General features: G+C 46.7%; 8 non-coding genes across 8 annotated transcripts; all 8 read right to left on the reverse strand.

The window, feature by feature from the left end:
- Nucleotides 1-36,482: 36,482 nt before the first annotated feature.
- On the reverse strand, nucleotides 36,483-36,623 carry LOC138490593 (small nucleolar RNA SNORA8). The gene has a single exon (XR_011275535.1). It is a non-coding gene; the product is annotated as a small nucleolar RNA SNORA8 (small nucleolar RNA).
- A 3,959-nt stretch (nucleotides 36,624-40,582) lies between these two features.
- Nucleotides 40,583-40,722, reverse strand: LOC138490595 (small nucleolar RNA SNORA8). The gene has a single exon (XR_011275536.1). It is a non-coding gene; the product is annotated as a small nucleolar RNA SNORA8 (small nucleolar RNA).
- An 813-nt stretch (nucleotides 40,723-41,535) lies between these two features.
- On the reverse strand, nucleotides 41,536-41,659 carry LOC138490605 (small nucleolar RNA SNORA18). Its single transcript, XR_011275545.1, has one exon. It is a non-coding gene; the product is annotated as a small nucleolar RNA SNORA18 (small nucleolar RNA).
- A 1,032-nt stretch (nucleotides 41,660-42,691) lies between these two features.
- On the reverse strand, nucleotides 42,692-42,817 carry LOC138490608 (small nucleolar RNA SNORA40). The gene has a single exon (XR_011275548.1). It is a non-coding gene; the product is annotated as a small nucleolar RNA SNORA40 (small nucleolar RNA).
- A 21,092-nt stretch (nucleotides 42,818-63,909) lies between these two features.
- LOC138490598 (small nucleolar RNA SNORA8) lies at nucleotides 63,910-64,048 on the reverse strand. The gene has a single exon (XR_011275539.1). It is a non-coding gene; the product is annotated as a small nucleolar RNA SNORA8 (small nucleolar RNA).
- Nucleotides 64,049-64,273: 225 nt separating this feature from the next.
- On the reverse strand, nucleotides 64,274-64,345 carry LOC138490615 (small nucleolar RNA SNORD5). Its single transcript, XR_011275553.1, has one exon. It is a non-coding gene; the product is annotated as a small nucleolar RNA SNORD5 (small nucleolar RNA).
- A 4,997-nt stretch (nucleotides 64,346-69,342) lies between these two features.
- Nucleotides 69,343-69,482, reverse strand: LOC138490591 (small nucleolar RNA SNORA8). Its single transcript, XR_011275534.1, has one exon. It is a non-coding gene; the product is annotated as a small nucleolar RNA SNORA8 (small nucleolar RNA).
- A 405-nt stretch (nucleotides 69,483-69,887) lies between these two features.
- On the reverse strand, nucleotides 69,888-70,019 carry LOC138490604 (small nucleolar RNA SNORA18). The gene has a single exon (XR_011275544.1). It is a non-coding gene; the product is annotated as a small nucleolar RNA SNORA18 (small nucleolar RNA).
- Between the last annotated feature and the right edge of the window lie 2,070 nt (nucleotides 70,020-72,089).

Below are 72,089 nucleotides of genomic sequence, written 5' to 3' on the forward strand. Positions count from 1 at the left end.
GAACCAGCTCTCCCCGCCAAGTTAGAAGACCCAGAGACCTAAGCAGAGTCAGAGATCTTACTGCTCCAAGGGCCTGGCTCCATCTGTCTCCAATCCACTCTCACTATCCTCCTTGTAGCCATGACAGAACCATCTATCTATAGGGTCTACCACTACTTCTTTGTGAAGCTGACTCTCCACTAGCTCCTATAGTACCTCCTCAATGCCTCGCCACACCATCTTACCTCCTTCTACCCATTGCCTACATCTATCTTTCTCCACCACTCTGTGATTCTCCTGTCACCACTTCCTCCTCCTCCAATATTATTTCCTATTTCCACACCTCAGTTCCTCCTTGCACATCCTTCTCTTTCTCAGTTCGTGTTCCCTCCTTCCAATTTTCTGTATCTTCTGTCACTTTCTCCTCCTTAGATCATATACCTTCCTGACGCTCTTTTGCTCCTCCTTTCATCTTTTTCTCAGATACTATTCCCTCCTTCCACTTCTCAGCTCCTCCTTTTGCATCCTCCTCAGTTCTTGTTCCCTCCTTCCATTCCTCTGCATCTCCTTTCACTTTCCACTTCTCCGTAGATATTACTCCCTCTTGCACTTTTCTGCTCCTCTTTTCACCAACTTTGCCAACTCCTCAGATATTATCTCCACCCAGTCCTCCAGATCCTAAGCTTCACCTTTTCTCTAACCATACTCCTTCACCCCTTCTGCCCTTCTTTGCACCAGCTCTCTCACCACTCTCAACCCCCTCAGCTTCTCTCCCCTCCTCGATTCTCAATCCTTCACCAAATGCAAGCTGCCTCCTTCTCCAAACAGCCACACTCATGATTCCCTAGGGAGATAGATATATAGATAGATAGATATATGGCCCTGCACTTTTCCCACGTGTTGGGCTCCTCATGAGGGTCTGCAGAAGTGTGTGTGCTTTTGACTCCTATATTTGAATATACATTTCAGGTGTTATTCTAGGAGTATGTGTACCCGTGGTATTTGTACCAGACCTAAATTTGGCAGACCGTCAATACAGCAGCATTTGAAAAATACCTCTGGATTTACCACAACTGCAAAACACATAAAGGCCCCCTTAGGTTCGAAAGTCTTAAAAGTTTGTTCAGTCTTTAATGTGATAAGTCATTAGGCTGCCTTCAGTTATACAGAAAATAGAGTCCTCACCAAAATTTCAGGGGAGCTGCAGAGAAGGCAATGTTAGGTCTGGTGAGGACGGAGGACCCCTGCAGAGGGGACCTGGATGCAGGTTTGATGACCAGAGGCCCAGAGAAGAAGGGTTGCAGTGATGGAATCCAGCACCATTGCACTGAATTTTGTGGCAAGAGGGACCTTGGAGTAGGACTACACTTAAAACCGTAAGCCCCTAGAAAAGAGAGCCAGTGACAACTCAAGATCAAAAGCCGTTGTGGATGTGACCCAAGCTGCCAGAAACGGTTTGGTGTGAGTAGTTGGTTTAGGAAGGGGCCTGTGGAAATTCATTTGAGAAAGAGAAGAGAGATCGGAGGTGGCTGAAGGGGAGAGCACGAGAAGAATAAAGATGCAAAAAGAGGATGAAAGAAGGGAAACACCAGGAGGCAGCAATAGGGAGATACAAGGTCAATGACAGTAGGAGGGCATCAAGAGGCAGTGGGAGAAAGAAACAGGGAGGTGGCAAGAGGAACACATCATGGTCTGGTAGTAGGGAGATATCAGGAAGTGGTAAGAGGAAGATATCAGAAGGTGGTATGGAGAAGAAATCGGGAGATGTCAGTAGGAAAACATCATGATGTGGAGGGGATTAGACATCAGATGGTACTAGGAGAAAGACCCTAGAATGGTGCAAAAGAAAGTCATCAGAAGGCAGTTGATAAGGTGATAGACAGAATTGAAAGGAATGAGAAAACAATGCTCATCGTAAGGCAAAAAGTGTTAGTGAGACCGATATCCGAAGGCCTCAAACCCACTGTGGGAGAGGAAACAAGTACTTGGTGAGGCATCAATGAGAAGCAGTTTTGGAGGCTAAGTAGAGCAACTGAGAAGTGTGAAGAAATTAGAACCCAGGGAAAAGGAGGTGATAAGGTTTACTTAAGTCCATCTGTGGAAGTACAGGCGTGAAAACAAACCTGGCCCAGGAATAAGATGAAAGAGAAACTCTGGTAACAGCAGAAATGCAGCAATGTCTAGAGGACCTGCAAGAGGACAGGAGGCAGTTTATCCCACCATCCACCAGACAAGGGGGCCTGATCAAGACATGGACAGAGCAGTAAAATGCAGCAGTAACGCTACTACCACCACACTGTCTGCTTCGCCCAATCCCCAGTTAGGTGGAAAGTGGGGGTGTTACCTCCAGCTTTTTGCTGGAGGTAAGAATGTCCCCTTTCCGGACATTTTAGCGCTATTAGGGCAGCGCTAATAGCAGCAAGAAACCCTCATTGGGTCCAATGGACCCGATGGGGATTTACTTCCCCACCGCAACTCGGGATCTGGCGTAAATTCCACCAGACTGAGTTGCAGTAACGCTAATAGCATTGGGTGGTAACCCAGCGCAATTAGCCAGAATACTGCCCAAGTCCTAATGAGGCCCAATGACCAGAGCAGTTTCAGAGAGCGAACACTAGAGAATGTGAGTGAGTGGGGGGGAAAAACACCCAAATCCTTAAACACTTCATGAGAAATGTTTCACAAGTATAAACAGTTTCTTTCCTTGAACATTATGATTCTGTACTTGTAATCTGTATAAAGAACAACAGCCGATTTTTGTTAAAGTCAAACGAAGCAGGAAAAGAAACACCAACCTGACCATTTTAAGGACAATTTCTGTGTAATTGTAACACTGTTAATAATCTTCAAAGTAACTATTTCAAGGGGTTGTGTGGAAGGCAGAATGGCCAACCTTCAACGACAGCAGGGGAAAGGTATAAGTTGGTTGTCTGTCTAAACTGATTTACGGAATACATCTCCAACGATCAATAAAAGAAGTAATAAAGCACCTTTAGAACCATACACCCAGAATGGTCTGGTTTGTTGGTCAATGTCCACGCTATGACACTGGTCTGAGATGGAAATCCTGAAAGTACTTCCAGCACTGATTCCGTGTCAAGCAGTGAGGTTGATGAAAGAAACTAAGGAGAAAGAAAGACTGAAAAGAGGACCACGCTGAGAAGGCAGAGTGAGGTGAAGGAAAGAAAACCTTAAGATCATTAAGGAGTTAAAATGGTAAGCAACAGAAGAGAGGGATTCAGTCCAAGAGTTGCGATTGAGAAACGGATTCTAGGAGTGGTCAGAGGAGACATCCTGGATACATCATGGTAGGGGGGTCATAATTTCCAGCATAAAGGTAAAGAGAGCTGCAACAAACAAATGATATTCATATTACATGCTGCTAGATATTGTTCTGAGTGATAGTTTACATACAACAAGAACTGAAACAGGGAAATACAATTCACAAGTGGCTACCTGTCAAGCAGAGAATTTCACTAAAAACACTCACCCTTACAAACTAATGCTTGGCTAACAAGGCCCCCATCTACCTCTGCAGCCGGCTGTCGTGCCACTCGACCTCCCGACCACTAAGAACTGCCCAGACCCACTGTCTATCGATCCCAAGGTTTAAATTGCAAAAAGCGGGGGCTCGAGCTTCCCTGTCCTTGCCTCTAAGCTTTGGAACTCCCTCCCAGCTACAATCAGAGTTGAAGACAACACATTCAAGGCCAAAACCAAATCCTGGCTTTTCGACCAACTTTAGACATGCTAAGCACCCAGGTCGTACATGCTCTGACCTGCCGACCTCCTTTCTATTTTTTCTGTACACCCTATGGGTATATCTACTGCTAAGCCTTAGCGGCACTGAAACCACTGTAATATTTGTAGATAGGAACTTTGTCAATATTTCTATTATTGTTAATTTCTGTAATTGTATGTCTGTATATATGCATTCCTGTAACTTTGAACAAGTTGCGCCCTGATGCCTCCGGGCCTGATGATTTTGCGTGTTATAAATAAAACAAGTACAAATACATATTGCATGCTGGCTGATGTGGTTCAGGTTGCCAACTCAAGTCAAACATGTCACTCGTGTTCCATGCTGGTGGAGGTTGTTCAAGTTGCCCACCCAGGTCAAGAGAACTGGAACAAGTGATTAATGTTGCACACTGGTAAACATGGTTCAGGTTGCCATCTCAAGTCTTACAAGTAATTAATGTTTAATGCTGCTAGAAGTGGTGCACGTTGCCAACTTAAGTATAAAGAACTGAGAGAGCGCATTCATGTTGGTAGATCTGGTTCATGTTGCCAGCTCAAGATTGAAGGACTAGACAAATCGATCATGCGGATTGCTGGTTGATGTTGCTCAATTTTCCAGCTCAAGTCTAGAGAAGTGAAACAAGTAATTAATGCTGCATTCTGGTAGAAGTGAATCAAGTAGCCACTCAAATCTAAAGAACTGGGACAAATCATCCATGCTACATGCCAACCAATATGATAATGCGGTCACAGAGTAAAAAAAACTGTGCCTCAAACATGAAATTAAAATGTGGATGATACTTTGTGAGCAGCTTGACTTGATGGTTGCAGGATTGTATCACCTTCCAGATGTGTGGCTAGAACTTTTATGTTCATCGAATATCCCAATAAAATTCCAGACTGCGTGAAGTGTTAGAGAATTTCTCCTGTTACATTGGCCTTACCAATGCCATGGTATCTGTCCATTTTAAACCATTGTATAGGAGTTATGTTTCACTCCAAACTAATTCTGTGCAATGTGTGTCATACACTTCTGTATTTCTGATAAGCATTTTGGTATCTTCTTAGGATGTTGTGTAGGATTTGATTTTTCCCTATTAGTGATTTAAGATACTAGAGCAGTTGTCTTCAGGCGGCCAGGTCCTCCCTGGCAGTTGTAAAGGGAAACCCAGGGCGACATTAAATTATTTTCAAAAGTAGGAAAAATATGGAATTTATAAATGACGCTGTTGGTTTGAGGAGTTGGGGACTTTGAGAAACTTTGTTTTACTCAAGGGAAGCTTAGAATAAAATGTTTGGTAATCGTTGTAAAAGAGAGCATATCCAACTTGCTGAAATTTGGTAAGTACGGCAGATAGATTTTTTGCAGAACAATACCCAACCAACATGTGTTGGTTTTATGGGTGGGAGGGCACTCACTGGTATCTGAACATGATATTGTGAAAATTCCCCTGTATTCCTCTTTGGCTTCCTGTCCTTTAACATAACATTAGGAGTAGTGAAGAAGCTTTGGAGTACTCTTGGAGTGTTTTCTTATAATACCTGCAATTCACTAAGACTATTTAGAAAATGTCTACTACCTACATGTCCACTGCCCTAGAGAATAATAAAATCAGAGATGGACGCTGAAACGAATAAGACGCTACAAACCTGGAGGCTAGTTATGACAGTTCTTTTAAAATCAACAGAGCGACGAGGAGGACCTGGTTCAAAACCCGACAAAAATTCTGAAAAAAGTCAAAGAACTGGACTGGATTCTAACCTTGCCAAAAGCTTCAGAAAACAAGCTAACCCTCCATCTGCCTCCTAACACAAAGAAATTGAACAAACTTCAGGCCTATATTAAACAATTCCCCAGCAGGCAAGCTAGAAATTGCCTTTTAAAAGCAAGACTCAACCTATTACCAACAAATGAAATTCAAGCAATCAGAGGACTTTCAAATACAAATTACTGTAGACTCTGCCAAAACAAAACCGAGAAAGAGACTATTCGGCATCTCCTCTTAAATTGTTCCGAAACGGAAAAAAAATCAGGTAAACTTATATGCAATATTTTTCTTCCGACCCTTCGTTGGAAAATGAAACTTGCTGGTGGTCCAGAATGATGAGTGTTGATAGACCAACTTGGCTCATGGCTATGTCAAAAATTCTTCAATATTCAATGGCGACGTTGGAAAAGCTCCCTTAAACTTGGAAATCCTTCTACAAGATCAAGAACAGCGCCGTAGATATCTCCAGTTCAACCTCCTCGAAGACAGGGAATCATCTTTAAAGCTCTACAAGGATAAAGAGCCAATTGATGGCTGAAATGCAAAGTCAAGCCAAGTTTGACTAAGTAAAGCAAAGTTAAAAATTCTTCTTTTATTTCTTAAAGAAAGTTTTTCGTGTCTACAGAAGAAATTTTGTAGACATCAATTTTTTGATTCACAAAAAATAAAAAAATTAAAAATACCTACATTAGATTTTTCTTCCATGGGCAATAAATGTCAGTTGCTGGCTTTACCTTCTTTATTAGCCTATAAAAAAAAAAAATACCAGGCATACTAGTAAAGTGCTAGCCAGGCAGTAAAGCCCAAAACAAAGTAAGAAAGATATCTGAAAAGGGTGTGCCCCTGTTTTAATCCAATTTTACATTACTTTCTTCAAATACACTATCTGGGTTGTTTCTTCCTTCCTAGGTGGAAATATAATCGGACACCGGTGATTGGCCAGATGAGCTGACCTCTGATTATCTTACAAATATGTTTCTGCTCTAACTATACATTTCCTCCAATTATTCAGGAGTTGTGGATTTAAAATTCTAGGTGCTTCTTGTAAAATATTGTGGGAAAGCTAAAGTGTAACAGTGTTTAACCTTTTCAAATTACAGCGAATCAGAATGTTCAGACTTATGTCCAATCGCACACAAACAGAAAAAGGCTTCTGAAGGCCGAAATGTTTTATTTACAAATCCTTACACCACTTTACAAATCATACACTTTGAAAATGAGAACATCATGGGCCTGATGTCTGCCTGTGGAGGTGTATCAAGGGCAGCAACACCCTCTGATTGAGGCTAGAATGCTTGGCATTGCAGTTAAACAAAATATATATAACCTGTTGTGTGCACTAGGTATTGGCCTCTTTGAGCCTGTTGCATCTCCAGAGTGAGCCTTATTTCAAGGAAGAGGTGTGTTTCTCCCTAAGTTCCACTTGGCTTATGAATGCTATTCTCTGTTTTTTGCTTTTCTGCAAAAACCCTTAACGTTTATCAACACAGAATTAAAAATACATGCCTTGAACACTGGTCGTATAATTAATGGTAGGAAGAAAGTTTCAAAACCCAGGCTCCTCATGAGACATTTAGCATGCACCCAATATCTACCTCAATTTAAAACAAAGGGAAATAGTAGGAGCCTCCAATATTGTCAAAGTATGACTCACAATTGATGATGTATATGAAGGAAATCACCATTTGATCTCTTTTTCAGTGGGGGGAAAAAAAAAAATCACTCTTCATATTATATCAGCTCCGTTCCTCACATTTCATACTGAACACGTTACGAGAACACACAGTCAATACTGTCACGAACGAAGAGTCTTTGTTTCTGACATAGCTTTTCTTTGTAGGTTTCTACATTGAGACAGTCATGCAGCCCATTCTATGATAATTGCAAACTGCCAAATCTACTGTCCTGTTCCACGCTATCACACCAAAAATCCTCAAGTCAAGAGTACATGTATGGACGTATTACTTGATTAAGATGTGTGTTTGTATTTTAGACACTACTGGTGGTATTTCTTCCAAAAATTAAACTATAGGAATTTTTATCTGGGCCAACAAAGCCATGTGTATGAAATGACTACTAATAAACTCATCCAATAGAAAAGGAATGATAGGTTACTATGCTACAGGTATTGAAGATGTTGTCATGCGGTAACATGGTTGATGTCCTTGGAGCAAAAATTGTAGATTATATGATGAAGCCCGAAATACCTGATGGTTATTCCTAGAGAATTTAAATAATAATGTTGCTGATTCAGGACTTAACACTTTATTACTTGATTCAAAATAGTAATTAAGAGCTCCAATTTGAAAAGTTCCTTGTGTGTGGAACTGCTGTGAGATTATTTAGACAGATGTTGGCAGGTGAGCATGTACTATTGGAGCTGATTATATTAAGATGGTGTTCTGTAATTATTTTGCCAATTACAAACGAAATGCTCAATAGCCATAAGCTATTTCTTGAAGTACTTTCAGTTCTCGGAGTGTGCCCACCATAATAAAACAGGAGAAAATCTAACCCCACAGAAAGTTATTCACTTGGTATATCATAAGGTAGGAGCAATTGGTATGATGTATAGTCACACCCTTGATAGTGATGTGGCTGAACGGGTTAGATAGCGGTAGGAGCAAGAGCTAGGAATTGTGATTTATATGTTTGATTGATTTATATGAGCTTTCGTCAAAGTATAGCATGCAATATGGATGATACAATATTATGGAGAAAAACAATAATACATCTATGTAGTTAGAATTATGACTGAGAAGAGAGCGGATGAGTTTTAAGACTAGAACAAGAAACAAGTAGGGGAAGCATCTGATAGCAAGAGGCAGTGAGGTCCAATGTTTGGCCACATGAAGTGAGAAAGAACAAACAAGATTGCGTGCAGGAAGGTTTGGGATCTGCCAGAAGAGAAGGGGTTTGTAAGGTCAAATTGCAAGCTGAACATAAATGGAGACAAGAGAGGTCATATAGAAGGGAGCCGCTCCATGAATACATTTGAAGATAATACAAAGAAAATGAAAGGACAGGATTCAAAACCAAATATGGACTGGAGAGAAGGAATAGAAGTGGTGGGAGAGACAAAAAAAAAAAAAGAGTATAAATGGCTGAGTTAATGGTTGAATGTAGGTGATGGAGCTGAGAGGCACGAAGGCCAATTAACCGAGCAGAGCAGCATACAAGCCATGATAATTTGATAACATGCAAAGACAGAAAATGCTCAGCTTTACAGCTATTATTGCATTAGACACATGATTAAGAAGTATTAGAGATATGAAGTGAGAAATAAAGAGAGGTGTCAGATTACTTGAGTATACGTGCATATAGTCAAGAAGGGCAAAGCAGAGCGAGAAAGTGATAGAGTAGGGAGAGGAGAAGAAGTAGTTCAACTAAGAAACACAGTCTCCGTTTTTGTGGCATGAAGATAGAGAAGGTGAGAGTACAATCATGATTTGATAGTCAGCAGACATGTGGTAAAGCTGGTGTGAAGACATCAGCATAGAAATCGAAGGCAGGCAAAGGAAGTAATGACAGAGATGGGTATAAAGAAAAGAGTAGAGGACAGAGCCCTGTAGTACAACAGGAAGTAATAGAGGAATTACTGGCCCAAGAAGTAGAACATAATCAGTAGGATTGATGAGAAGGAAACCATTCTAAGATAGAACCAAAGAAAACAGTAAATCAAGTGTGAAAGGAGCACAGGTTATAAATAGTATCAAAAGCCAGAGAGGTCTAGAAGGCTACAGATAGAGGAATGCTTAGAATGATAAGAGACAAGGGAGTTTGACAGCGATGATAAAGATCATGACAGAGAGAGATGAGGACCCAGATACTTGGGGCTACACTCCAGTCCAGAAAGCAGTGAAAAACGGACACTGGGTGCCGAAGAAAGCAGGGCGATGTATGCCAGCGGGAAAACGAAAGTGATCCCGCCAGCAAGAAGCTCTGTGAAGACGGCCCCCAGGTGACGTCGGTCACGCCATGGACAGCCTGGAGGTGAGGAGGCCCCTGCTTGCAGCTGCCGAAGCATGTGCCCTCCCCCCCCCCATGCAGAAGCAGGTGGAAGTGGAGAAAGGAGACGACAGACATACTGGGGGTGCAGGGAGCCCAAAGGTGAATATCTGGCCCACAGGGCCCTGGCAGGAGCACCAAGAAACACAGGGGCGACTTCAGTGAGAGACTCGGACCCCCCCTCCCCCACAAGGCACTCCAGACTACCGAGAAGAGCCTTAAGAGGGTATGGGCCTCCCCCCCCAGGTAATTCCTTGAGGCATGTGCCCACCCAGAGGGGGTATTGCCCCATCATCCCCCTACCACCAGCAGCAGAGAGCCGAGAAGAGGAGCAGGGGAGAGGTCACTACGAGCCAGAGAGCCCACAGTAAGTAACTTGGTCCCCACCCTACAGCACATCAGTCAACTGCGAGAGTCCCAGAGAAGGAGTGGGCTCCCAGATAAGAGCCTGAGGCGTGTGCCAGCCTGGAGGAGAATTCCCCCTTCCCTCTTACCCCCAGCAGGAGAGATCCCAGAAAAGGAATGGAGCAGGAGAGGGGACACCATGCAAGGGGGACCCCAGAGTGAGGGACTTGAACCCCCGCCCTACAGCATCACAAATAAATTTCAAGGGAGAGAGGCAAGGTGAGGGCCTCCAGGTCAATACTTGGGGCGTGTGCCAGCCAAGAAGAGGAACCACCCCTCCTGACACCAGAGACCCGGGAGGGGGAGTGAAGTCAGGGACAGAACACTACACACCTCTGGAGTGTGCAGCAAGCACAAAGGGGCAAACGCTGAGGCCAGTGGAAGACCCGAGATGGACATGGCCTAGGAAAGGGGCCTCTTGAGGACTGGGAAGTAGGTGACATAAATACAAACACCCTGAAGGAGAGGAGGGCTGTTTGCCCACCACACAGTTCCTATGCCATTTAAAAACCATTGATCTCGGGGAATGAAACAATTGCAGAGGAAGTGACTTGAGTGTGGGCCCCCGGAGTAGAACCCAGGGCGTGCCCGCCTGGGAATGGGCCCCGAAGAGGGGAGAGAGCGTGGCGACAGACCTTGGGGGAAGAGGGGAAACCAAGCGAAGGATCAGACACTCACAGAAGAAAATAGACCGCCCCGGGGGAGAGCTTCCAGGTACCACAGCTGTGAGGAGGCCCAAGTTCACGGACACCAGCCAGGAAAAGGGGGAAGGCTTGGAGGAGGCATAAGGTGCACAGAGAGCAACCCCAGGGGTGCAGTGTACAGTAGGGCCCTGGATACAAAGGCGAACATCATCTGCACCGTGGAGGACTGCCAGAGATCCCGGTAGGGGTGAATCCAGAAGCCAGAATAGAGGACCCCACCCGCTCATGGACTGGAGGGCGAAACTGGGACGATTTCAATTCCATAGGCCAAAGTCAGAGTGTAACACAGTGGACTCCAACATGTCAGAGGCATATATTCCTTCCCTCCTGGAGATCAGGGGGAAGAGGGCAGATATTGGAGGAAGTGTGGCTAGGAGACATGTCAAGAATTGACAGGATGGACTAGCGACTCCAGGCAGTCGAGAACAACCAGACATCCCTCGAGATAATGGAGACGCAAATAGACATGAGGTTGGCAGAGTTGGAGAGAAGGGAGGGGGGGAAGTGGCCTTGAAAATGGATAATTTTAAAAACCACAAGAAGAGACACCGTGAGATTTTTTTGGCATCCCGGCGAAGGAATCAGAAAGAGACCTTGGGAGGACTGTCCACGAAATGGCTTAACGAGAAGTGGTGACATACGGATGGGGTTTTCCTTTTCCCATATTTCCATAGTTGCTGAGGGTTTTGGAGGCAGCTCTGGGGAGAATCCCTGGTAATTATCCAATCATTACACCCTGACACTAGATACCACTCATTCATCCCCACATGAACTGTGCGCTAGTATTGATATTTTTGCTGGGTCAGGACAGATGGCCGAAATATGCAGCGCAGAATACCTGGGCTTCTCTGTTTCCAATCACTCACCTTAGGTGATTGAATGCAACAGCACAAGCCCAATGCACCCTAGCCTGACTTGGTGCATGCCGGTGGGAGCACTCACCAACCGGCCTTCAGAAAGACTCTTCAGGACTTCCCAGTGGATTTCCTACAACACAATCTTGGAAGTATTAAAGAATGGGGCACTGTTTGGGAAACATTGAAACTGGTGACCAGAGGCAAGGTGATAGCAGGTGCTGTGGCATATTCTGTAAACTTAGAAGCTATGGAGGACGAAATTCAAACTCAGGAGGCCCGGAACACAGTTTCTGCGGTCTACTGAGGGGAACTAGCTGACACCCGGGCCTGCCGTCTTGAAGCACAAGAAAGGCTCTCCAAGTTTGATTACGCTACATGTACAGCCTGGTCACACGTTGAGGGGGGGGCAAACTTGGGAGGTAATTAGCATAGCTCTGCAAGAGAGCACACCCTAGGCCTCTTACTACATGATGAATGTGGGGCCCCGTGGAGATCCCAACTCATAAATGACATCTTCACAACATACCTCAGTTGTACAAACAGCTCAAAATAACAATGAGGCACTTGCTAATTCCGCTCCCAAAGTTCAGACGACCGGCCCTACTCGACCAGCCTATCACAGTGGAAGAGCTCTGATGCAATTACCTCCCCTACCAACAAGACCCCAGGAAGTGACATACTAGAACTTTGGCTTCCTTGCTCCATAGTATTTGTGGAGGCTTACGAGAAGGCATACTTCCAGCTAGGATGAGAGATTCTGGTCGTGCTTCTAACCAAACCAGGCAAACCTATGGACAAGTGTGACTCATACCAGCCCCTGGCAATGCTAAATTATGACGTTAAAATTCTTACCACTTTATTAGCGGCTCACCTTTGCAGAGCAATTACCTCCCTGATACACAGACCAAACTGTGTTCGCCCCAGGACGCAGCACTACCCTAAATCTCTGCAGGCTACAGCATATCCTTGACCAGACCGAACACTGCATTGAGCTATACAGTGGCATCACTAGCATGGGAGCCGACTTATGAATTTCCCGGGGGCGGGGGCCCAAATACAGGAAGTGACATCACTGGCAGTTATATGACCACAAATTTGCATGTAGTCGCCAATTTGGTGCAACGGTGCGCGCGCAGCGCAGAACAGTGGAAACATTGGCTAGCATGTACTGCATATACTAAAGTCAAGTAAGATGGGGATTTAAGCCTTCGAATTGCATTCCAGTAAGCCATCACTGCTCCTACTCCACCCATCTATAATCATTCAGGTTGTAGTAGCCCTCCATCAAAAGGCAGAGCAACACAACTAGTATGGGAGAATGAAATGCTTGCTAAAAAGAAGGTACAGCTGCAAGGTGGAATACCACCACCACCAAAAAAAGTTCCCAATTCAAGGGAAACGAGAAGTAAAGATGTTTCCCGATTAAAAACTACCAAGCAAGACGTGTGTGGTGCCATAGGTCAGTAAAACATCAACAATTCAAACTTACTATAGTGCTGCTGTATATTGGCCAGCCAGGAGAGCTGTTTTCATTGCAGCACCTTCCCCAGGCTAAAAGTATTTTTACGGACAACAATTTGTTGAATAAATTGATCTGCAATGGCCTTAACATCCAGATGTGCAGCTTCATCTTTGTGTCCATGTAGCAAATCAACAGCATTTAATCGAGCTTGGCCCATTGTAGCTCTCCGGTAGGTTTTGATGCGCCGAAGGCATGAAAATGAACGCTCCGAAGAACAAGAGGATACAGGGATGGTTACTGCAATTTGAAGCAGTCATGCCAGTTCTGGGAACAAATTGCACATAGGACAACCCCTGTCACCTTGGAACAGGTCAAAGACATCCTGAAAACACACAACCAGAGTCTTATCCCTCTGTATAAGTTCAATCAGGGAGCACAAGTCCTGGGGTGGTGTGTAATGGGGCAAAGGCCAATGGCCATCCGGCAACCATGCAACAATGTAATTGATAGTTTTTGGGGAAGTTTACGGAAATAAGTTTACAGAAATAAATGATTAGGAAAGTAAGCTTTTGCTCAGCCGAACAGTGCGATACATACACATATGGTGGGACGCGGATGTCATTACAATTGATCAAATTGAAACACATGAGCGAAGCTTTCCTTTAATTTATAAACTTGTGTTTTTATTTGCTGCTTGATTGAGAAGACTAATGCATAGCAAGAGGCCTCCTGAATTCCAATATAAATATCCATTTCCAACATAATATTGACAATATGGATGGTGCAAACATAATGTGTACTGGGGGTAAATAATACTGCTGCAATGCTTTCTTTAATTTACAAAGAGGACATGCTGACCCTAAGTAATGGGTAGTGCTTGTGCAGAATTGGGCTTGACCTTCAGTTATTGGGCTTTCACGTGTCTGGAGTTTTTGCTGGCAAATTTAAAGCAAAGTCAGTGTTGTCTCATTTCTGTTTTCAACGCAGTATATGGCAACACATGACTCTTTAAAACATTACCGGTTTTAAACCTTAGCAGCTTCACAGCTTTTGTCCACGTGTGAGTTTAATAGCTTGTTTACAAAAACAGGACGTGTGTAAAGAATGTCCCTAGCATTCTTTTCCAGACAGTAACAATTTACCAAGGCATCATCGGAGGTATTCAAACCCTACCTTGATCTAAAAGCAAGCCTGCCTGCCTGCCTGCCTGCCTTCAGAATGGCCCGTTTAATGTTAAAGGTATTTGTACAGCGCACCGTCACCAACGGAATTGGTCCCCAGGCAGATCTGTAAATGATAAAGGTGGGATGGGTTAGTAGGGTGAAGAAGGGAGTCGGATAGTGAGGGGAGTGGTGTTCTGTTGGCAGCTTCAACTCAGTATACACCGGGTGCTGAGCTTTGGTGCGGGTATCGGATCGGAGTCAGTCCGCGTGTGCTGTTCCGGCTTATGTGTTGGTGCAGTGTTGTGAAGTGCGTGCGGCTTGTTGTGCGTGAGATGGTTGTGTGAGTTTTTTGAGTGGGATAAGTATGCAGAGTTTGAGTTTATATTGGTTAGTGGGTTACCTGACCTTTACCATGCTAACATTCACAGTTCTGTCTGAGTGTGGCACTTGCTGGCCCTCACATTCCCATCTAGATGTGGCGCATGCCAATGTTTAGCACTCCATCCAGGTGTGGGCATGCCAACATTCACAACTCCATCCGAACGCCACGCAGGCTGGTGTTCACAACTCTAAGTGTGGCACAAGCTAGCATTCACATTTTTTCTAGGCGCGGGCATGTTATCCTTCAATCAATCCTATCCAGATGTGACGCAGGCTAACGTCTATCTAGGTGCGTCTGCCGGTCTGGATATGTTCGTCCGGTACGTACGAGTGGGAGAGTCACTTCAGGCCTTTCATTTTGGTCTAGGTATGTGGTCAGTCTCTGCAGCCTTCCTCTGTGGCTATTTTCCACGATGTCTTATGGTCTGTCGAGTGGTTGGTTCTCTGGTTTGAGTGTTTGTCCAATTTGAGAGTGGCCGAGGTTGGAGTTATTTTCATCATTGTTTTAATGTCTGGGCATTTTAGTGTGTCTCTGTTGTGGTTACGCTTTGAAGAGCCATGATTTGAGGAGTTTCCTGAAGGCTAGGTGGTTTGTTGTATTCCGTATATTCTTAGGTAGGTTATTCCAGGTTTTGGGTGCCTGGTCTGAGAAAGACGACCCTCCGAGTTTTTTTCTGTTGTAGGGTTTTGGTTCCAGGCGTATGTCGGTGCTTGATCTTAGTGTTCTTGTTGGTTGATGTAGACGTAGTTTGTCCCTTAGGAATTCTGCGCCTTGTTTGTGTATTGCTCTGTGCGTGATGCACATGGCCTTGAACTTTATTTATTGTTTCAGTGGTAGCCAGTGTAGTATGGAGCGGCACTGTTCATCCTTAGGGTACACGGTTACTGGCTTACTACGCAGTAAACTATTAATGAGGTCGGTAAGAGAAATTACACTGGAAGGTTACAGAAAAGTAACAAGTTCACATGGTTATAGAATTGTCATCTGTGTTTTTCATCGGCAGAAGGGGCATTTTAATTAACACGCACTGAAACGTCAAACTTTCCCTTCTCACTTATCGGTATTTCAAATGAAAACATAGGCATCCCTAATCCCTCCCCCAACGGGTCCGTGACATCCAGCACCAAGCGGAGGTGAAAGGAGTGCAGGCCCCATGCATTCATGCTGCAGCAAAAAAGTGAAAACAGCCGAGCCTTTTACCCCGGCCAGAGAGAAGTGATGCAGTATCGATGGAAAGGGCCATCGATACTGTATCACTTCTCTCTAGCCCGGGGGGGGGGGGGGGGGGCCAAGCCCCGACTTGATTTTGCTGGGGGGGCCCAGAGCCCCCCCGTACTCGGCGCCCCTGGTCACTAGATGCAATTAAAGCCTCCAACTCTGACTACTGGGAATGGCTGCTTGTATCCCAACCTGAAACTCCACCGTGGGGCAGCTAAATTTGCTAGGTTATGCTGCTATACACTTCCCAACTGCCAGGGTAAAATCAGGTAGGCAGATTTCCAAATTGTGAAACATGTCGCAGGACCCACCAAGCGTGCCCGTTGTCACCCATGCTCTATATATTTGTCCTGGAGCCTGTCGTAGGATATCTGCACCAAGAATACTTTGTGCAGGCATCCCGATGGTGGGGAACCAGACACAATATTATATGCTGGTGATGTCTTACTGTATACAAGTGAATCACAACACAACCACCAAATGGTACTGGACATACTAGACAACTTAGCAGAACTGTCTGGAATAGTCATTACTAGGCGGAAATCATGCCCGTTCCCCCCTTTCCCCCTGGCCGGCCTCCGAAGGATGAACAAGGCCTTTCTACGAGATCTGGGCCTTGCCTGGGAGGTGAAATCTTTCAAATATTTGGGGAGCCACATCATGCACCTGCCAAAAAGCACCCACACCCAAGGTTATGGAGGGCCTCAAGAGGTCCATGTCTTTCTGGTCCAAACTACTGCTGTCCCTTATTGGTAGAGTTGCTATCGTGAACATGATTGCTCTCCTTAGATTGCTGTACTGCTTCATGAATGTTTCCCACTACATTGGGACCCACTTTTTTCACTTCCTAGACACGCGACTCAGGGATTCCCTCTGGAGTCTGAACAATCACAGACTTTCCCTAAACGTCCTGTCCCTACCATATAGTGAAGGTGCACAAATACCTTGATTGGAACTATACTGTCTGGCAGCCCAACTAAGCACTGTCACAAAATGGTTGTCTTCCAACCCCACCTCCGAGTCAATGCTGCTTCTGCGCTTGGTCTCACCCGCTTACCTCAAAGAAATCCTATGGCTCCCGCCCAGCTGTATGAACCATCCCCCCCACCCCCGACTACTGCGCAGGAAGATTTGGTCCTGAGCAATGACGCTGCTCCATATCCAACATCCTTATTCATTAAACACTCCCATTATGGCAGATGTAAAACTAAAGAGGACCTGGCAATCATCGGGCACTGAGAAATATGGGGCAACATGTATGAGAAGTTGGATGTTCAGAGACTTGCATGCCCTAACCGACAGACGGGGCTGCCAAGGGGACAATTCCTGGGACACAGGCAAGTTAAGCACTGCGGGTGTCAGTTAGCAAGTATGGCTGAATGAGCCTGAAGAGAGAACTGACCTCAATGTATATGCTGGAGGATCGTTACCAGACTGTACAGCTACCTAAACACGAACCTGAAGACACTTGGTGCAGCGATTACAGATCATGAATAGGCACTTGTACTATAGTTCCCTAAGAAAGTCTCCCGTAATGCCAGATTGAAGCTGCTCCAGATTAATATGCTCCATCACACATACATGACCCCCATTAGAGTGGCAAAGATAGGTGCTCATCCGGTCCATGGTGCAAACGCGATAGTGCAGACCACATGTTCTGGTCCGGAGTTGAACACGACTGCAGGGCAGCTGGTATCGCAAGATACACCTGGAGCCCACAGGAGTACCTGCTTGGGGCACACTCCAAAAGGGAAATCTGACATATCACCAGGTTCATGGACTTAACCTGCATCCTCGCCAAGTCTTGGAAACAAAGGGGCTGCAATACAAACTGTGGTACCTTGAACTTGAGACTTGGTGCAATGCCGAGACAAAAGCATGGGCTGGGTCACTACAAGGCCTGGATGAACTTCAAGCAGGAGCATATGAATCCTGGATAACGCTGATATGTTCCACCCCATCAATGACAAACACCCCAAGTACTATGCCTCTTTTGCCTGACAGGATTGTGTACTCCTCCCATCCCCTCTAAGACCCCTTTTTACTTTACTGGACCCATCACCCATTCCTATGCACCTATACCATGCCTTCGTTTCTGCATAAATGGCCCATCGTTCCACCCCGAGTGAGAGCCTGGTTAAGCTCAGAAAAATGTGTTTTATGTTTGGTTTGTTTCCATTCCCCATCCCCCCCCCCCCCCACCCCAGCCATCCCCCTTGGCACAATAAGCACTGATGGTTAGAAAACTACCTTTGGTAGGTTTGTCTACTGAATAGTATCTGTTAATGGGTTCCTGGTAATTGCATTGAATGCAAAACAGTTGAAAAAATAATGCATTTCTTTTATTAGTGGGGGTTCCCCCCAAACACCCTTTTTTACCCCTTAAAACCCATTATAGTAAAAAATAAAACTTTACCTACAAAAAAAGCTTTTTTGATGCATTTCTTTCGATGCTTTTGCATTCGATACTATGTATTCGATGCAATGCCTGGATACCCTGTTCATGTTAACCACTGATGTTCTGTTATTTACACCAAATGCCAATAAACAAAGTTTAAAATAAATGGAGTCTTACCAACATATCCGCAAGCGTAATGGGCAGACAAAAGGTGCACCACATGTCGACTACCAGATCCATTTAATGCCACATATCGCCCACCGTCCAACTAACAGTCAGTCTAATTATTGGGCATTTATAATGCACCTATGCACAATGTGTTTCAAGGTGCAGCAAGACAGGCCTTGCGACTTCGGATTGTGCATGTGCATGTGCATTAAACTAATAAGAGGGTTTGGAAGGACTGCCGGAAGTTCGCGTGCAATAGGTGTGCTAAATGTACATATTTTTTCTAAATGCAGTGCATGTGCTGACCTCCACAATTCTTCAGCAGTACATGAGGAACAGGGATATAACTAGGGACAAACTGCTTCCATTGATACTACCCATCTTTAACTATCAAATCACATACAGACCCCACTGCATTAGTTGACATCTATAACCAAACCCTCCTCAAGGCCATCAATACCGTTGCTCCACCTAAACTACCCAAACAGAAACCTTGCGCACGCCTCAACTCTTGGTTTACACCTTACCTCAGGGCTTTACGCAAACAAAAAAGAAATGCTGAGGCCATCTGGGAGAGCCTCCTCAGAGCAACTAATAAGGACAACCTTCTGATAGAATCCCTTAATAACAAAGGCGATTCTTCAGGCTAAAAATGACGCATACAACAATCGGATCAGCCAAGCCATATAGAGTACTAACGAACTCTTCAATATATTTAGGGAATTAGAATCCCTAGAAACGCCCCCCCCCCCCCCGACACATGCGTCAAAGACACCATGTGGTGCTCTAACATTCAAAAAGCACTCCTAGATAAAATCACTATGCTCCAAGAAAAAAAATCTAATCTAAAAACACTGGCCTCGCACTCGACAGATCACTAACCACTCCTCTAGCGCCACAAGTAATTAAACTTCTCCAACCTCTCCACCAAAGATGTAGAAAACAATCCTAACTGCCAAGGAGACACACGTCCAGCCCCCATCATTAAGGAGGCACCAAAGATCTTGTCCCCTTCATAACATCCATAATCAATGCCTCATTTAATACCAGCATTGTCCCCAATAACCTTAAAGATGCTTGGGTTCTCCCATTATTTAAGAAAGCACTTAAGAAACCATCATTAGACCCAAGTATTCCCACCAATTATAGACCCATCACCACAGTCCCTTTACTTCTGAAAATCCTGGCTAGAGCAGCCTACCTGCAGATCCAGGAACACTTAGAAACTAACAATCTCTTTGGCCTCAGGCAATCAGGCTTCAGGCCTAGGCACAGGACTGAGACAGCCTTGATTGACTTGAAAACTCAAAAAGAACTAAAAGATAATGGTAAATTGGCCCTCTCCTCCTACCGCTTGATTTATCGGCTGCATTTGAATTGGTAAATCACAAAGTACTATGCAACCATCTTATTTCTGCAGCACATTTTTCAGACAAAGCTACTACCTGGATTAGATCATTTCTATAGAACAGATCTAGGAGGGTCTTCTCCAAGTCAGCCTCTGCCAAACCTGCAGCAGTCATGTACGAGTCCCCAAGGATCTTGCGCATCTCCAACACTCTAATGTGTTAACAAAGCCCCTCTTCGATATCCTCGATCATTTGGGTGTCACCTACACAAATTATGCAGATGACACCTAAATACTCATCCCTATCACTGGTGACCAAAATGTAGACTCTAAAGCTCTCAACGATATCTACCTTGTCATCCAAGCCTGGATGGCACAACACAGGCTCTGTCTTAATGACAATAAGACAGAGCTACTCCTCATTGGCTCACAACAGACTCAACAAGCTAGATCCTAACTTTGAATCCTTCACCATAGATGGCAACACCATCAAGGTCTCTAAGGATGTGAAAACTCTTGGTATCTACTACCGAGCATTCTTAACCACCAAATGCACCACCACAGCCAGAGCACTAGTCTTGTCGAAAATAGACTACTGCAACGCGCTTTACTTAGGGAGTAACCGACGGAATACTAACAAATTACAGGTGCTTCAAAACAATACCATTAAGGCAGCAATGAATATCCCCAGGCCCCATCATATCTCGGAAACCAGACGCAGCCTTAATTGGCTCTCGGTTAACCAAAGAATTGCCTTTAAATCAATGTCACTCAAACAAATGCCTCGCACCGAGTTGCTTGTTCAATCCATTCACTCAACAACTCAGAGCGTCCCGTTAGAGCTGCACAAGCCCATTGCCTTAAGATCCCATTGTTTAAGCTACAGAAGGCGGGGGCGGGGGGGGGGGGAAATAGTAGTTTCCCTGTGCTTGCTGCTAAACTGTGGAAATCTCTACCCATTTCACTTAGAGCTGAACCATCCTACCACTCCTTTAGAAGTGGGTTCAAAACCTGGCTACTAGCGCAAGATTACTAGCTATTCAATACTAGACATTATTCCTACGCCTTCTCGTGCCTGATATATGTAATATCTGCCTGCAACATGTACATTATGTCTATCAACATGCTCAATGCCCCATGATCATTGTAATTCTGTAAATAAGGGAATAGTTTACCTGTAACTCCATTTCTCCAGAATTGGTATCTTTCATGGATTCACATGCTTAGAATATTCCCCGTCGTCAGGCTGGGAATCCTCGGTAAATTATATAGACATTTTCCATAGGAAAAATTCCGACACTTTTGTGTCAAATCTACGTCGTTTTGGGCCACGCACTCCGGCGTCACTAGGACGTAGGGGTATACATAGCTCCGCCCCCGCGGCTCCCTCAGATTTCAGCCCCCAAAGTATTATGGGCAGGGGGATCTCTGGTTTGCATGCTCAGGGGAGGCTGGCGGGCACATGTGAATCCATGAAAGATACCAATGCTGGAGAAATAGAGTTCCAGGTAAGAAACTATTCCCTTCTCCAGCATTGGGTCTTTCATGGATTCACATGCGTAGAATAGATTGTATAGCAGTATCCCCCAACATTGGAGGCGTGTATGCAAACCAACATCACAACAAATCACAGTGCCCACTTACTATGGCAACACATTACATTAGAGCCTGTTAACCGTAAAAGACACGACACTTTAAAATATAGTTGCCGAAGGATGCAACCCCGCTTGGAGCTTACCTTATTGGAACAGGTGACGTAGCACTGCCCGCCGCATCTGTGTATCCTCAGCATGTTGCTGTGCTAGACAGTAATGTCAGGTAAACGTGTGTGGTACAGACCAGGAAGCCGCCTGGCAGATATCCCCCAGCGGGATTCCAGACCACAAAGCCGTCGCCGACGATGTAGATCTCGTCGAATGGGCCCTTGGACGCTTTTCTAGTGGCTTTCCGGCCTTGGAATGACAATAAGAAATGGCCGAAGACACCCATCTGGATAGTCCTTGTTTTGAAATCACTTTACCCCTAGGCGCAGAACCATAAACTACGAAGAGTTGTCGCGAGTCTCTGAAGCTTTGAGTGCGATGGATATAAACATTTTAAAGCTCTTTTCATGTCCAATGTATGGAGAGTCTTCTCTGCCACTGAAGACGGTGTTGGAAAGAATGTAGGCAACACTATAGAAGCGTTGTTTATGGAACATGGAAGGTACTTTAGGTATGAAATGCGGGTTAGTGGCCAGCACAACTTTATTACTGAAAAACCTCAAATACGGAGGGTCGATCACTAGAGCTTGTATTTCCGACAGGCGACGAGCAGAAGTAATGGCCACCAGGAAAGCCAATTTCCAAGACAAAAATTTTAATGATGTCGATGACATTGGTTCAAAAGGGGGTTCCATCAGGGCTGCCAAGACCAGGTTCAGACTCCAGATCGGAGGAAATTTCTTCTTGGGAGGAAAGGTTTGAAACAACCCTTTAAGGAAGTGTTTAACTAGGCCATCACTGAACAGTGGAGTGGAATGTCTCTTCTGAGTAAATCTCGAGATGGCAGCTAGATGCCCCTTTATGGATGAAACAGATAAACCGTTATTTGCCAGGATCAACAAGTATGGTAGGAGTTGTTCCGGTGTGATCGCCCGCGGGACCAGACCTGGTTGACCAGCGCACCAGATGCAGAACCTTTTCCATTTGTAGGTGTATGAAGTTTTCGTAGAAGGTGCCCTTGCAGCTTGCAAAATACGACAGTCCGCTGGAATTGCTAAAGGCTGAGGTTGTCCGGGTCGTGATGCCAAACTGTCCCTTTCTCCTGAGACAGAAGGTTGGGGGATCTTCTGGAACCTCATTGGTTCTGCCGCTGAGAGGTGAAGCAGATCGGAGAACCACACTTGTCTGGCCCAATACGGGGCCACCAGGATCACGCGGCAAGGATATCTGTGGATCCATTGCAGAGTCCAACAGATGAGGGAATGGGGGGGGGGGGGAAGGCATACAGAAACCTGCCCATCCACGGGAAGGAGAACGTGTCCCCTAGCGAGTCTTGTTGTGGCCACCTGCTCGCGTATTGGGAGCATTTCTTGTCTCTCGTCACAAAGAGTTCAAGGGCTGGATGGCCCCATTCCACGGAGACACGGTGCAGTTGCTGATCGTTCAGTTCCCAGTCGTGTAGACAATTCATCTCCCTGGTGAGCGCGTCTGCTTGCACATTTTTTACTCCTGGTAAGTGGAACGCCAACAGATGTATGTCTTGTTGTAGAACCCAATGCCAGATCTCCTGGACTTCCGTCGACAGGCTCCTGGAGCGAGTACCTCCCTGCTTTCGTAGATAAAACATTGTTGTCGTGTTGTCTGTCATGATTCTCACCACTGAGCCCTTTATCTGTGGCAGAAAGGATTTTAGGGCCCAACGTACCGCCCTCAACTCCAGCAAGTTGATGTGGAGGGAGGACTCCTCCGATGACCAACAATCCTGAACCTGTAAGGAGTCCAGATGAGCTCCCCACCCAGTTAGAGAAGCATCTGTAACTACAGTCTTCTGGAACACAGGTTCCAGTAAGGACATTCCCTTCGTTAGGTGTATAGGGATTCTCCACCATTGAAGCGCCTGTATGAGCTGGCCATTGATGGTCAATTTGTCCGACCAGCATCATCGAGTTTGTGCCCATCGATCCGCCAAGAATTCCTGAAGAGGCCTCATGAAGAGGCGACAATTGTCCATCAAGGGTATGCAGGACGACATGGTCCCCAGTAGGGACATGTACCTTCGTACTGACACTCTGGCGTCGACCTCCCATTCCAATGTCTTTTGTTGTAGTCTGTGAATCCTTTCAAGGGATGGCTTCACCAGCCCAGACTGTGTGCGGAACTCTGCCCCCAAAAAGACCAAGGTCCTTGACGGCTTTAACAAGGACTTGTCGAAGTTCACTGCAAAGCCCAAACGTTGCAGGACGGACAGGGTGGCATCTAGGCTTTCTTGGGCCCTTTCCGGAGACAGTCCCCTCACCAGCCAATCGTCCAAATAAGGGTACACATGGTGACCTTCCTTTCTTAAGCAGGCTGCTATTGGAGCCAGACATTTGGTGAACATCTTGGGGGACGATTTTAGACCGAACGGGAGGACCTTGAACTGATAGTGGGTTCGTCCGACAACGAACCGCAGAAATCTTTTGTGCCGTTGACGCATTGGGATATGGAAGTATGCGTCCTGAAGGTCTAGCGACGACAAATAATCTCCGGGTTGTATCGATCAGATCACCTCCTGAAGCGTCAGCATTTTGAATTTTAAATTCTTGAGCAGTTTGTTGAGCACTCGTAGATCCAGAATAGGACGCCATTTTCCATTTGGTTTCTTGACGACAAAGTACCGGGAGTACACTCCCTGTCCTTTTTCTGCCACCGGGACCAGTTCTATAGCCCCTTTCTGCAGCACAAGCGCCACCTCCTGTAGCAGTATTTGAAGGTGGGGCTGGGCCGAGAACACCAGTGGAATGTGTGGTGGCTTGCTCTTGAACTGTAGAGAGTGGGCCAGATGAATCGTGTCCAAAACCCATCGATCTGTTATGCGCTCCCACTCGTCGATGCAATGAGACACTTGGCTCCACAGGACGTCCTGAAACATGTCATTGTTGGTTCTTGTTTTGTTTATCTTCCGTCGACGAAGGGTAGGCACCCCGCCTTCTGGAGGTTTGGTAATCTCTGCCTCTACGAGAAGATTGGGCCGCACGCCTGTAGCCTTGGGACGAGTAGGAGGGTCTGCTGAAACCTCGGTCTCTAGATGACCCAAACCGGGAGTTACCAGAGGCCCCTCTGAAAGGTCGAAAGGAACGAAAATTCCTACCACTCTGGAGGGCTCGAGTGACTGCGCCGTGTCAGTATCCTCCTTCATGCCCTTCAAGGCCTCATCGACTTTTTCACCGAACAGTTGCTGCCCTTCACACGGCATATCCAAGACTTTATATTGCACCTCCGGTCTGAACGTAGTGCACTTGAGCCAGGTTTGCCTACGTAGAACTACGCCATTATTGATTTGCTTAAAGCCGGACTTGGCTAGGTCGACGGCAATGTTTATAGCATGGTTGGAGGCCTCCTCTCCTTCCCGCACTAGCAACATGGCGGACTTTCTATGTTCCTCGGGCAAATGCCCCAAGATAGGAGCCAGCCGGTGCCACATTTCCCTGTCATACCTAGACATGATCTCCAAGGAGTTGGCTGCTTTAACCGTAGTCGCGCCGACAGACAGCACCTTCTTGCCGAAAGCGTCCTGTCTCCTGGCCTCCTTGTCTGGAGGGGTTGTGCATTTATGTTGAGGACTGGCCTTTCTAGCCGCCGCCACAAATACCGACTCCGGCAAAGGTTGAGACGTCAGGCACTTGGGAGTCGATTCCGGAGCCGTGAACTTCTCCAAACGACCTTTCACTGCTGGTTCAGAGAACAGGTGCCGCATATCTTCAGGCCCTCTGGCCAGACATGGTCCAAAATCGGGATGGTGAATATGGATTTCCTTCTCTTGCCCATATGATCAAAAAGAAAAAACAATCCTTTTTCTCCTCTTCAGGGACTAGGCCAAACTCCGAACACGCCTTACTCATCATGCCATGGAATGCACCCACGTCAGGTGGCTCTGGCTGTGCCGGGCTTCTCGGAGCTTCCATCTCTGCTTCAGAGTCCCAAGTTGGGTCCCTTGAGGGGGGGACAGTGAGATGTCTGAACCTGATGCCGAGTCCTGTAGTTCTCCTCCTTGCAGCATAGGGCAATCCTCAGGCGCGTGGGACGCGGCCGTAATCCTGGTTGCCGAGCGAGGAGCCGGGCCTGGCTCGTCGACTAATGGCATAGACTGTATCCGTGTTGGGGCCCTATGCTGGGGTATTTGTGTGTCCAAACGCTGTAATAGCTTCTGTAGCGTATTTAGCACCTCCAAGGACAGAACCGCCTGGGAGTTCAGTAATGATGAGGTTGTAGGGATGGAACCCACACCTAAGAGCGACATCGCGCTGGTCGGCTGCAGCCCCAGATTGGTTGGGCGTGTGACCGTGTTGCGTTCGTCAGCAGACGAGATGGAGAAAGCCGCCTCTGGTTGAAGCGGGGCCTCCGGCAGGACAGGATCGAAAACCTCCGGTTGCCATCCCATCGACGGGACGACCGTCGACGATAGGTTTCCTACCGCCGCAGTCTGACATGCGGGAGGAGCTGCCGATGATGTAGGCGTCGACGAGCGGGTCGTCGGCGAAGCCAGTGGCGCAGGGCCTTGAGGTGTTCCCGCCGCTTTTGGGGCTGACTTGCCGCGGCCTCTCGACTCAAGGTAGACTTATGACGGTCTCCTGAGGAGGATTTAGATGGCTCTTTTCTCTCTCCTTTTTAGATGAGGAAGACGACGTCTTGTGTGAAGAGGAGGCCTTCGAATGTTTCTCCGAAGATCGTTTTTCGGTCGACTCAGAGGTTCGTTTTTCGGCAGCACGTGCCTTCTTCGTCGGGGGTTCCGACTTACTTTTTGAGGCCGTGGAGCCCACCTCCGAGGCCGGGTACGCACCCGCTCCGCCATTGAGCCAATCGACCAGGCGTCTTTTTCAATCTTTGATGGTTTTCTGGGAGAAACCCCGACAGATTTCGCAAGTGTCCGCCGTGTGGTGAGGATGAAGGCAGTAAATGCAGTCCATATGACCATCCCCTTCGTACACCTTTTTAAGACCGCACGTAGCACACGGACGAAACAACGCCTTTCTAGACATTCTCTTGAGAAGAACAACCAGTCGCAGAAGTAGAAAGTACAACCTAACCAAATAGCAGATACGCGAGCTAATCCCACCACTTTGGAAGACGGTTGAAATCTGAGGGAGCCGCAGGGGCGGAGCTATATATACCCCTACGTCCTAGTGGCGCCGGCGTGCGCGGCCCAAAACGACGTAGATAGGACACAAGTGTCGTAATTTGTCCTATGGAAAATGTCTATATAACTTACCGAGGATTCCCAGCCGGACGACAGGGAATATTCTACGCATGTGAATCCAAACATGTGAATCCATGAAAGATCCAATGCTGGAGAAAGTATGTATCACTAATGCATATATGTAACACTAAGAAATGCGCCCAGATGCCTCAGGGCTTGGTGCGCTTTACAAATAAACAAAATACGATGTGTAATGCATGAGCCAGCCAACCCAATTCCATCCAAGTGCAATACATGTGCCGCCCACACAATTACTTATAGGTGCAATTCAACATCCAGCCTTCACAGTTCAGGTACATAAAAAGTGCTAGACATACTCAATACACCAATCGACACAATTGCCTCCAAGTGTAAACCAACAAACTTCTAGTGTGCTGAACTAATACCAAGTGCAGTACAACTGCTCTTTAGTTATTCCATGTGCAGCACATGTCTAATATCTACCTGTGAGCCAACTGATGGCGAAGGTAAGGAGTGGGTTAGTATATTGTGCAATAAAGGGGGTGAGTGGCAAGTAGTTGGTGACCTAGCAATATGGGTGTAAGGTATAAGCAGATCACACAAAGGTTAACAGGGGAATGAAAGTTATCTCAAGGAATACAAGCAGAGTGTGGTGCAAGACATGGACACCAAAGGGTGATGTAACATAAGGTCGGTAAGTACACATCCCGAAAGGTAGGTCAGGTAGATTGGTGCAGGGGCATGCAAGCCCGGCATATCTCAGATTGCCTTAACCAAAATTAGTGATTTCATTGGACTAGTCTATGCGCCAACGTATTCGCCTCAATTTGTGGATTTTATTGCATAAATCTTACATAAGTATTTAGTGGTTTCTATTGCTGAAGATTGAATACACTACCTGCTCTCTAGATTGGGAAAACCAGGACTCAAATCCACCTTCCAGGATTCATACATTACTAACAGTGCTCCAACTATCTGGAGAGAACGCCTCATACAAACGTTTACAATTTTGATGTTACCCCATAAATTATAACCACTTACAGTACATACAGTACAGGTAGGGAGGAAGCCTACCAAGCAAGTGTTAGGCCAGGCAGACCGCTACGCTTTTGCCATGACAGTTCATTTGGCTCGCAAGAGCAAACCCTGTCTCAGCTCTACCAATAAATGATCTTGCTTTTCCACCTCTTTACACATTGGTCTAAAACTAAAGATGCCATCAGATGGCATCGGGAAAGATGTAGCCTGCTGCCAACTTTACAAACTGGGACACAAGGTAACTTAACTGTACCCATCACAGCTTTCCCATTTCATGGATATTATGCAAGTTTCCTAAGGTCTGTGTCGCTACAAAACCATAAATGTATAGGTTATAAAGGAAAGTAATGTCAATATTATGCGCTTGAGAGTGGGGCAAGAGGCCAGGATGGAGTTAACTTAATTGGATTCATCCCAGTCCTTCACTGTAGTTAATCTATGGTTCATCCATCCCAGCAGCTGGTAGCTGCCCAGATCCAATTTCTTGCTTGACCACTGCTGAATTGGCAGAAATCCCATCTAGATACCTTCACCCCACCCCCCCTTGCTAATCAGTAGTCCTAGCCCGTGTGAGTCCCCAACACATCAGCTAGGGATTTAGGGCTTCATTCTGCATTCATCTTCGTGTTCCAGCTTCACAGCAGGTGCACCCTTGCTCCCATGAAGGAGGCCCAAATCCTGCTAAAATGGGTCAATCTTCTGCCACCAGAGAAATATAAAATGTTCTCAGACCAAGTTAAAGGGCTCGTGGGTAGGAGAACCTGGTAATCTCCCGCTACCATTCTATGGGCTCCCTTGGTATTATCCAATTTGACCCAATCCCATTTGACTGCATCTTTGACCTTATTCAGTGGGTTAGATGGTACTTTAAAGAAATAGTTGTGAGGAAGGGAATAGGTTGAAATGGGGGGGAGTAAGTGGGTGCGGGGGGGGGGCTTCCCCGCATTAGAGGGGGTTGCAGGGGTATCCCTCCGCAGTAGGTCAAATTGAATTAGGTCAAAAGGGCAGTAGGCCAAGTTAGGTCAAACAACCCACATCCGGTTCCCTTTACACTTTGTTAAAGGAGAGGAATTACTACAGCTCCTCTCAATGCCATTCACAAATGCTTCTCCAATGCTTCTCCAATGCTTGCACTATCTACAGCTGACATTAGAGCTATTGTAACTTATGCATTTAGTGAGACCAGCGACTCTTGGACACCACAAACCAGGCCAATACCTTGCCCAGCTAAAATTTAATTTTGGCCATCACAAACCCGTAGAAAACATCTACAAATGGAGCAAAAATAAAGACATCCAAACTGTCCCATCATGTACAGCAAACATGGGTTTAGCCATTTTATTATTGAGTAGAATTAACATCAAGTTGTCAATGTAATGTGATGTACCTCCAGACAAACACCTGAAATCTGTTTTGCATCAGTGAAACAAGAACCAATGATTAGTGGAAAAGCCTATACCAGAAAGTAATATGCATAAAGGCAAAGTACAAATACAGAAATTGTACAGGATTTAGACCTACATCTGACCGTCGCACTTAGCCCAATATCTGACTGCCACTCTCAGACTAGTACGTCACTGCTGCATTAATCTCGCTAAGTATTTGTGAACTGTACTCTGCCAACTCTGCCCCGTATCCATCCACGGCAACTAATTCCAGCCCACCTAGCTCAGCTAGTAGTAACAGTATGTACTTCCACATGCCCAACCCAGTTCACCTTGCACAATTCTCCAAACTGACAATTATCCTTACCATCATCTACACGACCATGCCTACAGTTCTGCCTACAGAGGGCCTTGGTGCCCACATACAACTCATCTCTAAACCCTGCAACTTAGAACAAAGGAAGCTTAGACTCCGGGCTCGACTACCTAAAATATTCGAACCTATTACTAAATATAACATTAACCTAGAACACCTCCGACCCAAAATATGCCGACCACTGGTAATCACCGCCCCTCTCAGACACCAACCACACCATAAAATCAATAAACTTATAGCCAAACCTCCGCTCACAGCACAGCTAGAACCTGAACTAAAAGCTGCTCTAATCAATGCCAGATCATTAGTCGCCCATGCCACTGACATAGCAGATATCATACGGGATAATAGCCTTGACTTCATTGCCATTACTGAATCTTGGCTCCACGATGCAGCAGGTCCGGCTCTCACTCTGGCAGTCCCAGAGAATTATACCATTCTCAGAGCTGACAGACCAGACTCGCGCGGTGGAGGAATTGCAATTATCGCCAAATCTAATCTCTCTATGAGAATCACACCCACACCCTCCCTCAAATCCTGCGAGCTTCTCTCTATCAAATTACCGACTGCAAACTCCCAAACACTAAATATCCACCTTATCTATAGACCCCCTGGCCCCGTCAGCACCTTCACTGAAGACATCACCACTGTTATCTCTGAGAAGCTAAAAGAATCCTCCCAAACACTAGTACTAGGAGATTTCAATCTAGGGCTCAACGATATCAACGACCATCATGCTACTGCCACAGGCAATACTCTGTCAGTGCTAGGCTTCACGCAGCTCGTGAATACTTCCACACATATCAAGGGAAGAACACTAGACTGGATTGCCAGTCACAACTGCTACCCCTCTATAACAGCCATCACCCCCCAAATATGGTCTGACCATTACCTTATCTCTTTCACCCTCAACACCAAAAGACCCACAGTCTTAACACCCACGCCAGCCACACCCACCTTAACGAGAAACAAGAAAAACATCACAGCCGACAATATTCTGCCCCACATCCTACCCAAACTAAATTCCCTACCTGACCACTCCGACCCAGGCATCCTAGTGGATGCATTCAACGCAGCCATGTGCTCTGCTCTTGACAGTATTGCTCCATTTAAACTTCGGATCAGTAAACCCAAAAAGCATTTGAACTCATGGTTTACACCCCACCTAAAAAACCTAAGACTACAGAAGAGAAAATGCGAAACAGCTTGGAACCGACATCCGACCGCTGAAAATAAAACTAACCTAATTAACATCTCCTCGCAATACAAAAGAGACATCATCCTGGCCAAACAAGAAACCTATAATAATAGGATCTCCCAATCCAACTCCAGCATGAAGGAGCTATTCTCCATCCTAAAGGAATTGGAAACTCCTATCACAGTACAGGATGACTCCATCAAAGACAAAACTTGGTGCACAGACATACAACTGGCACTAACCAACAAAGTATCCAACCTCCAAACAAAAATTGCCCTAAAGAAAGCCTCTCTGCCAACTCAACCTCTGATAGTCAAAATTCCCTCATCCAACAACCCAGAATCCACCCAATTCCGTTTCTCCAAGGTCTCAGTAATTGAGGTAGAGAAGACCATTTTGACTCTCAAACCTTCTAATTGCAAAGGCGACCAATGCCCCGCACAACTGATCAAGGATGCGGCTAGGGATTTAGCCCCCTTTATCACAAAACTTATCAATGCCTCCTTTACTACGGGCACCATCCCCCGCAATCTAAAGGAATCTTGGGTACTCCCCCTCCTAAAAAAGCAAACATTGGACCCCAACATTCCTACTAACTACAGGCCCATCACCACGGTTCCCTTCCTACTAAAAATATTAGACAAGGTAGCATACACCCAAATCCAGAACTTCCTTGAGATGAACCATCTCCTCGGCACCCGCCAATCCGGTTTCCGTCCGCAACACGGCACAGAGACTGCCCTTATCGACCTAAAAGCCCAAATAGATTCACTCAGAGACGAGGGAAAACTAGCTCTCCTCCTCCTTCTAGACCTCTCAGCCGCCTTTGATCTGGTGGACCATAAAGTCCTATGTAATCACTTGGACTCGGCTGCCCACTTCTCAGAGGAGGCTATAGTCTGGATTCAATCATTTCTTAGTGACAGGACCATGAGGGTGTTCTCCCCCGCAGCGGCAGCAGACCCTATCCCAATCACCTGCGGAGTGCCCCAGGGATCCTGCGTCTCGCCGACACTCTATAACATCTTCACCAAGCCACTCTTTGACGATCTTGATAATCTGGGTATCACCTACACTAACTATGCAGATGATACTCAGATTCTCTTACCACTTACTGGGGATTACGTCGAAGATCTGGCTCTGGTGAATAGAGTCTACAGCATCGTTCAGGCATGGATGGCCAACCATGGCCTATGCTTGAACGATGACAAAACAGAGCTCATCATCCTGGGCACGGCAGCCCGTATCTCCAAACTTAACCAAAACTACTCCGCCTTCATCATCGATGGCAACACTATCAAGGTCGCCAGAGAAGTAAAAACCCTAGGTTTTTACCTTGATGCGACACTATCTTTCACCAAACAGGTGAACTCACTGTCATCATCCACTGCCTATACATGCAAGTTAATACGAGCTGGGAAACCATTCCTTTCAGAGGACAGCTGTCTTAATCTAGCTAGAGCCCTCATTTTATCGAAACTAGATTATTGCAACGCCCTCTACATAGGGACTACCAAACAAATCATCCACAGAATCCAAGTGCTCCAAAACAATGCACTTAGAGCGGCCCTAAGTATCCCCAGAAGTGCACACATTTCAGAAATAAGACGAAAACACAAATGGCTTTCCACCCAAGAAAAAATCAACCTTAAATCTGCGTCCCTTATCCACAAATGCCTAAACAACAAAGCTCCCCGATACCTCTCAGAACGCTTCAACAGGAAAAATCCAACGAGACTCACAAGGACAGCCAGCCCCAACTGCCTCCTAGTGCCCAGATTCAAACTAGCCACCATTGGAGGTTCCAGCTTCCCAGTTAAGGCAGCACAGTTATGGAACTCCCTACCCCTTGCACTCAGATCTGACCAAACCTTCAATAACTTCAGAAAGAACACCATAAAATGGCTTATTGAGAATGCGACATAGCGTATGTCACTTTATACGTAACGTCTTCTTATAATGTTTGTACTAACCTGCTTTTACTGTTTGATCGCCATAGATTTGACTGTTTAGCTACGCCTTATCTGCACTTGCACTTGCCCTACCCTGCAGATTCGAAATGTCCACTATGCCTGTAACCTGTAACGTTAACTAATCTGTAACCTGTAAACGTTAACTAAGCTGTAAACCTCCTTGTTCTCTTGCGCCCTGCTACCCTAGGGTCTGGTGCGCACAATAAATAAATAAACAAACAAACAAACAAACATACCATCAGCCCAAAACATCTGAACAATTACAAGATATTCACTGCCTCTTCCCCTTTCTAAAGGCTAGCAACAAGGAAACTCAAGGCATGGTGGGATTTTGTTAAACTAGGAGTTGTACTAAACCAAGTTGTACTAACCATGTCAATACCAATGCTCAAGTTCTATAGGAGTAACCCCAATTGTTGTCCCCTCTGGAATAGACTGAAGTATACGTGTGTCCACGGAATCCTGCAGAGGGCGTCATTTGTTGGTCATATCGTTAAGGGCTATAGATTTTAGAGCCAAGCAAGCCCTCTTTGAAATGACCACAACTTAACAGACCAAAGCTTAACATGATTGAAAGGCTCCTTCAAATGTAGGTTGCAGAAGGTCCAACATCTTCAGGCACCTACATTATTTTCATCCTAATGGGATAAACGGCAGTTGCACCACAGGCTAAAAAAAAAGAAAAAATTGTTATTATGGCATTCACAAGTGGCTTCCATAAGTACATGCCAGCCTCTTTCACATCTGTCTGATAAAACAGGTGTCAGCTGCTGCATTTGCCTCCACCTTCATCCCCACAGACTATCAGTGCCAATCTTAAACTTGCTATCATTAACACTTGCCCCCAGTCAGGAGGATACACCTGAAATCTGCCTCCAAGCATAAGAGCTGGTACGACTCTGATCTAGCCACTCAAACTCAAGTGCAGAGTTGCTGAAAGTGGCAGACCTCGGGCTCAATCCCCTGACAATATGGCCCGTCGCCTACTCCAAAGGCAATACAGTCTATCCACTCCAGGAAGAGGGTACACATCCAGGCCAGTATCTCTGGGGTCTCTAATGCAGCTGAACTCTTCAAAATACACAAGGAACTAGACAATCCATCTGCAGTCTCCACCTCACCTCTTCCTTCTCTGGCCCTCTGTACTGCAATGGCCACCCATTTCTCCTCCAAACCTCAGGACATTCCGACCTCTTCCTCCCCTCCCCCCGGTGCCTCTTCCTCCCCTGGCATCTCTTCCACCCCCACTTCTATCAGAACGGAAGAGCTCTAGAGTAGTCTGCTCTATGAAGGCCTCATCCAAGCAAGTGTCCCCTTGTTCCTCCAGCATCATTAAGAGCATCTCCCTTGGCTCCAGCAACCACTAGCATCTGGTCCTTTCTCTTCTTCCCTCAAGAACACCTTGTGCACCCCAAAAGCCTTCTGCCGACCTGTGTCTGGCCAACTACCACCCTCTACTAAACCCTTCCGCAGGAAACACATGGAGAGGTTTGTCGTCCCCCAAATGACCTAACACACAGAGCTTGCTGGTTGTTTACATGACCATCAATCTGGATTCCAAGCATCAAGAGGCACGGAAACTGCTCTGACCACAAGTGAATAATTACTCGCAAATCAACTCCTGTTGCCACTCATTTACAATACCAACCATTCTATCCTCAAAGCAGCTCCAAGATACACTTTGTATCCAAGAACGGGCAGTGGATTGGTTAACCTCCTTCCTGACCGCCACTCCCAGGTGCTCTGGAGTTCCTTCTCCAGAACTCTGTCTACTTGTGGTGTTCCCTAAGGCTCTATTCTCTCGCCTTCGCTTGACAACCTCTACCTAGCACCTCTTGCTCACCCAATCTCTGCCTTCTCTCATTTCCAATGGCGCACCCCTCTTCCTCAAGGCTCCCTCTTCCCAGACTGCATATCTGCTTTTCAGTCTTGGTGCACCGCCAATTATCTTGGTCCATGCAAGTAAAACTAATCCTGCCTCTTGGGACACCTGCTCCCAGTTTACCTCCAGTACCCTGTATGGGCTCACCACCCTCTCCTTCCAATGAGGCCAGAACTCAACTCCCCTCTCCTCTCATTTCTCACAAGGCCCACTTGCAACTTTACCTCCTTGGCATTCTGCCTTGCCTCACATTACCCCAGAAGCACAATCTCGAAGCTCCAGTCCTCTCCGGCCTGGAACGGCCTCTTCTTCAACCTGCTTCTTCCAACTAATCCAGAATAGGGCTGTGAGACTTGGCCTCAAGCCATGGGACTGCATCTCCAGCTCAGATCTCTCGACTGGCTCCCAGTTGTTGCAAAGGATCAAAATCAAGACCATCTGCATCACGCACAAGGCTGTCTGGGGCCTGGGTCCACACTATTTGCAACTTACTAAATACTGCTTCCAGATCCCTTCAATCCTGGCTCCAACTCTCAACTCTGAAGATCAGATGCTTCTCCAAGCAGAGAGCTGGTGGCAGATCCTCTCCTCAGCTGCTTCCGCCTAGGAAGTCTCCCCTTTCTCTGTCTTGAACTGGCCCACCTCAAGTTCTGCAAACCACTCAAGACTTCTCTTCCCCCCTTGCTAACCATCCCCTCTGTCACAGATTGCCAGCCTGGCCCCTCAAGAGTCAAATAGGGTCCTGGCCTCTGCCCAACTGCCACCCAGAGGACGGCCCACACCCACCAGTCAGGTGGTGTCCTCCCATACCCCCTTACCTGTTGGGGCAGTAAATCTCCCTCTTCCCCTGGGATGTCTCCACCTATCCATGTACCCATTGCCTGCCAAGGCACCCCCTTCACCCCCTAGGGGACCCTAACAAATACCCTCCTCACCCCCTTTACCTTCTTTTCACTGCACTTGCACACTACAAATGTCACAAGGCCTAGTAGGACAGCTGTTTCCATCATTTCTTTGTATCCCTTGTTCCCTTCTGGCGCTTTGCAACAATGTCTTGTTGTATAAGCGCCTTAAAAATATACAGAGCATGTCAATTTGAAGTGTCCGACAGCAGATCAATACCATTTACATAGTACAATATCTGCTGTAGGTTTAATCTATGGTCATGTTCACAGCAGACTAGAAACGGTAGCCTTGGTAATGGCCACAAGCTTGCATAACATCCACGAATATGGCTGGAAAAAGGTATATGCACAGGAAAGTATACAAAATCCAATTACCTGAATTGTTACAAAGCCTCATCTGAAGTTATTCATCCAGCCACTGCAAAGAATGAAAGTAATGTACTGAGAAGGGTAGCAGCACCGCCATCACAACCTTCTTAAGGGACCATTGAAATGGCATAGCCTGAACAAGCAAGGTAACAGGCAGGGTAAAACAGTACCTGACAGGAAGGAGATTACAATATAACCATAACCACTGCAGGAAATTAGCAGTCAACAGTAGGTTGCATAACATTACATTTACCGCCATTATGGGTCGAACGCGGTTTGTTTGGTTCATGCCAGCAATTGCTTACTGACCAATCTGCCAACCAATTTTGCTTAATCTTTTAATGCAGCCACCCCATATTAGTTGGGAGTAAAGGATGTGTGGGAGCCACAGTTTTGGGCCATGGATTGACAGACGCAGTGAGGGGGCATTGTTTAGGCATGCAGATTGAGTCCATCATTCGGGCAACAAGCGGGCTACACCAAAGTGTGAAACACCAAATGACGGCGCCAAAGAACAGGTAACAGATTTATTTCTAGCAGAAAAGCAAAAGTATTGCCGGCATAGTACGTTAGGTGCACAAGGCTGCAGGCATGAGGCACAGCATAAAAAGCAGGCATGGCACGTTCAGTGGAGAAAGTATTACTATTCCTTGAGTAACTATTGCAGTTGTAGCATCTGCATCTAAATGCATATTGGATAGACAGACGTCGGCTCATAATTAATGGAAGAATGAAAACCACAGTGACTGCACACTAACTTTCCAAAGGAGAAACTCATGCACTGAAATCAGCCAATTACAGTCGGATCAATAGCACGGTTAAGAAAAAGACAATTGCATATTGAGTAATGACATACTTGTCTCAGTAGAAATACCAGGATTTAACAAACACAGACGGTCTGAAAACCAACGATGTCAGATACTGAGTTATTATAGCACAGATTAATGAACACACCACCAGTGGAAGGCTAGTGGGTGCAGATACCATTCAGTGCAAGAAGCAGAGTGCAAAGAGACGATGCTGTCCAGCAGCATATAAAACCTTATACAATTCCAACTTTGCATCATATATATTACTATCCAGCACAAAATAGCTTTGCCAGCAGCTTACCCAACAAGAGATCCATTGACTACAAGCCAAATCCCCAACCACGATTGTCATCTGTAAAAAGGAAACCGAACATGATGCGCCCATCATGGTACTGATAAAGCACATGTAGGCAGGCAGTTCTGCTCAGAATAGCCTTTCAGTTCATATACTAATCACAGCAGTTGAACAGTAGGTTTCATCATTTGAATTACAGTAGCACTATTTATAAACGTCTTTCTGGTACAAACCTGGACAATCCAAATCTGTTATCCATGGCACATCCCATATCATCCATTTAGTGGTGATCTGGAAAGTATAAAAAGCTAAAAAATATAGGAACCTCCGGCCCACCCCCCACCCCCACCCCCAACCCCACCCCACCCCCCAATCAGCCATTTTCAATGGTGTGGCACTGCTGCAGTGCTACAAGGGGCGACTCATTTATGCCAACACATTAAAGACTATTGCACTCAACCTAATAAGCTACATTCTATACAGTGCCCAATGCAGGACGGCCATGACCAACAGGCACAGCAGGTTTTACAGCTTGGCCTGAATAGGACAGCAGTACGGACAGTCTCAAAACCCCACTGCAGTGCTAGTTGCAGAGGTGACTCAACTGATATGCAACAATAACACAGGCCATTACACCACTACCCATTGCATTCAGCAACAAATGCAGTGCAAGGGATGCATTTGTTAACTTGTAAGGCGGCACTTACACAGAAAGTAAAAACTGTTTCAAAGCTGCCAAAGGGAGTTAAACACATTAAAATACAAACAAAAAATTAAAACAGTGGAGGAAAAAAGGACAAACCTACTAAGCCTTGTGAGTATTCAGTACGTGCAAGTACAGCAAGAAAGAGTAGGGGGATAGCTGGAGTGTCCATGCTCATGTGTGAGCCTCAGATGAGCATTCTATGAAGCATGCGACACGGCCAGGAGCTAGTGTGAACCGCCAGGACGTAGGGTGTGCCGAGGCAAGTGCTGAGGGTAGACGGAAGCTGGGGTGTGGGAGGTCAGGCCCCTCCCCCCCCGCCCCGAGGACGCATAAAGGCCCAGGACCGATCACAGCAACTGAGATTAGCAGAGGGGAGGAAGTAAAGGGGAAGGTCTTGAGGAGCTTCCGGGACTAAAGTCCTGCTCAAGGCACAGAGGAAGGGGGAGGCTGTTCCATAGGAGGGAGCCAGCTGAGGAAAGTGATCCACCTCCTGATCTCCGTTGTTACACACAAAGTTGGTGCCATAGGAACGTAGAGGTCTAGAGGTAGAGTACTTAAAGCTGAAGACCGCCCTGAGAATGATTCAGAGGGATTTGAATTTAAAATCGGCGCAGAAACTGTGAGCCACATTTGGCAGAAGAGATGGAGAGCCTGGCCTTAAGGCCAAGGATAAATCTTGCTGCCCGGAAACATCAAAAAAAGACTATCCATTTGTACGAAGGTACGAAAGACCAAAAAGGCCTGTACCATTCTTACGAACACGAGGAGCGGGGGTTTGTCCCCTGCTCCCCATTTTCAGCATTTTTGCAAAAGGGAACATCCTACAAAGGAACCTGCAGTGCAGATTCCCAAGCATGTAAGTGAAGGGAACTGGTGTCGCAGGGAGTCGGCGGCACACAACGAGGTGTGCCGCCAAAAGCAAAAAGGGTATTTTTGGGGAGGCATTTGCATTGGATTGTTTGACTAATGGTCAATTTAGCTACGGTCTTGTGAACTGTACCGCTGTGCGCAAACAACGCAAATCCTTGCTGCCCTATACAGGATTAGCGTGGGGGGGGGTCACAGATTGGACGAAGGTAGATTCAGGAGATGACTATTGCAATAGTCGAGCCTAGAGAGAACCAGGGCTTGGGTAACATTGAGGCTTGGGGGTGGTAGGGGCGATCGGGGGTGGGAAACGGTAGAGATGAGCTGAAAGTGGGTCTTCTCAGCAATGTCCTGAGTTGAGGGAGGTTCTGGCTTCAGAAGGAGCAGGAGGATAGGCCATGGAGGAAGGCCATAGTGAAGGGAGGAACAGGGGTCCCCCACAAGCATTGAGGCAGAGATTGTTGGAGGTGCACTAGGACTGGATGGCAGATAGGCAGTCAGATGGATGATGGAAGGTGCAAGAGGGTCAGCAGGAAGAGTTGTGTGTTGTCTGCATAACAGTGGAAGTGGGGGGGGGGGATTAGGTGTGCCAGCTGAGCAAGGTAGATTTTTAAGAGCCAAGGGGACACCACAGGTGGAGAAAGAAGGAGAAAAGGTGCTCAAGATGACTTGGGATGAGGGGTCAGTTAGGAAGGATGTCAGCCAGTCCAGTGCCCATTCAGAGATAGCAAGGAGCCTTTGTATGAGGATGGAAATGTTGCCTGTGTCAAAGGCAGAGGAGAGATCAAGTAGCATGAAGACAGCAGTCCAGAGAGGTGAGAAGTTTTTCATAGGTGTTCAGAAGAGCTTTTTCTGTGCCTCTGAATCCACATTGATTATTGTGGAGACCAACAAGTTCAGTGTGCGAGTTGAGTTGGAACAAGGCCAGCTTCTCCAGCAGTTTCCACAGGAAGGGCAGGAGGTGGAAATAGGGTGGTATTTGGCAGGATAGGTAGGGTCTGTTTAAGGTTTTTTCAGGAGGGTGGTCACAAGGGAGTGCTTCAGGGAGGAGGGAGGGGGAAGATCCAGTGGCAAAAGTCTTATTGCAGTAATCAGCGAGTACGGGCAACAGAGCCAGAGCCAATGTTCTTGATGGTTCGGGATGAGCAAGGGGAAACCCGTTTAGGAGAGACCTTCATGGAGCGGAAAACTCTGTAACTAGGTGTGACAGGGGAGAAGGAGGGTGAAGTGAGGCAAGGGGGTGTGTGATGGGTTGAGGATGAGTAACAAGGGTGTTCAGGATGTCCTGAGTTTTGGTGGCAAAGTGAGTGGCCAGTGCATTGCAGAGCCCCTGGGGAAAAATGGGAGGAGACGGCGGAACCACTGGGTTTCAGTATCAAAGCTCAAAATTCTCTATACCATGATCGGAGGACAGCTTTCCAAACATGACACCCATCAAACACCGTGCTCCTGTGTACAAGTGTATTCAGCAACTAACCACCTACTTAGATGGTTCCATGTCTTGCTACTCTCCAGGTATCCCCACTCTTCATGATACTGCCCTTCTCACTTTTAGAAGAGAAGTAGTGAGCCAAATGCCAACCAACCGTAATGTAAATTACGTCCCACCCGTTCCAAAAGTGCTTATATGTTCCATTACCTTCCTCCCCCAATCGACATCCTGACAACTGCCTTATGTCTTACCATAGAACTGACAGCTTCCTTGCAACACAAGAAAAAAATGCAACCTCGACTACTGCAGTCTGTTCCTTCGGTCTCCCCCAGGCCTCTAGCCGTCTCCATACATAGCACTTCCCCTGTCCTGCAAACGTACACCTATCCCGCCTACCAATGGATTCTACTGCATCACGCTGCCGCCAAACCCATTACAAGGTGTTCTCCCACATTTCTGATCACTCGGCATCTTCGTTAAAAGGATCAATCTTAACTGTGCAATAAACACATCAAAGGCTTCAAACACGAAACTAAAGACTAGCTTGATTTGCAGAATCAAAAGCAACAAATCCAGCCATCAAAATGGAAACTGTACACCAAGGAAAAAATGCAAATACATTCTGCTCCCTACAGGCCTTGCAGATCGGGAATCTCAGTTTTAAAGCAGACCCTTATTTGGAGGAAGTTTTGAATCCATTCAAGGCCCATAACACATTCTCACCAGTCCCTGAAGAGCACGCCCCACAAACACCCTTAACTTGCTTGACCTTGCCATGAAACCAATAGATTCTGTTGAATGTTCCAGTCAGACAGAACCTCAGTGAAGAGTCTAGCTTGCGTGTTGCGTGTATCAGCAAAAACACCAGGTTTGAGAGGCACCAAAATCCTCTAAACCAACAATGCCAGGTGCCGAGTTGCTGTAGCACTGATTTATGAAGACCTCACCAGTAAACGGCTGGTGTGTGCAGATACCATTCAGTGCACGTTGGTGGTCATATGGGGCAACTTTAAAGCAAACATGCCAAATCTACAGTGCCAATCACACCAATAGCAAACAAATCAAGCCACAACCTTTAGGCGGTCAATCCATGCAGACATAGACCTAGTTTATACCTTCACCCTCTATCGAGGGAACTAGACCATAATGTGGGATCTGGAAATTACAATGAAAAAAGAAATGTACGATTTCGCACCAAAGCGGTATATGCAAGTAGATGCATTATGTTGCCGTAAAAACAAGCATACAAAATAAACGGTTAAGCTTCCCTTGGTTGCCAAGCATAGAATATGGAGTACACCCCTGTTTTTGTAACGAGGGGCTCATGGTGTTCTCCATTGCAATGCTCTTGATTTGAACTGAAAAGTTAAAAAAGCTCTTAGTATTAAACACAAAGGCAACGCAGGACAATGGGCCTCATTACGAGTCCGGCGCTAACTGTGCCTTAAAAACAGGCAGGCTGCCACCGGACCCGAAATACCATTCCGCCTCTGTGATTGCCGGAATCACTGAGGTATTACAACCCCGGTGAACTGGTAATTCCAGAGGTGGCATTCCGTAAATCCCCATTCCCATAGGACTCCATGGGGATGGGGACAATGGAACCACCAGTTCAGTCTAACACGGAGCAGGTGTTTCCATTTCCGCCAGCAGGCAGGTGGTGTTACTCCTGCCAGGTCTGACCTGGTGGGAGTGACACCTCCCGCCTGCAGAACTTTTAATCAGCCGGTCCGGAAACAACTGTGCGGCAGGTTTACCACCACTGTTGTTGCCGGACCGGCAGGGTCGTAATGAGGCCCAATGTTTGGTAGTTTTTGCCCAACAGGTGGATTAAGTGGGTAAAGCGAACCACAAGTTTGCTCTATGAGGCATTTCCAACGACGTGAACCTACGGATGAAGCTCCATCGGGATAGACCTCAATACTTCTATTGCTACCTCAATAGCAATTTCAGGTTACCTGAAAAAATGTAAAGGCACATGCTACCGTACAAGCAAAAAACAAGCATTATAGATTAACTTCTACTTGGCAGTGCTTGACCATTGCCCAATGCACACAGCAGAAAGCTGTGTCCCACCCGCCAATGCCAACCGTTTTGGCTTGTGTAGTCCTGGCTTAAGTGCCATTAATTCTGTAAGCCTGGCTTAATTAAGTGGCCATTAATGCCATCAGTTGCAAAACGTGATTACCTAAGCACTTACTGCCCAGACAAACCCAAAGTGTTGGTTTTGAACAGGACTTCGGGAAGTTGCTGAAGGCAGACCTGTTTACAATATTTGCATTACACCAGTAACACATTTACAGCTCCAATGAAGCTGTAAACGCTCAGAAGAGGGCTTTGAAATAAAGAGTCCTGCACTTCGAGTGCAAGAGACGTTACGGCTTGATATGCTACCTTGAAGAGATCCCAGTAGACTGGGAGCCAAGAGTTGGTGGAAATGTTCACTGTATAGATTAGCTTGGCTGTGAGCATTTGAGTGGATAAATAACCAACACCTATAAGCTTTTTTTCCCCTCATGACATCTTCCCATACTTTTACTGCAGTGCTAAATTTGGCACCACCCAATGGCCTAAGAAATTAATGGCCTCAAATCCCAACCATCTTAACGGTAAGTCCCAGAGCAGCTCTACTCTGTCTCAAGACAGTCAACGAGGACGAGCCATTGCTTCCTCGTCAGTGTCCATAGTCACCCCACTTTATGCTCGTTCAAGTATCCCAAGATGATGAAAGCTACCCCCTGGCATACAGAGATCTCAATGGAGAACTTTAAGATGGGAAACATTAGATGGTACTAGCATGGTAGTGTCAAGCTCTCAAGACTAGTTTAAAGGGTGGCTTACCTGCACTGCAATGCAGATTCTCCGATGACTTGCACCAAATGCCAGTTTCTGAAAGACAAGTCTTAATTCAGAGCAGCTCATTAAGACAATGCAACTAGCAAAGTTTGATAATACATGCCCCTTCTTACAAGTATCACAACTCCTACAAAGAAAAAGTTGTGGGTTGCAAAAGAAGAATCTGTTCTTAGCACTGCTGAGGTTAGGTTTTGCTTCTATGCATGCAAAACGTATCAAGTGCTGCCAAATCAACAAGCAAACCGACAATCCCTTGCCTCGTAAGAAGCTGCATAGTGTTAAATTCGATAAAGTCTACTTACTGTAAATGCACTAGAGTTCTGCAGCAATGTCCCTGTCCCAAGTGCAGACATCTAGCATCTAAAAGGAGAAATAGGACTCAGTGAGTGCAAACGTCAGACATTTTAGGCAACACAGAGTGCATGTCGCTTAACAGATATTTCACAAGTGCGTGACCGGTGAAGTACAAGCAAATCAGTCACCCGACACAGAAGACAAATGGGCATTTGATGCTCTTCTGACAGGGGATATGGGTGCGTTTATGAGCCGACCAGGTACCACCTCATGGGGTGATAGATGGTGGTCCTTGCTAGGTTGTGTGCGTAAACTGAAGAGGTCCAGGAGTAAGCAGTGCACCCAGTTCTTTTTTCAGTGTGGTTATCAGGTTCCCCCTTAGCTTACAAGCCAGGAAGGGTCCTTGGCAGTTTAGAGAAGGGGTATGGTGCAAGTAAGGCCTTGATTCATACCGATTCAGAATTGCTGTTTTGATTTACTTTATGATAGCTAAAATCAAAGTTTCCTTAACCCTAACATTGTAGGAGTCATCCTAGTTCAAGATGGAGGCAGTAGCTTAGTATTGATTGGTCCCTTGGCCTCTGTGAGGTAGCTTGGAATCTGGTCTACAATTCTAAACTACCTTGCATTCAGACACTTGGTAAAGAAGGTCGCAGTTTTTAAGAGCTCCAGAGAAGGGAATAGTTTCTTACCTTAACTCCATTTCTCCAGCATTGGTATCTTTCATGGATTCACATGCTTAGAATATTCCCCGTCGTCAGACTGGGACCCTCGGTACACATATATAGCCTTTTCCTATAGAAAAACTTCCGACACTTTTGTGTCCTATCTACGTCCTTTTAGGACCCGCCTACGCATGCTCTGTAGGCCGTCCCAGTATAAAGAGGCCCGTCCCCGCGGCTCCCCTTCAGATTTCAGCTCCTCCAAAGTAGGAAGGGTTAAACTTATCACACAAATACATTGCATTCCGGGAGGTTGGCGGGCGCATGTGAACCCATGAAAGATACCAATGCTGGAGAAATGGAGTTACAGGTAAGAAACTATTCCCTTCTCCAGCATTGGATCTTTCATGGATTCACATGCTTAGAATAGATTGTATAGCAGTAACACCTGAAACGGCGGTGAGAATGTAATGTAATATACCCTCACCATAATACACAATGCATATGTACAGCAGGAATACGTTTACTCATATAACCTTACCCACATAAAGTATACTGTCATCAAAAGGTAGAAAACAGACTCCACAGCGTGGAGCTTACCTTACTGAAACAGATGGCGCAGGACAGCTCTTCCCATCTGCACCTCGTCCGCATGCTGCCTGGCAAGGCAGTAGTGGAGGGTAAACGTGTGGGGCACTGCCCATGCCGCAGCCTGGCATATATCCGTTAGCGGAATTCCTGCCCATAATGCTGCTGAGGAGGACGTTGATCTTGTAGAATGGGCTCTAGGATGCCCTTGCAGCGGCCTTCCGGCCTTGGAGTGGCACAACGCAATCGTCGATGAGACCCATCGAGCCAATCCTTGTTTAGAGATCGCTTTTCCCCTCGTCGACGGACCATATGCGATGAACAGTTGTCGAGTAGACCTGAGTTCCTGTGTACGATGTAGGTAAAATTTCAGAGCCCTCTTAACGTCCAAGGTATGAAGAGCTTTTTCTGCTGCCGATGATGGGGTCGCGAAGAAAGTAGGTAGAACAATGGACGAGTGTTTGTGATACACTGTCGGAACTTTTGGGACGAACGTAGGATTAGTTGCCAGGACCACCTTGTCCTTAAAGAAACTTAAGTATGGCGGGTCTACGACCAGCGCTTGCAGTTCCGAGATTCTCCTAGCTGATGTGATAGCAATTAAGAATGCCAACTTCCACGATATGAATTTCATGTCCGACGTGGCCATAGGCTCAAAGGGAGGTTTCATTAAGCCTGCCAACACTGTGTTGAAACTCCAAGTTGGAGGGAAACGTTTTACCGGGGGAAAAGTTCGAAATAAACCCCTCATGAAGTGTTTCACAAGTCTGTCGCTGAATAGAGGAGACGACTGTCTCTTCCTCGTGAACCTCGAGATGGCCGCCAGGTGCACCTTTATCGATGTGAAGGATAAACCCCTCTCCGCCAAGAGAAGCAGGTAAGGTAGAACTTGTTCCGGCGTCACCGTCAACGGTTGTAGGCCTTGCTGTCCTCGACACCATTCACAGAACCTCCGCCACTTATAGGTGTAAGATTTGTTGGTAGAAGGGGCTCGAGCCGCCTGCAGAATGTTTTGACAATCCTCCGAAACGTCTAACGCACCGAACTCCGAAAAGTCAGGAGCCAGGCTGCAAGGTTGAGACTGTCCGGGTCGTGATGCCACACCGTGCCTTTGTCCCGGGATAGTAGGTTCGGGACTCTCGGAAATGCTATTGGATGTTCCAGCCACTAGAATTACCCGGCAACTGTATCTGCGTATCCACTGTACTGTCCTCCGTATGAGGGGGAACGGAGGAAAAGCACAAAGGAACATGTCCGTCCATGGGAAGGAGAATGCCTCCCCCATGGAACCCTCCTGAGGCCATCTGCTTGCGAATTGCTCGCATTTCTTGTTGTCCTTGGTTGCGAAAGCGTCCAGAGGGGGGTGACCCCATTTCTCGAACACTTTCATCAGCTGAACTGTGTCCATTTCCCATTCGTGTATATGGGCCATGCTTCTGCTGAGAGAATCTGCTTGCGAATTCCTCACTCCCGGGAGATGGTGAGCCACGATGGAAATCTCGTGCTTTAATGCCCAATGCCATGTTTTCTGGGCCTCTATGGAAAGAGTTCTTGATCGCGTCCCTCCTTGTTTCCTCAAATAATACATGGCCGTCGTATTGTCGGTCAGTACTCGTACTCGCGATCCCTTGATGTGTGGTAGGAATGCCTTCAAGGCCCATCGTACTGCTCTGAGCTCTAACACGTTTATGTGTAGGAGTGACTCCGTTGGAGACCAGCGACCTTGCGTTTGAAGAGTACCCATGTGAGCTCCCCATCCGGTTAGGGACGCATCCGTGACTATGGTTCGCTGAAACTCCGGTTCCTGTAGGGGTACACCGTTGTTCAGATTGTGGAAACTCTGCCACCACTGAAGGGTCCGAAGCAGCTTGTCGTCGTCGATGGTTATCTTGTCTGACCATGATCCTTGGGCCTGCGTCCATCGGTCCGCAAGGAATTCCTGGACTGGCCTCATGAATAGGCAACAGTTTGCCACTAGATGGATGCAGGATGCCATGGCCCCTAGGACCGAAACGTATTTCCTCACTGAGAGCCTGTTGGTTTGTCGTAATCGGCTCACCAGCTGATTGAGTTTTGAAGTTCTGTCGAGAGAAGGCTTCACTAGCCCTAACTGGGTCTTGAACTGTGCCCCCAGGAACACCAACGTTCTCGATGGCCGCAGAGAGGATTTTTCGAAGTTTATGGCAAATCCCAGCTGTTGTAGAAGCTGCATGGTGGCTTGCAAACTTGTGTTGGTCGACCCTGGGGAGGATCCCCTTACCAGCCAGTCGTCGAGGTATGGGTATACGTGGTGGCCTTGCTTCCTTAGCCAGGCCGCTACTGGGGCCAGGCATTTTGTGAACGTTCTGGGGGAGGTCTTGAGCCCAAAGGGAAGAACCGTGAACTGGTAGTGAGTCCGCCCTATTACAAATCTCAGGAATTTCCTGTGTTTCCGACACATTGGAATATGGAAGTACGTGTCCTGTAAATCCAGGGACGCTAGAAAATCCCCTTCTTGAACGGCGCGGATCACTTCCTGCAGCGTGAGCATTTTGAATTTTAGGCTCTTTAAAGACTTGTTGAGATCGCATAAGTCTAAAATGGGACGCCATTTGCCGTTCGGCTTTTTTACGACGAAGTATCTTGAGTAGACTCCTTGACCTCTCTGTGATGTTGGAACTAATTCTATCACGCCCTTTGCTAACATGAGAGTTACCTCTTGTTGCAGTATCCTCAGATGGGAATGAGCGGTGAACGCAGGTGGAATGTGCGGAGGGCTGTGCTTGAATTGTAGAGAGTGCCCGTTCCTTATAGTGTCCAGCACCCATTGATCCGTCGTTATTCGTTCCCATTCGTCGACATATGCTGACACTCTTCCCCCCAGAACGGTGTGTTGTCTGTCACTGCTGATCTTTATTTTGCTTGTCTCTCGACGACGGCGGATAGGATGGTCTCTTCCTGGACGTCTGGAAGTTCCGGCGTCGGTTTGCCGTTTGGGAAGCATGCCTGTATCCCTGGGAGGGGTAAGCCGACCTGCCAAAGGATCTGTCTCCAGACACAGAATCTGGAATTACCTGAAGCCTCTCTAAAGGGACGAAAACACTTGTAGCTTCGGCCACTCTGGAGGGCACCCAATGAACGTGCCGTGTCCGAGTCCTCTTTCATTCCCTTTAGGGCCTCGTCTACCTTCTCTCCGAATAGAAGGTCTCCCTCAAAAGGCATATCTAATACTTTGTATTGTACCTCTGGTCTGAAGTAGGTACACTTAAGCCATGACTGTCGTAATACGACCCCATTATTGACTTGCTTGAAGCCTGACTCAGCGAGGTCCACCGCGATGTTTATTGCGTGATTGGAGGCTTCCTCACCCTCTCGGACAAGTAACATCGCTGCCTTCCTATGCTCTTCCGGAAGATGATCCAGCAACGGCGCTAGCCTGTGCCACATCTCTCTGTCGTATCTGGCTACAATAGCCAGAGAGTTTGCGGCTTTTACTGTGGTTGCTCCCACGGAGAGCACTTTTTTGCCAAAGGCATCCTGGCGTCTTGCTTCGTTTTCAGGTGGAGTCGTGCACTTGTGCTGGGCCTTCGCCTTCCTCGCCGCTGCCGCCGACACCACCGATTCCGGCGTTGGTTGGGAGGATAAACACTTGGGGGTAGACTCTGGAGCCTTAAACTTTCTCGAGGCGTCCTTTCACTGCCAGCTCCGAAAAGGGGTGACGCATTGTCTGCAACCCCTCCTTCCACACGTGGTATAGTATTGGTATTGAGAACACAGACCTCCTCTTACCCATGTGGTCGAACAAAAAAAAAAAAAACAAAAAAAAAAAAAAAAAAAGAGTCCTTTTTCTGTTCTTCCTAGGACAAACCAAATTCCTTACACGCCTTCTCCATCATAGAATGGAATGATGCAATGTCGTCCGGAGGGGACGGGTGAGCTGGGCTTCTTGGGGTTTCTAACTCCACCTCCGACTCCCAGGTTGGATCCCTGGAGGGGGATGATGAGATATCCGACATGGCTCCCCTGTCAGACTCCGAATCTGGCAGCTCACCTTCCTCTTGGGGTGCCAGTGCTGAGATTGGCGTGCGTAAGTGCGTCGGTGGACGGGACCGGCTCGTCGACGGGTGACTGTGGCAGGTTTGCCTGAGGTTTGCCTCTGGTCAAACGACTGTACCAAAGACTGAAGCGTGGACAGAATTTCCAATGACAAAACAGATTGAGGATTGAGAAGAGGGGCAGATATCGGTATACCGGATCCCCTCGTCGATGACTTGTCAACCACTCGTAGCCCTAGGTCTGCCGGGCCAGCTATTCTCCCGCTCTCGTCCTCCCCCGAGGACAGCGACACAGCCTGTTCTTGCTGTAAAGTATCCAGGGGGATCGGATCAAAAACTTCAGGCCTCCAGGCTTCCTGTAGAACCCCCGTTGACGAGGCCACCGTCGCAGTAGTTGACGGTGGGACGGTGGATACCACATGCGTCAGTGGCAGGGTGGCCGATGACTGGACCGCCGTCGACGGTGACTTAGCAGGTGGTTGAGGCGGTCCCGCCTTTTCCACACTTGGCCTGCCTTTACTCGACTCGAAGTCGATCTATGGTGATCGCCCGAGGAGGATTTCGGCCTTTCCTCGTCATACTCTTTTGATGAAGATGACGATTTTTTCGACGAGGCTCTCTAGCTGAATGACTCCGAGATGACTCTTTTTCCGTCGGTCGAGATTTCTTCGCCGGAGGTTCCGACGAGGCAGCGCGGTGTGATGTTTTCGCCGATTGTGTGGAGCCTACCTCCGAAGGGGGGTATGCCCCCGCTCCATCATTCAGCCATGCCACCAGCCGACGATTTCGGTCTTTGAGGGTCTTTTGAGAAAACCCTTTGCATATGTCGCAGTTATCAGCCGAATGATGAGGGTGGAGGCAGTATATACAATCCATATGTCCGTCCCCCTCGTAAACTTTTTTCAAGCTGCACGTCGCGCATGGACGGAACAGCGCTTTTCCTGCCATGGAGGAAAAATGTCCTCTAACTCCAACTCCAGTACACAACCTTGTACAAAATAGTAAGATGACGCGAGGAGATCCCACTACTTTGGAGACGGTTGACATCTGAAGGGGAGCCACGGGGGCGGGCCTCTTATACTGGGACGGCCTACGGAGCATGCGTAGGCGGGTCCTAAAAGGACGTAGATAGGACACAAAAGTGTCGGAAATTTTCCTATAGGAAAAGGCTATATGTGTACCGAGGGTCCCAGTCTGACGACGGGGAATATTCTAAGCATGTGAATCCATGAAAGATCCAATGCTGGAGAAATATAAGAAAATACTTACACAGAAAAGGACTTCCAAGACAAGGTCAAGCAGAAGAAAAGACAAGTAACTGAAGGTGTACCAACTACAGCAGCAACTGGAAGCTAAGTGCAGATTCATTTTCTTTTAAAAAGCAAGGAGCAGGAACGTTCATGTATATATGCTAGGATGCAACCAATGCCTGAAGTAGTTGCCAGATAGAACTTTCGTTTTTCTGACATTAACTGGTAACATGCAACACCAAGCGCGGGTGTAATTACTAGCTTTGCATGCAAAAGGCAGCGATCCATACAATTAATATATATTTTCTGTGTCACGCTCATTAACTGTCAGTGTGTGCATTCTACCAGCCTTCCTTGTAGTCTGCCTGAGCGAAGATCACAGATTCACTAAACTTTAGATTAAAGGACACAGAATTATGTCAGTGCATGTGTGCACACATACAGCTCTTCAATGTGGATTCTGTTGGGACAGCGTGCCGGGTGAAGTTCTCAGGTGTTCTGCAGTCTCCCAGACAAGCTCAAGAGCAACACGTGACATTAGAAGAGCAGCACGTGACATTAGAAGAGCAGCATGGCGTGTTAGGAAAGTGTGGGGCTATAATTTGAGACCGCAGAAGTGACAGACTAAAGTAAGGAATTCCCAGAGTTGCACCACAGAGTACTTAAATAGTTCACAGAAGCTAAAGGTTTCTTCTACGTTAGTCAGGATTAACAGTTTGGAATCCAAAAATTCAAGAATTTGTTGCAGATGCGAGACTTCAGTTACAAAATAATTTAGTTGAAAAAAATAAGTCTTTAAAGCACATGTCAAGATCAGAGAAAAGTATCAGAATCTCGAGTGGAAATAAAGCAGTCATTCTGGCTTTTACCCTTTGGCTGAGAAAATAAATTCAGTGAAGATTTCCTACAGCCTTTCGGCAGAAAGCAGCTGCTATCTGGTACAATAGGTTTTCATGGGGGGTATTCTCTGAAGGGTTAGGAAATCAATTATCCTGTATATTTGTCTGCAGGTCAGAAAGTAGTCCAATCCAGTTCAGAGATCCAGGTTTGTTATTTTGTCCACTTCCCTTTCCCCTCAGGGTTGTCAGCCCTGCAATTATTTATTAGAGGGGGCGAACCAGGGGGGTATGTGGGGCCATCATCTGCTCCTGCAGGAAGTAAGAACTGGGACCTTACAGTGGTACAGAGCTTAGAGAAGTCTGCTCTTGAGCAGACCGTTTATCCTCTAGGCTGCCGTTGGCCTGGTGGTGATAAATTTAACACATCCAGTGCTTAATGGTGCAGTGATCTCAAGAGCTCATTGAAGAAATGTGTGCCATTATCAGACCTTAGTACATCGCACATGCCCCATCGGAAGAACACGTCAGACAAGGAATTTAGCAGGATATTTGGCATCCGAGTGTGCAGAAGGACCTGCCTCGACCAACCGTGTAAAGGGGCAGACCACAACAATCAAGTACCATGACCCATTGCATCTTTCTCCCATGTCAGCATAATCTATGTGTAGCTGGCAGAACAGTCAAATAGGGCAGGGCAAGGTGCCTCGTAGGGTTCGGAGCATCATGCCTGTGCTGCAATGTATGATCATGTTTGTGAGAAGCTCCTGAAGATTGGGGACAACCCAATCCTCCTGTATGTCTGCTGCAATGTATTTCAAACTGGAGGGTGGGGTGATTAAGTTGGTCAAAAGCTATTGCTAGCAGCACATAAGTCATTACTGCTTTGCCAGATCATTCCTGGCATCATAAATCTGTCAGACTGTTTATACCCTCTTTGGACCACATTTCTTTTTCTTCATTTGGTGTTTTGCAGCTCGATGAGCTGTGCAACAGGCAAAGCTGTATATATGGTAGGTCTTGATTGTGTGTTGGTGTCATCAGGACATACTCGGAAATTACTGGGACAGGAATAATCAATTTTGGCCGCATCCACCATGGCATTTCCCAATGAAATTGTGTCCTTTGGTGTGGGCAGCACATTTGACGACCGCCACCACAGAGTAGATTTTGTTCTAAAATGGCAAATACTGAATGTTCCACGCACAAATTGACTGAGCATCCCATTACAGTTATGGAACTCTGATCGTGAACGCAGCAGCAAGGGCTTGTTTGCACACAAATTGGCCCTGCATAACTGAGTAGAGTGTACCACTGTAATAGGCCAGTGGCCCAATGTACTCTTCTCAGTTAGCACAGCGGTCCTAAATTTGCAGTTGGCATGTGAGAATATGTCAAATTCCTGTGTGTAGTCTGGGGTGGCAAGAACTGGAGCTGTGGATATTACTTCCTTTAAATCATTGACATTTTGTACCATGTCTGCTGTCTATTGGAGTTGGTGATTGCCTTTGTGCTTCTTTGAGGGCCCTGCAGGAGCAGCCTTATGTACACTGCATACTCTAGATTGTATCCTCTGCAGTAATTGCACAACCCTAGAAATGTTTTCATATCCTTCACTGTCACATGTCTGGGTGTGGCACACAGACGCCACTGTCTGCTATTCTATGGTAGTTTGTGGATATTAATTGACCCAAGTACAGCACTTCCTGCAGGCAATACGGGAGTTTGGGCCAGTCATCATTGTACCCCTTCCAGGCCAAATGTTGTAGAAGCATAATAGAGTCTCTTAGCTAGTTCTGCTCACTATTGCTACACACAAGCAAGTCATCAACATACTGGATGAACGTGCTGGGCACTTGGATGTGACCTAGGTCAGCGTGTAGTACTCTGTCAAAGATACTTGGGCTTTCACAGTACCCTTGGGGCAAACAAGTGTTTGCAGCGCTTTCCACCATTGGTAAAGGCAGTGAGGTACAGTGAGTCAGGGTACAATGGCATCAACAAAAAAAAGGTGTTCTTTAAATCTACCACCATAAAGTGGGTCACTTCTTTGGGGCCACTACACAAAATGGTGGCCAGGTTGGGAACCACAAGAAATGTTCTGTACCACATCATTTAAGGGGCATACATACTGGATCATCCTCCACTTGCGCCCCCCCGTGGCCTTCTTGACAGGGTAGATCACTGTATTGCACAGTGAGGTGGATAGCACCATTATTCATTGATAGAGCAGGGCCTGTATCATGTCCTTTATTCCCTCCTCCACCTCTCTTGATAGTGGGTACTGTTTTACTCATGGTAATACTGCTCCAGCCTTCAGTGTGATATGAACTGGGGTCACTTCAAAGCCAAAAGTCATGAGAATTTGTGGTCTAAAACTGTGCAGCAACATACTCCAAGTCTGCCTCAATGAAGAGAGGTGGCACCACAACAGCCATCAGGGAGCACTGCACCCTTCTGTACTGCACCATTCTCTCACAGGGGATCCAAATCTCTAAGACTCTCTCCATCAGTCATTGTTTTTCGAAAAGCTCTGAATCAGTTACCTCCTTGAGGGGTATTGTTGGATGCAAAGCACTGTATGCCATTTGCACCCTTGCTTGTCTGTTCCTAGCACAACCACTCTTTTCGCAGATACCACCAACCCGACAAGATTGTACATGCCACCAATTCTGTGTGACACTACAGGGCAAAAAATGTAATCTGGTGACTCTACAACAGCCCTTGGCAATTTGTGGCACTGCCTCCACAAGTACTGTTATGCTGTAGATGAACATGTCAGGGTCTACAGGTATTCCCCCAGACCACCACTTCACCTGCCATTGTGTGTATTATCACCATCGCTCTCATTGCACACAACCCTGGCATGGCACAGACAATGCCATGATCAGTAAATGAGATCATCATGTCGAACTTACTAAGCAGATCTCCGCCGAGCAGGTTGATAGGAGAACTCGGAGTGCAACAGGGGAAGCACATACCACCCCCCTACTTTTACATTCAAATCTTTAGCGTATGGAACCGTATAAATAGCCCCAGAGAATCCCAGAGTTTTGCCAGATAATGGGAAGTCCCCTCCACTGATGCATGATTTTTCAGTGCCCGAATCAACCCTAAAAATCTATTGCTGGTCTCCCATCTCTGCCCCCACAAAAGTATCCTCTTCAGGATTAAGGGTCATTGACCAGACCAGAGACACAAGAGCTCTGTAGCCTGTCCTAGTCAGGGTATGTATTTGTCCCAGGAAATGAGAAGGGGTTTCTCCCCCACCACGGCTGTGCCTTGAAAAGGGACAACCATACCATTGTGTTTCTGCCACCTGCCTGTCAGGAGGTTTTCATAAGAGCATATTGTTTTATAGCGGATCACTGCTGCAGCAAGGGTGCGCCTGGGATCTGTGGTGGCAACTGCTTGTGTGCCTGGTGATCATTCTGGGGTGCAGCCCTTGGGGGTGGTCCTGAGGTGGGCGACCATAATTAAGTTGACCATAGCTGTACCCCATCCCAGGCTGTTCCTATTCTCTTAAAAAATTCCCCCATTTACCACAGTTCCAACATTGTGAAGGCCCCATTCCTCCCCTCTGGGTCCCATTACTCCAAATCCTGCTCTTCCTCGCTGCTGTCCTCCTTGGTATTGTGCATTCCCAACCCACTGTCCTTGTTCTCTTTCCAGCCATGGGCATTCTAGCATTTGCTAAATTCGGGGCATATCCTGCCCTGAGCATACTGCTCCACAGCAACCTTAGCTAGTTTGTTTTATGCTAGTTTTGCTTCCTCTGCCTGCCGCCTCTGAGCCATTTCCTTGTCACACTCCTTTATTCTTCTACAATTGTGTATATGCTTTATATTTCAGGCCACTCCTTTTCTTAATTCCTTTTGCACCTATTTTTAACAATGAAGTAGAAAAAGGGTATCGATTGATCCCATGAATTACCGTCTCCACCCTCCGCATCTCCTGAACCTTAAGAATGAATTGGGTAGGGTCTTCGTCATCGGCCAAAGTACATTGCATAGACTAAGTCTGGTATGTCTGGGAATGCTCGCCATAGCGCATTTATTCTGTTTCTCTCCTCTGCACTTTCCACTGTGCCCCCCCCCCTTCCTTGTCACTGGACCTAGTAAGATCGCAGTTTTTTCTTTTTCTCTGTTCTCCCTTGTTCCCCCTCCCTTTTGCCTGGTCGTGCTCTGAAACACTTGTGTACGAGCGCAATATAAATAAAATATAATTTAATTTCATCCTATACCCTTGCTCAAATCTCATTAAATACTCCATCATGTGCATCGTTCGGCCAAGTCACTCCCAGGTACACCGCTTTCACCCACACCTCCCCAGCGTGACCTCCAATTGTTGTCACCAATAAGCTCTTCAGGTCATCTGTCATTTGCTTTTCTAACACTTATATCCACTTGCCCAAACCTGTTGTGCGGGTCTGGAACGCCTTTATCAAATTGTTCATCCATTTGTGCCAATAGTACATAGTGTGTTCAGCCTCTGCAGGGTGAAGAAGGCCTTAATACCAGATCTGGGCCTTCCCTGGGAGAACTGCTGTCCCTTATGGGTAGAGTTGCTATCGTAAAAATAATGTTCTTCCCATTTCATTTAATTGCATTTTTAAAGCGCTCACACAGCCCGGTGGCATCGAGGTGCTGCGACAGGAACATGTCTTCTTTGCGTATTTATAATGCTCTTAAAACCGAGATATCCAAGCGCAGACCTGGGGATCGAACCTGTGTTGCTTCTTGTCCTGTTTCCAAGGCGAGCATATTGCAGCTGAGCTATCCTCCTGGGACGAGATTGCTGTACTGCTTCACAAATGTTTCCCACTAGATTGGGGCCCATTTTTTCCTATCCTAGACACGCGACTCAGGATTTCCTAAAAGGTCCAGTCCCTACCATATAGTGCCGGTGTACAACTACCTCAGTTGGAACTATACTGTCTGGCAGCCCAACTAAGGTCCGTCACAAAATGGTTGTCTGCGGACCCCACCTCCGAGTCAATGCTGCATCTGCGCTTGGTCTCACTTGCTCACCTCAAATAAATCCTAGGGTTCCCGCCCAGCTCTATGAACACCAGACCACTCCTTGTGACCCTGGGAGTTGGTCCCATGCAATGAAGCTCCTGCATATCCATCACCCTTACTCATTAAACACTCCTATTGCAGCAGATGTAAAAGAGGACCTGGCAATCATCAAGCACTGGGAAATATGGGGCAACATGTGTGAGAAGTGGGATGGTCAGAGACTTACATACCCTAACCCAAAAGACTGGGCTGCCAAGGGGACAATTCCTGGGATACATGAAAGTGCAGCGCTACAGGTGTCAGTTACCAAGGATGGCCGGCTGAGCCGGAAGAGAGAACTCCTGCCCTTAACGTAGATGCTGGAGGCTTGTTTCCAGACTGTACAGCTGCCTAAACACCAACCTGAAGACACTTTGGAATCCGATATAGGTGCTTCGACTACTGATAATGAATAGGCACTTGTGCTATACTTCCGTAAGAAAGTCTACCATAATGACGCATTGAAGCTGCTCCAGATTATAGCTGCTCCAGATTAATGTACTCATTCACATGTAGAGGACCCCGATTAGAGTGGGAAAGATAGGTGCTCATCCTGTCCGTAGTGCAGACTTGATGGTGCAGACCTAATCCACATGTTCTGGAAATGTTCAAAGGTACAAATCTTTCGGTCCTGGGTTGAACAAGCCTGCAGGGCAGCCAGTATCCCAAGATATACCTGGAGCCCACCAGTGCCTGCTTGGGGCATACTCCAGAAGAGAAAATCAAGACTTATCCCCAGGTTCATGGAGTTAGCCTGCATCCTCGCCAAGTCTTGGAAACAAAGGGGCTGCAATACAAACTGTGGTACCTTGAACTTGAGACAGAAGCATGAGCTGGGTCACTACAAGGCCTGGACGGCCTTCAAGCAGGAGCATACACCCCAAGTACTATGCCTCTTTTGTGCGACAGGATTGTGTACTGCTTCCAACCCCTCCAAGCCCCTTAATAAACTGAACCCATCACCCATTCTTATGCACCAGTACCATGCCTTTGTTTCTACATAAGTGCCCCTTCGTTCCACCCTGAAGGAGAGCAAATGGAGGGTTACCAACATATCCGCAAGCGTAATGGGCGGACTAAAGGTGCACCACATGTCCACTCCCAAATCCATGCCAAATACTGCCTACCCTCCGGTACATACAACTAATAGTCAGTCTAATTATTGGGCATTTATAAATCACAATGTGTTTCAAGGTGCAAAGTAAAGGGGTGGGGGCGGGGGGGGCTGCCAGTCAGGGCGCAAGTTCTTAAAGTACAATAAGTGTGCTAAATGTACATATTTCTTCTAAATGCAGTGCATGTGCTGACCTTCACAATACTTCAGCAGTACATGTGTAATGCATGAGTCAGCCTACCCAATTCCATCCAAGTGCACTACATGTGCGAGCCCACACAATTACTTCTAGGTGCAATTCAATATCCAGCCTTCACAGTTCAGGTAAACAAGTGCTAGAAAGACTCACAGCACGAACCCAAACAATTGCCTCCTAGTGTAAACCAAACTTCCAAGTGTGCGGACCTACAAATACCTAGTGCAGTACAACTGCTCTACATGTCTATATCTACATGTGAGCCAAGGCAACTGATGTTGACGATAAGGAGTGGGTTAGTATATTGGACAATAAAGGTGGTGAGGGGCAAGTAGTTAGTGACCTAGCAATGTGGGTAGTGGGTGTAAGCAGATCACACAAAGGGTTAAAGGATTAAGCAACAGGGGAATTAAGTTACTGTAAGAAATACAAGCAGAGTGTGGTGCAAGACATGGACACCAAAGGGTGATGTACCACGGTCCATAAGTACACATCCCAAAAGATAGGTCAGGTAGATTGAGATCTGCATGGCCTGCATGCCCCTGCACCAGACTGCCTCAACCAAAATAACATTGGACTAGTCTATACTCGACGTATTCGCCTCAATTCGTGAATTTTATTGCACAGAACTTAAAGCATTTAGCCGTTTCTATTACTGAAGACTGAAATACAACCTGCTCTCTAAATTGGGAAAGCCAGGACTCCAAACCTGCCTTCCAGGATTCATACATTACTAACAGGGCTTTATCAACCTATCTGTAGAGAAAGTCTCATGCATGTTTGTAATTTTAATGTTACCCCATAAATTAAAACGCCTTACAATACATATAGTAAGGAGGCAGGCTACCAAGGAGTGTTTTAGGCCAGGTAGACGGGTACGTTTTTGACATGACAGCTCATATTTGGCACGCAAGAGCTAACCCTGTCTCATCTCTACCAATCCATTCCCTAGCTTTGCCACCTCTTTACACATTAGTCTAAAATGAAAGATGGCATCAGATGGCATTCGGAAAGATGTAGCCTGCTGCCAACTTTACAAACTGGGACACAAGGTAACTGTACCCATCACAGCTTTCCCATTTCACGGATATTATTGGTGTACATGGGAGTTTCCTAGAGTCTGGTCTCCACAAAACCATAAATGTATGCAATAAAGGAAAATATTATCAATAGTATGCGCTTGAGAATGGAGAATGTGGCAAGAGGCCAGTATGGAGTTTACTTATTGGATTCACCCCAGTCCTTTACTGTGGTTAATCCATGGCTCATCCATCCCAGCAGCTGATAGCTGCCCAGTTCCACTTTCCTCCATGACTACTGTATTGGAAGAAATCCCATCCAGCTATCAGCACCCCCACACCCACCCCACACCCCATTGCTAAGCAGCATTGCCAGCCTGTGCGAGTCCCAACACATCAGCCATGGATTTGGGGCTCGACAGCTGACTTTAGAGCCATGGCAACGTGTTTAGTCAGACAAGTGACTCTTGGGACACTACAAACCAGACCATTACCTTGCCCAGCTAAAATGGAATTTTAGCCAGCACATAAAAACATCACAAATTGAGCAAACAAAGACATCCAAACTGTCTCATCATTTTAAAAAAAATGGCTAAAGCCATGTTTGCTGTAAAGTAAAATTAACATCAAGTTTTGAATGTAACACGATGTACCTCCAGACAAACACCAGACATCGAAAAATTCATTTAGCAGTGAAACAAGAACCATCGATTACCGCCATGTCAATACCCATGAAAGTTTTATAGGAGTAACCCCAATTGCTGTCACCTCTGGAACAGACCAAAGTAGACGTGTGTCCACGGTATCCTGCAGAGGGTGTCATTTGTTGGTCATAGCGTTAAGGGCTATAGGTTTTAGAGGCAAACGAGCCCTCTTTGAAATGACCACATCTTAAAGATGAACAGACAAAAGCCTTACATGATTAGAGGCTCCTTCAAATGTAGGTTGCAAAGGTCCAACATCTTCAGGCACCTACATGATCATCAATCTAATGGGATACACAGCAGTTGCACCACAGACCAAAAAATAAAATAAAAAAAAGGTAGTATTCACAAGTGGCTTCCATATGTAAATCTATACCAGCTTCTTTCACATCTGTCTGATGAAACGGGTGTCAGCTGCTGCATTTGCCTCCACCCCTCCGCGTCCAATGACCATCAGAGCCAATCTCCAACTTGCTTTCAATAACACTTGCCCCGGTCATGATACGCCTGAAATCTGTCTCCAAGCATGAGAACTAGTACGACTGATCTAGCTGCTCTCAGACAAGTGCAGAGTTGCTTAAAGTGGCAGACCTTAGGCTCATCCCCCTGACAATTTGGCATGTTGCCTACTACAGTTTATCTACAGTCTATCCACTCCAAGAAGAGGGTTCACATTGTAGGGGAGGACTGGTCCAAGAGACCCCCCTCGCCTACGTCTTCTCCCCAGGTGAGGGCTATGGCTCATTGGGCGTCCCCTCATGCCACCCGGGCCCAGGTGGTGGAGGGTTCACCTGCTGAAGACATTGCCCACACGTATTGATTGCCCACATATATTGAATTTAGCTAGGCCCAGAAACCATTTTGTCTATCAAAGATGGTGTGAGCTCAGCGCACTGTAGCGCGGCCCCCACCCTCGGAGAGTTTCAATTATCCCTGTTGCCGCAGCTCCCTGGCAGATCCGCTGTAAGCACGTTCCCACGAGCAGGACGGACATGAGCTAGCATAAGATACTAACACTAACATTTCACCGTCCGCAGTGTATCACTGCTCCCAGAATGACCCGGTCGGCAAGGCCTGGGTGGTGGGAAGGTCTGTAGAATGGTCACCTGATGGAAGCAGAAAGGTACCCAAATATAAATGTAAAAAACCATTTGTTGTATCCTTTCCATACAAACCACTTATACTAAAGAAACCTGTAGAATTGTGTAGTTAGTGTACATGACACCAGCCATGAAGGACCCGCACCCCTGCAGGGGTGTGCAAATGACAAAAGCATTCCGGGGGAGTGGTCCTTAGATGTATCATTAAAAACAGTACACCCCGCGGTCCCACGCCATAACTGAACTAATGCTGCTAGAGTACACAAGAAAACGAGTGTAACCATACAGGGGGCACCTGTGAAGGGTGTGCGAGAAGGCACTCGTCACGCGTGTATGTTTAAAGCCCCTTGCGTGCCGCCACCGTCACATACGGTGGCGGTTCATTTTCTGTGTACTGCACCAACCGTAATGCTACCTCACTTACTGCAAGATGTATATGCATATAGTTAAATACTGTAATTGTTGAAATATAGTGTACGAATAAGGTGCTCAGACTGAATATAATTGAAATGCTTTCAGCGAAGTGAAATGTGTGTTCTCAAGTAATTCAAACAAATATTATAAGGTGTTTTAATGATTGTGATGTTTTCGCCTCCAAAAACCGGCAACACGCGAGGAAGATACCTTTGTAAATATGTGCAAGGCCATTCCCCTCCCACCCTGCGAAGACTGCCAAAAACATGAGAACAGAGGCCCGCGCCGCGCTGCCCCACCTCCCCCAACTAGATTGGAGCCGCTTCACAGATGCGTAGCCCCCCTTTGCAGCACCCAAGGCCACGGGCCGCCACCTGCATTATTTACAGCACAGCAGTAAACCTCTGCCTGAACCCACACTTCCAAAGGTGCCCCCTCGTAAACCCCACAACCCACCAGATCATCCTAGACTTATGGCCCTGTGCAATCAGGACACCCAACACTGTGGCAACACACAGCGGCACATTTATAACCACATCTAACAAGACCGGGAGGCTTGTACCGTCCGTCCCATGCCCCGAAGCCTAGCCCCTCAACCTATGGCCCCGGTCAACAGGACGCTGGTAACCATGCCCAGATGAATGACCATTAGACCCCTCACAAGGTGCATACCTCCTGTGTTGCATTAACCTGTAGAATAACCTACTGGAAGATTTACTAAAAGAAGATAATATTGCAATGACTGAATGACTGCGGTGTGCATGGCCTAGGGCAAATAAGTCGGGAAAAGACATTCATCTCTGACACTGGCCGCGATGGCACACCACCACCGCCCGGATGAACTCTGCCAACCTGTCAGGCCCAGCCCAACCCACGAGGCTAACCAGTGACGTTCTTCAGCCACGACCAACCACATCGCAGCAGCACCTATAGCTAGTCATCGCCACCCAATCCCATTGAACTTGTGCCCCCTATAGTATGTAGGTTCTCATGACGTTTTTTTGTAAATATATACGCCTGTCTTTGCTATTGTCAGACAGAGCGCTCTCGGAGTTTGCAGAGTTCTTTGCATGCCATATTCTGATTGATAAACTCCCATTTAAGCTCACCCGCACTCTGTCTTGGCCTTATTCCCTACTTGGGAGAGGCCTTCATTGTCTCTCATTGCGGGGAGGATCGTGCTGGCTGGGGACGCTTGCCTTCAACATACAGGCCGGTTTCTCTGGAGCCTCCAACACAGCAGAACTCTTCTAAATACAATCCATCTGTGGACTCCACCTCGCCTCTTCCTTCTCAGGCCATCTGTACTGCAATGGCCACCCATTTCTACTCCAAACCTCGGGACATTGACTTCTTCCTCCTTGCCCCCGTCCCTTTTCCTACCCTGGCATCTCTTCCACCCCCACCATCTATCACAATGGATGATCTCTAGAGCAGTCTGCTCTATGAAGGCCTCATCCAAACAGGTGTCCTTAATGCTACTGGCGGAACAAGGGGACATCTCCCTTGCTCTGGCTCCTCCAACCACTAGCATCTGGCCCTTTCCCTTATTCCCTCGAGCACTCCTTATGCACCCCCAAACGCCTTCTGCCGACCCGTGTGGCCAACTACCACCCTCTACTAAACCCTTCTGTGGGAAACTCCTGGAGAAGTTTGTAGTCCTCCAACTGACCCAAAATACTGAGCTTGCTGGTTGTTTACAGGACCATCAATCTAGATTCAGAGGCACAGAAACTGCTCTGACCACAAGTGAAGAATTACTCGCAAATCAACTCCTGCTGTTGCCACTCATTGATGTAGCTTCCACCTTTTACATGGCCAACCATTCTATCCTCATAAAGCAGCTCCAAGATACATGTGGTATCCAAGACTGGGCACTGGCTTGGTGAACCTCCTTCCTGGCCGCCCTTCACAGGTGCTCCTGAGTTCCTTCTCCAGAACTCCCTCTACTTGTGGGTTCCATCCTCTCGCCTTGGTTTGTCAACATCTACCAAGCACCCCTCCCTCATTTCCAATGACCCACCCCTCTTCCTCAAGCTCCCCTCTCGCTGACTGCCCATCAGCTTCTCAGTCTTGGTGCACCCATGATCTCGTAAAAAACTGATCCTGCCTATTGGGACACCTTCTCCCAGTTTCCCTCTGCACCCTCTATGGGCTCACCACCCTCTCCTTCCAATGAGGCCAGAAACCAACTCCCCTCTCCTCATTTCTCACAACGCCCCACTTGCAACTACACCTCCTTGGCCTTCTTCCTTTCCTCACATTACCCCAGAAGCACAATCTCGAAGCTCTGGTCCTCTCCAGGCTAGATTATAACAGCCTCTTCCTCAAACTGCTTCCTTCTACCAATCCAGAATCGGGCTGCAAGACTTGGCCTCAAGCCATGGGACTGCATCTCCAGCTCAGATCTCTCCACTGGCTCCCAGTTGTTGCAAAGGATCAAAATCAAGACCATCATTCACAAGGCTGTCTGGATCCACACTATTTGCAACATACTAAATACTCCTTGCCGATCCCTTCAATCCTCTGGCTCCCAACTCTGCAGATCAAGTGCTTCTCCAAGCAGAGAGGTGGTGGCAGATCCTCTCCTCAGCTGCTCCTGCCTTGGAAGTCTCCCCTTTCTCAGTCTTGAACTGGCCCAACACAAGTTCCACAAACCACTCGGGACTTCTCCTCCCCCTAACGCCCCTGCTAACCATCCCCTCCATCAGACTGGCAGCCTGGCCCCTCAAGAGTCAAATAGGGTCCTGGCCTCTGCCCAGCTGCTACCCCCTACACGGACCACACCCACCTGTCAGGTGGTGCCCTCCTGTGTGCCCCTACCTGTTGGGGCAGTAAATCTACCTCCTCACCTGGGATGTCTCCACCTATCCACATACCCATTGCCTCCCCAGGCACCACTTCTTCCCCTAGGCGACTCCAATAGCAATTAATCTCCTCAACCCTTTCTTTTCACTGCACTTGCACACAAAATGTCAGAAGGCCTTGTAGGACAGCTGTTTCCATTTATTCATTGTTATTTCCATCATGTATCTCCCTTGTTCCCGTCCGGCGCTTTGAAACACTGTCTTGTTGTATAAGCGCCTTAAATATACAGAGCATGTCAATTTGAAGTGTCCGACAGCAGATCAATACCATTTGCGTAGTAGAATATCTGCTGTAGGTTTATTCTATGGTCATGTCCACAACTGACTAGAAACAGTACTTCCAAGTAGTCTTGGTAATGACCACAAGCGTGCATAATATCCACGAATATGGCTGGAAAAAGGTATATGCACAGTAAAGTATTCAAAATCCTATTACCTGAATTGTTACGAAGGCTCCTCTGAAGTTATTCATCCAGCCACTGCAAAGAATGAAAAAAGGTACTCTACGTTACAAGAGAAGGGTAGCAACGCCATCACAACCTGCTTAAGAGACCACTGAAATGGCATAGCCTGAACAAGCAAGGTAACAGTACCTGGCAGGGAAGGAGATTACAATATAACCATAACCACTGCAGGAAATTAGCAGTCAACAGTAGGTTGCATAACATTACATTTACCACCAATATGGGTTGAACGCAGTTTGGTCAGCAAGCAATTGCTGCAATGAATCAATCTGCCAACCAATCTTTTAATGCAGCAACCCCATATTATTTGGGAGTAAATGCTGTGTGGGAGCCACAGTTTAGGGCCATGGATTGACAGACCTGTTGAGGGGGTCCGTGTAGACATGTAGATTGAGTCAACCGTTCTGGCAACAAGCAAGCGGGCTACACCGAAGTGTGAAAACACGAAAGGACTGCGCCAAAGTCTTTGATCAGGTAACAGATTTATTTCTAGCTGAAAAGCAAAGGTATTGCAGGCATAGTACATAAGGTGCACACTGCTGCAGGCATGGCATGTTCAGTGGATAACGATTAACCAAACTATTCCTGGAGCAACTAATGCAGTTGTGGCATCTGCATCTAAATGCATATTGGATAGACAGACGTCGGCTCATACAAGTATCAAAAGGAGAATTGCAATCAGATCAAAAGCACGGTTAAGAAGACAGCCAATTGCGATATGCTGGTAAATATCAGGATTTAACAAACACAGATGGTCTGAAAACCAACGATGCCAGATACTGAGTTATTATAGCACACATTAATGAATACACCACCAGTGGAAGGCTAGTGGGTGCAGATACCATTCAGTGCAAGAATCAGGGTGCCAGGAGGTGGTGCAGTCCAGCAGCATATACAAATACAACTTTGTGTCCTATATATGTTACTATCTGGCACAAAATAGTTTTGCCAGCAGCTTACCCAACAAGAGATCCGTTGACTACAAGCCAAATCCCCAACCACGACTGTCATCTGTAAAAAGGAAACGGAACATGATGCGCCCATCATGGTACTGATAAAGCACATGTAGGCAGGCAGTTCTGCTCAGAATAGCCTTTCAGTTCATATACTAATCACACAGCAGTTGAACAGTAGGTTTCATCATTTGAATTACAGTAGCACCATTTATAAGCATCTTACTGGTACAAACCTGGACAATCCAAATCTGCTATCCCTGGCACATCCCAAGTCATCCCTTTAGTGGTGATCTGGAAAGTATAAAATGCTCTGTTAATTTACAGAGTGAATGCATTGAAACCAACAGTTGGAACAGGAACCTCCCACCAATCAGCCATTTTCAATTGTGTGGCACTGCTGCAGTGCTACAAGAAAAGACTAATTTATGCTGACATTAACCAAAGAAAATTGCACCCAACATTAGGAGCTAGTCTATACAGTGCCCAATGCAGGCCGGCCATGACCAACAGGCACATCAGGTTTTACAGCTTGGCCTGAATAGGACAGCAGTACGGACAGTCTCAAAACCCCACTGCATTGCTAGTTGCAGAGGTGACTCAACTGATATGAAACAATAACACGGGCCATTACACCACTACCCATTGCTTTCAGCAGCAAATGCAGTGCAAGGGATGCATTGGTTAGCTTGTAAGGCGGCGCTTATACAGAAAGTATAAACTGTTCCAAAGCGCCAACAGGGCAAAGGGAGGGAATAAGGGAGTTAAAGACATTAAAATACACAAAAACATTAAAACAATGGAGGGGGAAAAAAAAAAGGACAAACCTATTAGGCCTTGTGAGTATTCTGAATGTGCAAGTGTAGCAAGGAAGAGGGCAGGGGGGGGATAGGTGGAGTGTCCATGCTTGTGGGGTAGTCACAAATGAACATGGTATGGAGTGTGCTACATGGTCAGGAGCCAGTGCGAACCTCTAGGGCGTAGGGTGTGCCGAGGCAAGTGCTGAGGGTAGACAGAAGCTGGGGCGATTGGGTGTGGGAGGTCAGGCCCCCTCCGCACCCCCAGACTCGCACAGGACACCAATCACAGCAACTGAGATTAGCAGAGGAAAGAAGGGGAGGAGCTTCCGGAACTTAAAGTCCTGCTCAAGGCACAGAGGAAAGGGGAGGCTGTTCTATAGGAGGGAGCCAGCTGAGGAAAATGATCCACCTCCTGCCCTCCGTTGTTACAAAGTTGGTGCCATAGGAACGTAGAGGTCTAGAGGTAGAGTACTTAAGAGAAACTTGAAGACCGCCCTGTGAATGATTCAGAGGGATTTGAATCCACGCAGCAACCGGGAGCCCACTTTGGCAGAAGAGACGCCTGGCCTTAAGTCCAAGGATAAGTCTCGCTGCCCGGAAACGTCCAAAAAGACCATCCATTTGTACGAAGGTACAAATGACGAAAAAGGCCTGTGCCATTCCTACAAATGGGAAAATACCAAACATGAGGAGCAGGGAGGTCTCCTGCTCCCCATTTTTGGATTCAGGTATAGCATGTTCAGTGGATAACGAGAAACGGGAAAATGCCTTTTAGATGAGCTGAAAGTGGGACCTATTGGCAATGTCCTGAGTGTGAGGGAGGAGGGGGCAGGAGTCGAAGATTACTCAAAGGTTTCTGGCTTCAGAAGCAGGGGGAGAGCCCATAGAGGAACGCCAGAGTGAAAGGAGGGAGAGAGCATGGGTCCCAATGGGAAGGATCTCTTTTACAGGTGTTGAGGTGGAGATCGTTGCAGGTGCACTAGGACTGGATGGCAGATAGGCAATCAGATGGATGATGGAAGGTACAAGAGGGTCAGCAGGACGAGTCGTGTGTTTGCATAACAGTGGAAGTTGGGGGAAAAAGATTGGTGTGCCAGCTGAGCAAGGTAGATGTTTAAGAGCCAAGGGGACACCAGAGGTAGAGAAAAGGTGCCCAAGATGACTTGGGATGAGCAGTCAGTTAGGATGTCAGCCAGTCCAGTGCCCATTCAGAGATACCATGGGTATCATGGAGCCTTTGTATGAGGATGAATGGGGTTGACCATGTCAAAGGCAGAGGTGAGTTCCAGTAGGGCGAGGACAGCAGTTCAAAGATGTGAGCAGTTCTTCACAGGTGTTCAGAAGAGCAGTGTGCGCCTCTGGACGCTCTGAATCTAGATTCATTATCGTGGAGACCAGCAAGTTTGGTGTGAGAGTTGGGACAAGGCCAGCTTCTCCAGCAGGTTCCCCAGGAAGGACAGGGGGGTGGAAATAGGGTGGTAGTTGGCAGGACAGGTAGGGCATGCTGAAGGTTTTTGCAGGGGGTGGGGTCACAAGGGACTGCTTGAGGGAGAAGGAAGGGGGGTAGAGATCCACTGGCAAAAGTGTTTTTGCAGAAATCAGCAAGTACGGGGCAACAGAGGCAGAGCCAATGTCCTTGATGAGCAAGGGGAAACCTGTTTAGAAAAGACCTTCATGGAGCGGAAAACTCAGTAACTAGGTGTGACAGGGAAGAAGGAGGGTGAAGTGAGGCAATGGGGTGTGGGATGGGTTGGAGGGTGAGTAACAAGGGTGTTCAAGAAGTCCTGAGTTGGTGGCAAAGTGAGTGAGTGGCCAGTGCATTGCAGAGGGCCTGGGAAAGAGAAGGGGAGGAGACTGCGGAACCACCGGGTTTTAGTGTCAAAGCTCAAAATGTTCACCCACTGCTTGGCTGTAGAGCTGAGAGGGGAAATAACGAACTGCAAAAAGATGTGAGGGCCATGTGGCCCACACATTCTAAAAAGGGAGGAAGTAGTCTTGGATTGATCCACTAACAAGTGTAACATGAAATTGAGTGTTTAAGCAAATGGGGTACTCTTCAGAAATCAAATCAGCATATTTGCAATGTGCAACCTTTTATAATTACCTCACAGCAGCATGGAGGCATGGTTCAGCTACATTCCACCTGTGAAAACAATGTGTCGAATGAGCAAATACGCATACATTCAGCAGATGCACCACATAACATAATGCCTGTGCACTTTGATTGGCGAGTTCGGAAAGGCTGGAGTCAGTCACTTATTCAGAGCAGTTGAACATTGCCATTCATCATTACACAAGTTACGCCATAAAGGAAGAATGGTATGAACAGAACAATCAATTTCTATAGCACACAAAACCCAGAGCCAACTAGGCGCTTATAGCTTAAGAGAATGGTTACATTATGAGCTGGTTGCATCCGGTTACAGTAATAAGCAGTCCAGCACAGTGGTAGCCGATCACAGGTTACATCATCCTACATTCTTCCCTAATGCTCAGACAACATAATTCGTTCCACAAGTTACATGTGTAGCTAAGAGCATCATGTAGCAGGTGCTTAGATTGTGGCATATATATGGTATACAGGCAGTGGGTAAGCAGTGACTGCATGGATGTCATCCTTTGAGAGCCATGAACTTTGGTTAATAGCGGCCTTGGGTGAAGAGCCATGTTTTAAGGCCTTGACGGAAGCACCATAATGATGGGTCAGTTCTTAGTCCTAGGGGCGGTATGTTCCCTAAGGTAGCAGCAAACCCTGGGAAGATGGCGCCACCTGCTTTGTCGCCTGAATCTGGGTATCGCGACTAGATTAGCATATGCTGATCTGGTGAGTCTATTTGACTGGGTTTTTGATATTTGGTTGAGATGGTATGCTGGGGCGCTGTAAGAGGCATTTGCATCTCAGTGAAAGGACTAATCTTGTTATTGAAAGTTGATCAAGCTTAATGAAAAACATGCCACAGGCTAGACGTCATATGATATTTTATTTGTATCGCGCTCGTACACAGGTGTTCATGGACAGAGGTTTGAAAGCTATGGAATGAGAGTAAAGGTGTGCTGCTCAAGATTGCAAATGGTGAGCCTACCTGTGACAGAACCAGGTATTATTTTGGCATCATCGAATTAATGTGGCTAACCTAGAGGACAAACCTAGTGTCAAACACGTGCATGTTGTGTATGTGGAACCCATCAGCTCCGTGCAATAAGCAGGTCATTCACACCTAGCAAAAGGTCATGGAATATGGTGTGCACATCACCACTGTTTTTGTCATACAGCACCTGGCCTTGCCAGAAAGGTGGCATACCATGGCTCAGCAAAGGAATTACCCGACCATAGTATTTGAAAGGGGAAGGTGATTAGAAATTAAGACCATAGAATGACCACCATAAAGATGGAAACAATAAGGTGTGGGCCTATAGTTGTCCAAGTGGGGATGTGCGTTGATTTATTGGTAAGCCTGAGTGCGGGACTGGTGCAGCCTGGATTAGAGCAGTTTAATAGACATGGAAATGGGTATGAAGCATGGTACTTTATGTAGCTAATTGGTTAGTGTTGCATGGACTGAATATGGGCAGAAGGCCCTAGCATTGATAGGTGGAAGTTCACTTTGACTGCCAACATTGTTCCATTAGCTACAAAAATACCACCAATGCTTGGATATGCCATTTGTAATCGACGTTTGGAAAGTCCAGTAAAAATACAAATGACCTGCACCTAACACCTAAAAAAATGAAGTTTAAGTAGCTCTAGCTTAAGATCCATTTAACAGGGCAAGGTTTAACGCAGTATCCAGTTTAGGACACGTCGCCTGCCCTACAGGTAATCCAGTGTACCAGCCACTTTGAGAAAAGCAAACAAAAATTGCAAGAACCCAACCCACCCAAAAGTAATCAAGGCATCCAGACCGTGTTGGTCCACATAGCACTTCCCCAATAACTATCCCGCCTACCAATGGATTCTACTGTATCACGCCGCACCCATTACAAGGTGTTCTCCCACATTTCTGCTCACTCGGCATCTTCGTTAAAAGGATCAGGCTTAACTGTGCAATAAAAACATCAAAGGCTCCAACACAGACCTACAGACCAGCTTGCTTTAGAGAATCAAAAGCAACAATACCAGCCACCAAAATGGAAACTGTACACCAAGGAAAAAAATGCAAATACATTCTACTCCCTACAGGCCTTGCAGATCGGGAATCTCAACGAGGCCCAGTTTTAAAGCAGACCCTTATTTGGAGGCAGTTTGGAATCCATTCAAGGCCCTTCACACATTCTCACCAGTCCCTGAAGAGCAAGCCCCCACAAACACCCTTAACTTGCTTGAGCTTGCCATGAAACCAATAGTTTCCGTTGAATGTTCCAATCAGACAGAACCTCAGTGAAGAGTCTAGCTTGCGTGTATCAGCAAAAACACCAGGTTAGAGAGGAACCAAAAACCTCTAAACCAGCGATGCCAGGTGCTGAGTTGCTGTAGCACTGATTTATGAACACCTAACCAGTAAAAGGCTGGTGTGTGCAGATACCATTCAGTGCACGTTGGTGGTCATCTGGGGCAACATTAAAGCAAACATGCCAGATCACACCAACAGCAAACAAATGAAGCTACAACCTTTAGGCGGTCACTCCATGCAGACTTTATAGACCTAGTTTATACCTTCACCCTCCTTTGAGGGAGCTACACCATAGTGTGGGATCTGAAAATGAAAAAAGAATTCTACGATTTCGCCCCAAAGCGTTATATGCAAGTACATGCATCATGTTGCAGTACAAACAACCACATAAAATAAACGGTTATGCTTCCCTCGGTTGCCAAGCATAGAATATGTAGTACACCCCTGTTTTTGTAACCAGGGGCTCATGGTGTTCTCAATTGCAATGCTCTGGATGTGAACTGAAAAGTTAAAAGAGCGCTTAGTACTAACACAAAGGCAACGCAAGACAATGTTTTGTAGTTTTTGACCACAGACCCAACAGGTGGATTAAGTGGGTAAAGCGAACCACAAGTTTGCTCTATGAGGCATTTCCAACGACGTGAACCTACGGATGAAGCTCCATCGGGATAGACCTCAATACCTCTATTGCTACCTCAATAGCAATTTCAGGTTACCTGAAAAAATGTAAAGGCACATGCTACCGTACAAGCAAAAAACCTGTACCAAGAGGTATAGATTGACTTCTACTTGGCAGTGCTTGACCATTGCCCAATGCCCACAGCAGAAAGGGGTGCCCCACCCGCCAATGACAACCGTTTTGACTTGTGTAGGCCTGACTTAAGTGGCCATTAATGCCCTCATTTGCAAAAGGTGATTACCCAAGCCCTTACTGCCCAGACAAACAGAAAGTGTTGGATTGAACAGGACTTCGGGAAGTTGCTGAAGGCAGACATGTTTACGAGATTTGCATTACACCAGTAACACGTTTACAGCTCCAATGAAGCTGTAAACTCTCAGAAGACGGCTTTGAAATAAAGAGTCCAGCACTTCGAGTGCAAGAGACGTTACGGCTTGATATGCTACCTCGAAGAGATCCCAGTAGACTTGTGGACAGGGGCCAAGAGTTGGTGGAAATGTTCACTGTATAGATTAGCTTGGTTGTGGGCATTTGAGTGAACCACCAACACCTATAATCTTTTTTTCCCCTCATGACATCTTCCATACTTTTACTCCAGTGCTAAATTTGGCACCACCCAATAGCCCAAGAACGGCCTCAAATTCCAACGGTAAACGTCCCAGATTAGCTCATCTCAGTCTCAAGACATTAAACAAGGACGAGCCATCACTATTGCACTTCCTAACAGAGGCATTGCTAAGGGGGGGGGGGGTTAAGGGGGCTATAGCCCCTGGTCTTTTGGTTGTAGCCCCAGATAGAGTCTCAGAAGCTACATCCAAAAAGCTAGCTAGCCCCCAGTCACCAAAAGTTCTGACATTAGCTTAGCCCCATGGTCTTTTCCAGACCTAGCAACACCCCTGCTTCCTAAACTGCTTCCTCATCAGTGTCCAGTCACACCACTTTACGCTCGTTCAAGTATCCCAAGATGATAAAAGCTACCCCATGGCATACAGAGATCTCAATGGAGAACTTTAAGATGGGAAACATTAGATGGTACAAGTATGGTATTTAGCTCAAAAAACAGGTGGCTTACCTGCACTGCAATGCAGATTCTCTGATGACTTGCACCAAATGCCAGATTCTGAAAGACAGAAGTCTTAATTCAGAGCAGCACATTAAGACAATGCAACTAGCAAAGTTTTATAACACATGTCCATTCTTACAAGTATTACAACTCATACAAATAAAAGGTTGTGTGTTGCGAAAAAAATGTGTTCTTAGCACTGCTGAACTTAGGTTTTGCTTATTTGCAAGCAAAACGGATCAAGTGCTGCCAAGTCAACAAGCAAACCGACAATGCCTTGTCTCGTAAGAAGCTTGTGTTATATTCGAGAACGTCTACTTACTGTAAATGCACTAGAGTTCAGTAGCACTGTCCCAAGTGCAGACATCTTGCACCTAAAGGGCAAACAAGGATTCAGTGAGTGCAACCATCAGACATTTTAAGCAACACATTAGAGTGCATGTCGCTAACCAACATACATTTCACACGTGGACGATCGTTCAAGTACAAGCAAATCAGTCACCCGACCCTAAAGACAAATGGTCATCTGATGCTCTGGGATATGGGTGCGTTTATGAGCCGATCAGGTACCATCTCATGGGTTGATAGATGGTGGTCCTTGCTAGGTTGTGTGCGTAAACTGAAGAGGGCCAAGAGTAAGCAGTGCACCCATTTCTTTTTATAATGTGGTTATCAGGTTCCCCGTAAGCTTACAAGCCAGGAAGGGTCCTTGGCAGTTTAGAGCAGGGGTAAGGTTCAAGTAAGGCGTTGAATCATACTGATTCATAATTGCCATTTTGTTTTACTTTATGAAAGCTAAAATCAAAGTTTCCTTAAACCCAACATTGTAGGAGTCATCCTAGTTCAAGGTGGAGGCAGTAGCTCTTAGTATTGATTGGTCCCTTGGCCTCTGTGAGGTAACTTGGAATCTGGACTACATTTCTAAACTACCTTGCATTCAGAGGTAAATGGAGTTTCTGGAATTCTACAAGAGATTGTACAAGGACGGGGGGGGGGGGGTGATAGCAC

The sequence above is a fragment of the Ambystoma mexicanum genome, chromosome 9, assembly GCF_040938575.1.
Source record: "Ambystoma mexicanum isolate Mex_15411 chromosome 9, UKY_AmexF1_1, whole genome shotgun sequence".
NCBI classification, from domain to species: domain Eukaryota; kingdom Metazoa; phylum Chordata; class Amphibia; order Caudata; family Ambystomatidae; genus Ambystoma; species Ambystoma mexicanum.